General features: G+C 65.8%; 3 protein-coding genes and 1 long non-coding RNA gene across 5 annotated transcripts; 1 reads left to right on the top strand and 3 right to left on the bottom strand.

Moving 5' to 3' along the window:
* Window positions 1–29,368: 29,368 nt before the first annotated feature.
* Window positions 29,369–36,774, bottom strand: LOC132688865 (uncharacterized). Of its 2 annotated transcripts, XR_009614725.3 has the most exons (4): window positions 34,179–36,774; window positions 33,617–33,758; window positions 30,677–30,920; window positions 29,369–30,332 (listed from the first exon to the last, which is right to left on the bottom strand). It is a non-coding gene; the product is annotated as an uncharacterized LOC132688865 (long non-coding RNA). The 2 variants fall into 2 exon arrangements; XR_009614724.3 differs by having other exon boundaries at window positions 33,617–36,774.
* A 1,510-nt stretch (window positions 36,775–38,284) lies between these two features.
* Window positions 38,285–45,619, top strand: SSTR5 (somatostatin receptor 5). Its single transcript, XM_060648013.3, has 2 exons — window positions 38,285–38,375; window positions 42,915–45,619. The coding sequence occupies exon 2, from the start codon at window positions 42,965–42,967 to the stop codon at window positions 44,060–44,062; it is 1,098 nt and encodes a 365-aa protein (XP_060503996.1). The 5' UTR covers window positions 38,285–38,375; window positions 42,915–42,964; the 3' UTR covers window positions 44,063–45,619.
* A 6,161-nt stretch (window positions 45,620–51,780) lies between these two features.
* C1QTNF8 (C1q and TNF related 8) lies at window positions 51,781–55,572 on the bottom strand. The gene is made up of 3 exons (XM_060649751.3): window positions 55,307–55,572; window positions 53,800–54,016; window positions 51,781–53,311 (listed from the first exon to the last, which is right to left on the bottom strand). Exons 1-3 carry the CDS (start codon window positions 55,418–55,420, stop codon window positions 52,761–52,763), a joined length of 882 nt encoding a protein of 293 aa, XP_060505734.1. The 5' UTR covers window positions 55,421–55,572; the 3' UTR covers window positions 51,781–52,760.
* Window positions 55,573–58,974: 3,402 nt separating this feature from the next.
* Window positions 58,975–65,467, bottom strand: TEKT4 (tektin 4). The gene is made up of 6 exons (XM_060648014.3): window positions 64,818–65,467; window positions 62,390–62,460; window positions 61,838–61,981; window positions 61,107–61,329; window positions 60,064–60,218; window positions 58,975–59,286 (listed from the first exon to the last, which is right to left on the bottom strand). Exons 1-6 carry the CDS (start codon window positions 65,349–65,351, stop codon window positions 59,070–59,072), a joined length of 1,344 nt encoding a protein of 447 aa, XP_060503997.1. The 5' UTR covers window positions 65,352–65,467; the 3' UTR covers window positions 58,975–59,069.
* Window positions 65,468–66,964: the final 1,497 nt, after the last annotated feature.

Raw genomic sequence — 66,964 nt, 5'->3', positions numbered from 1 at the left:
AGGGACTTGGGCCGGGCACCGGGCTGGGGGCTTGGCGCTTATCCTGTCCGCGGGCAGGAACCCCGCGCAGCCCGGTGCCGGCCCCGCCGAGGGGCAGAGGCCGTGTCAGAGCCACAGGCCCACGTTGGGGAAAAGGCAGTGGCACGGTGTCTATCCTGCCAGGCCTCCACACGCCTCCTGGACGTCAGGGGCCCAGGTGGCCAGCTCTGTGCCAGCACTGGCCGGAAGCACAGGGACACCCTCCGACACATTTCCAGCCCCGCACTCAGCGCGCACAAAGCGGGCGCGTCTGTGTGTCGGGGTGCACGAACACGCGAGCTGGTGGTGTCGGGGGGCCAGGCAGGCTGAGGGTCTGTGTGCACATGCCTCCTTCCCACCGCAGGGCCTGACGGCATCATGTCTCGGGGAGGGGGCTCTGCAGGCGAGGCATGTGGGCGCAGAGGGCCGGGGAGCCCAGACGCTGGCCTCCTTCTTGCTGTCCCACCGCCGCCTGTAGGGGACCACAGAGCTGGGAAGGGGCGCTGCTCGTGGGTGCGGGGGGGGGGGCGGGGGAGAGGGCCTGGTGGCGTCACAGCGACCCGAGCGGGGAGGGCCGGCGGGCGACCCATCCACAAGCGGAAGACAGAGGTGGAGAGGTCAGAGCGGGAGGGCCTCCTTGGACTGCAGTTCTGCGTGTGCTAATGAGCTTGAACTCTGGCCCCACTGCAGCCCGCCTGGCGGGGTCGTCCTGAGGCGGTGGCATTATCGGTTCCCCAAGACTCCGGCGACCCCCAGCCGTCTCCGTGCCGTCTGGGGCCAGACGCGGACGCCCGCTTCCAGCCGGAGCTGAGAGGTTAACACCGCTGGCGGCCTCCGCAGCCAGTGCGGGCGCTAGAGCACGGAGGGCCGACCTAGCAGCCTGCCCCCAAGGTGGGGGAGGCCCGGTTAGCTGGGGGCTCGGGGAGGCTAGGCGACTGGCCCCGGCCACGGGCAGCGGGGGGCTGGGTGGGCCATATGTGACCCAGCCTCGCTCACGGGGTGGAACTGGGCCATATGTGACCTGGTGTCTCCCTGAACCCAGAGGGAAAACTGGGCTCTGCTGCTGGGACCCCAGGATCTGCCTCCGAGCCGGGGCATCGGGGGCTCCCCCAATTTCCACAGGTGTCTTTGCCCCCGGGGCCGTTGAGGCACCTGGGCTGGAAGGGCTGGTGCCTCACCTGGCCGTGACCTTTCCCGGGGGTTTCAGGTGAACTTAGTAAACTTCTCCTTCTGGGTGAATTCCCCAGCAAGGTGACGGAACTGGGGTTTTCCTGGCTGGAATGCAGGGCTCGTGCAGGGGTTCTGGCGACAGCATCCTGTGCCGCAGGGATGGCCTCCGGTGACCGATGGCTGCCCTGAGGGCTTCAAGCCCCCCAGATCTGCGTCAGGAGGCTTGAGGCGGCTTGTCCTGGTCCCAGAAGGTGCCCCACACTGGCCAGGCCCCCTCAGTCAGCGCCCCCACCGTCTTCCCTCCCAGTGGGAGCTGGTTGCCTCTGACTCCCGCCCCCCAGAGTCATCTCTGTGCACCCCCTGGGTCTGACGGACAATCCAACCCCCCGGTCAGGTTGTGGCAGCCTCAGCTCTGGCTCCTTCCCCCCTCGGAGCGGGCTCTGGGCGCCTGGCCACGGGGCTATGGGTCCCAGGGGCTCAGGGTCAGGGAAGGGTGTGTGGTTCCTCCCAAGGAACCCCTCCCAGGAGGCTGGATGAGGAGCTGAGTTCACTTCCTGATTTGCCTGGAAAATACCCTTGGAATCCACTTGGCAAGTGGCCGCAGTACCTTTGCGGGAGGACATTTCTTCCGCTTGCAGTGAGAGCACACACAGCACGGAGGCCCCTCCCGGCTGGACACACAGGCTGGACTTCCCTGGGGTGACTCATGGGTGCCCGACTTCCCCTCTGCCCGGGCCAGGGGCGAGGAGCACAGTGGGTGCCCAGGCGGCTTCCCCGGGGGCAGGAGGGACCGCCGTGGGGACACGCCAGGCCAGAGATGGTGCTCTTGCTTCCTGGGGGACACGATGCATCTGGGGGCGTCCCGGAGCCCCTCCCCAAGGGGCGTCTGGAGTGGGAGGGCCTCTCGGAATAGTCTCTTCTTGTCTCTCCCTCAGCCCCAGACGTGGGGCTGGAGCTCCTGACCCAGCATGGCGGCCCAGCTTCCTACAGGATGGCCTGGCGGCTGAGATGCAGGGGACAAATGCAGGGTGTGCCGTACGGGGCCTTCTGGAGCCACAGCCTGAGGGGCTCCGGTGGAACAGACAGGGGAGGAGCCATGCCCTCTCCCCGAGCCTGTTTCCTCGCCTTCGAACCCCTCACCGCAGCGTAGGAATCCAGGCCCAACACGGGGAGGTGGCCGGTGCTGGCCTCTTCAGCGGGTCCCTTCTGTCTCTGTGCCTCAGTCTTCACCCCTGAGAAGTGGGCGCCTACCCTCGCGGAGGGCAGAAGATGCTGCGTGATCACCGCGTGTGCAAGAGGCGCCGTGCATGAAGGATGCTCTCGTTACAAACGTTAATGAAGGAGGCAGGGGGTACTGGAGCCCGGGTCTGGGGGCAGCCTCGCCCCACCAAGCTGGCGAGACCCCAGACCGGGCGCCTGGGCCCTGAGCCTCTGTCTCTTGATCTGCAAAAGGCAGTAGCTGCATCAGTTGTCCACAGCCCGCCTGGGATCCAACGAGATGGGCACGTGCTGGGATGACATTTGTGTGTGGGTGATCAGGCCGGGAGGCACCAGCGTTGTCTTTCCCCGATTTCCCCCCCCAGAATGTGGGCCACGGGCCAGCTGGACGTCACCTGGAGGGGCCCTGGATGGAGACAGCCTCGGAGGAAGGCCGGGCCTCTGTGTGGAAGTCCGCTCTGCCCCACAGCAGTCCTGGGCTGCAGTTAGCTTCTCTGTCGCTGCCCCGAGGGCAGATGTTGGGCAGAGATCTGGCCTTCCGGAGCTGGAAGCACCAGGACGCGCAGGTGGGGTTTGGAATCAAGGCACAGCACGAGCTAAGTGCTGTCACCACTGACGTTAATCAGGAGTCGGAGAACCCCAGCCGGGTGACGAGTGGCCTATCGCTGTGCCTCAGTGTCCCCTCCTGTGGAGGGGGGGCAGGGCCCACAGGCTGGAAGGACAGCCGTCTCAGCTGGCCGTGCGCACGGTTGAGGGCACCGCGGTGATCCGAGTGCGGGGGCCCGGGGTGGGGGTCCCAACGTGGCCGTCGGCCGCCGTTGGGGGAGAAGTGACTCCCGCTGTGTCTTTGCTTCCCGGCAGGGCAGCCAGAGCAGATGATGGCATCCGACGGGTAAAACGAGCCCATCGGGTGAGGCCCAGCTGGACGCAGGTCACAGGCCCGGACGCCTGATACCCCTGAGAAGGCCACCTTCCCCCCCGCTGTCACTGAGCCGTGTTGCCGTGGAGACAGCCCCTGCCGGGCACAGAAGACGCCTTCGGAGCGGGAGGTGGGCAGGCGAGGGTGGCAAGGGCAGCTGGGGGCAGGGCGTCCACGTGTCTGGGGAGCAGGACAATGGCTGCTGGCCGCTGGCCCCTTCAGAGCAGGCCTGTGGCGGTCAGTTTCCCTCTCAACTTCTCCCAAACATTTGAGCTCGCTTTGTGAGAGAACCAGACACAAGGATCCTTTTTCAGAGGATCACCTCCTTTCTTTCTTTTTGAAAAGTCAGAGGCCACGGCCGCCTGGGTGGCTCAGTCAGCCAAGTGTCCGACTTTGGCTCAGGTCACGATCTCGCGGCCCGTGAGTTCGAGCCCCGCGTCGGGCTCTGTGCTGACAGCTCGGAGCCTGGAGCCCGCTTCCGATTCTGGGTCTCCCTCGCTCTCTGCCCCTCCCCCGCTCCTGCTCTGTCTCTTTCTCTCTCTCTCAAAAATAAACAAACATTGAAAGAAGTCGGAGCCCTTCACAGCCGCAGTGATGGCGGGCTGTGGGCGTGCTGGGGCTGGCAGGGCCCACGCCCTCGGGCCCTGCACTCACCAGCCGCCCCGGGCCACCCAGACGGGGTGTCCCAGACTGAGAAGGGGTGTCATGTGTCCAACCAGACAGGGGCACATCACGCTTCCCCCACGCGGACCTCAGGCCTGTCCCTCTGCGACAGAGGCCACTGGGGTCAGCCTGGGGGAGGGGAGAGGGCCATGGGGCTAGCGGGCTGCTTCTCTCCGCAGGGACGGGAATCTTCGAAACGCTACCGTGGGGTGGTCGCGTGTACCTGTGAGAATGCTGGGAGCCCTTCGGGTGAGCGCGTCGAATGGGTGAATTTCTGGCCCTTGAGAACCGTTTAACGTTGTCAAGCGTCTCATCGATACTTCCTGCACTTAGCACGCGCTGCGAGGCCACTACGTTGGAGGCGCTGGGTCAGGGGTCCGATTTGGGAGGATTGACAAGGGCTGGCCCCGTAACAGCGGGAACGTGCTTACCGCCGCGGAGCTGTGCGCCGAGCAGTGGTTAAAATAGGACATTCCGAGTCGTGTGTGTTTTACGCACCGAGGAAGGAAACGCACCTGCCCCGAGGAGGGCTCCCCCCACCCCGTGCGTGTGGCCCTCACCTGTCCGCACCCAGACCTCCGGGCCTCCCCAGGCCTGACCTCGCGGGCGGGTTACAGAGCCACTGAGCACAAGAGCACAGCCCCTTCCTGGGGGCCTGGGGTTGGAAACCAGTGCACCGAAGGGCCGTGCCGTAGGCTCTCCGTCGTGGAAGCAGGGGCCCTGCGTGGGGCCCACAGCCCCCCTCTGGACGAGGTGCCGGCCTCTCGAGCCTGAGGGGGGCCTTTCTCCCAGCGACGTGGGGGGAGAGAACAGGGCCTCCGTGAGAGACCCGACCAGGGCGAACGACTGGTCTGCCGAGGGGCCGGCGCAGGAAATCAGGGAGACCTTGCTGCCCCCCTGTTCTCCCAGGGGGCAAACCTGGAACCTTCTGGAAGGCTTGGCCTCCTTGCCCCGTGGGGTTTAGCTTGGACAATACAGACAGCGTCGGCCAGCCGAGCTGCTGTGGTCATGCTCCCATTTCCGCATGTTGGGGGACAGCTGGCGGGCTTGCAGGCACCCCACCTGGAGCGGTGGGGTCCCCCCCCTCCCGCCACGTGAGCCGCAGCCCCAGACTATCCACCCGACAGAAAACAGATGGCCCTTCTTCCTCCGGAGCCCGTGGACCGCGAGCCCGGGGAGTGCTCTGCACCGGTCCAGGGAGGCCGGGACCCCCGCTCCACAGTCTGAGACGCGTTAGCGTCTCCGCCCAGGAAGGAAGCCTGTGCGCCTCCCCCTCCCCCGCCTTCCCGCCGGAGGCACAGCTATTGCCCCCCAAATGCAGCTGCCTTCTCCGCAGACCCTCGGCGACCCCCTTCCTGACAGGCCAGGGGAGGCTGGCCGCCGGGAGGGTGGGTGCAGTTGTGTCCGCTTGGCACTGTGGCCACCGGGTCCCCCTGTCACACGCCTGGCCCCAAGCACGGTCGCCTCTAACCCCAGGCCCCCCGGGCTCCCCTCTGGGCTGGCACATGGGCCCCTCACCTGCTGGGTCCTGCCGTCCGAGCTTCTCCCCTGGGGCCTCTCCCTTCTGACCGCCCCCCGCCCCGGCCGCCTCCCAGTCACCCCAGGAGCATCTCCTGAGCCCGGCCCTGTGCCCCAGGGAGAGGGCCTCTCTCCCTCTAGCCACGCTTGCCCCGGGGTATCCAGCGGCCCCTCTGCCCCCTTTTAGCATCCTCGGTCTGGACGCAGGACCCCGGACGCCGCCAGCCCGCCTGTCAGGCATTGCCGACGGTTTCCTGACGCCAGCCTTCCCTTCACCTCCTGGGATGCTGTGCAGGGTCTCTGCAAAGTTCACGGCTACTCAGAACCTCAGAAAGTGACCCTGGAAATAGGGTCGTGGCAGATGTCACTGTGTGATCGGACAGAGTGGGGCAGACCCTAGGTACAGAGATCGGCTTTGTCGCAAGAAGAGGAAAGGAAGGCGCGGAGGCAGATGCCGGGGGATGAGGCCACAGGCCGAGGGTGTCGGCCACACTCGAAGCTGGATGGGCGGGAGGGACCCTCCCCCAGGGCCCCAGGAGGGAGTGCGGCCTCTGACTTCTGGTCTCCAGGCTTGGGGGGGGGGGGTTCGGCCGCCACGGGACAGGAGGCCGCTTGGCCCACCGGGGTCTGTCCACACGGCTGGACGGGATCTGGGCCGTCGGGTCTGAGCGTGTCCATACTCCGCTGGGCCCTGTGACGCAGGCGGGGTGAGAGTGGGGGAGCGTGAGGGCCTGGGCGTCACCCCCGTGCCCCTGGCAGCGTCTGCCGGGCCGCTCCAGACCTTGGCTCCCCCGACACTCTCGGGTCCTCTTGGCCTAGACGGGGCCTCCTGAGGGGCGCCCGGCTTGGCCCCGACAGCCCACTCCCTGGGCGGCGGCTGAGCGGCTCCTCCTGTTTTAAATTGCCGCCTGGTCAGGTTCCCACCGCCCCCCACCCGGCGGCCCCCCTGGCTTGGCAACGAGATTGTCCTGGTCTGTTTTTCCAGCGGGCGTGGGCCGGGTGGAAAATGACCTCAGAGGGTGGGGAGGCCCGGGAGGCCCGGGGGAGCTCAGAGGGCATCCTGGGGGGACGGCGGGCTCCCCCACGGCGGGCCGGGCCGGGGTCTGCCTTCCAGCACTGTGCCCAGGGTGACGTAGGGGTCACCCGCACTCTCAGCCGCCTGGAGGCCCGCTCGCAATGCAGCCGTGTCCGGCTCCTGTCTGGCCCTGTCCCCCGGGCCGTGTTGAGGGAAGTCTGTCCGGAGGAGGCGAGCGGTGGGCTGTGCTCCCACAGCCTGGACACCCGAGCACCAGCCTCAGCCGAGGAGGAGGGATGGACTGTGCCACCTGCTCGGCGGGGCTGCGGGGCCACTTAGCCATTTGGATGGTGGGGTCTGAGGCCGTGGCTCCGGGCGGTGGGTAGGGGCCACACGGCTCGGGGACAGACTGATGGCATTGATAAGAACGGCCCTCAGTCAAGGGCCTGCCGGGAAAGAGAACTCCCTTCCCCAGGCATCTGCACCACAGGGAACCGAGTGACCCCGTGGTGGGGTGCAGAGGAGGGGCGGGGCATGTAGAGACGGGAACGAGAGAGGGTGGAGAGGGCATCCCCGGCCTCCCCCATCTCCAGGCTCAGCCCTCCGGGGCCTGGGGCTCAGAGAGTCCGCGGGGGACACCCAAGAGAGGGGCCTGAGATGAAGCCAGGAGTTGAAGCCAGGTGCCCAGCCTCGGTTGCCAGGTGGACACGGAAGGGACAGACCGCCCCGGCGGAGGGAGGTAGCTCCCTGGGTTGGCGGGTGGCAATCTTTGACGTTCCTTGGCGTGTGGCCGCATCGCTCCAACCTGTGCCTCCTCCCCTGGGTCTGTGTCTCTCTTCTGTGTCCTATAAGACCCTGGTCTAAGGTGCATCCTGGGTAATCCGGGAGGACCTCACCTGGGAAGCCTTAATTACATCTGCAATTGGGCCTTTTTCCAAATACAGTCATAGTCACCGGCTCTGGCAGACTCCGTTCAGCCCCCTGCAGCTGGGCACACAGGCAGGTCCCAGAGATGATGGGAATTGAGATCCCCTGTGTCCTTCCTCTTGGCATAGCTGGACAGAGGTTGTTGCATGACCTCTGAGTCCTTGCAAGAAAGAGCCCAGGGCAAATTTTCAGGTCCTGTGGGATGTGCCCACCTGTAGAATCATCACCAAATTCAAAGGTCAGGGTTAGGGTAATTTAGGGTTTGCTGTTTCAACCCTTGACTGGTAGTTTTGCTCCCATGAGCCCCTAAGAGCCTAGAGAAGGGAGTTGAAGGCTGTCTGCCCTCCCAGATCACTGCCTCTCAGACCCTTTTAACTCTGTTCATCCATCCATCCATCCAACCCCTTCCATCCATCCATCCATCCATCCATCCCCTTCCATCCATCCATCCATCCCCTTCCATCCATCCATTCATTCCCTTCCTTCCATCCATCTATCCATCCATCCATCCATCCATCCAACCCCTTCCATCCATCCATCCATCCCCATCCATCCATCCATCCCCTTCTATCCATCTATCCATCCATCCAACCCCTTCCATCCATCCATCCATCCCCATCCATCCATCCATCCATCCCCTTCTATCCATCTATCCATCCATCCAACCCCTTCCATCTATCCATCCATCCATCCCCTTCCATCCATCCATCCATCCCCTTCCATCCATCCATTCATTCCCTTCCTTCCATCCATCTATCCATCCATCCATCCATCCATCCATCCCCTTCTATCCATCTATCCATCCATCCAACCCCTTCCATCCATCCATCCATCCATCCATCCATCCATCCATCCCCTTCTATCCATCTATCCATCCATCCATCCATATGTTCATTTACCCCTCTATTTGTCTGTTTTTCCATCTATCTGCCCATCCCTCTGTGTGCTTGACCTTGGGCAAATGATAAATGGGAGGGGAAGTGAGCTCCAGCAAGCCTCACAGTTCACCCTCCTCCCCAGGGCTTCAGCCTCTCTGCTGCCCACCAGGCAGGCAGCCCAGACCATAGCTGTGGGCTCCGGTTGGGAGTCTGGACCTGCTGACTCCTATCACTGCTGCTGAGAAGTGTTTCCAGTTTATAGCAGTGTAATTACTCAGCCTCTTTGGATGGGGGAAAGCTCCAGGAGGGAAGATGTATCTGAGGGTCCAAGCTGATTCAGACCAGAGAAAAGAGAACAGCTGGACAAAAGGTGGTTTGGGCAGGAGAGGACGGGCGAGGAGGTGGGTGTGAAAGGGTGGGGGTTCCAGGCTGGGGAGACCCCCACGTGCCCCCAGCAGCCATTGGTCCAGACTGTGCTTGGGCCTGAGGATGAGAGCCAAGCCTGGATGGGCCCCTGGGGGCTGAGGCGTGGGCTTGGCCGTGGAGTGGCCGCTGCGGGCCAGGGTGGCCGGACCGCCAGGGCCCTAGGAACCCAAGGAGCAGTCATGAGGTCCAGTGCGAGGCCAGCTCCACGGTGGCGGTGTGTGACCAGAGCATCTGGACAGAGGTCTGGAGGGGCCTGGCCCTGAGCAGATGCCGTCCAGGGTGCAGGTATGGACACCCTCCGACCTCAGCTTGACGTCATCTCTGTGGGCTCCTGAGGCCAGTGGGGATGGTCTAAGGCTTCCGGCTGTGGAGGCGGCCTCAGGGTGCTGTGAGGGGCTGTCTGGGGCTAGGGCGGGGGGGCTTGGCCACGGGGAGCTGCAGGGAGGCTGGGGACCTTGGATTTGACGGGGCCCTGCTTTGTGGAGTTTCACAGGGAGCAAGGGGTCGTTTGGCGAGCGCCTTCCTCACATTCCCAGCCTCCCTGGGGGGTGCATGGGGGTAAACTGAGGCTCAGTGCCACACAGGTGGGAAGTGGTAGGGCCCACGTCCTCAGCCAGCCCAAGCTGCTGCTGTGGACAGAGGCCAATGAGGAGGCAGGAGCATTGGGGCTGGGCCAGAGCCCGGTCCTGGAGACCCCCAAGGCAGCCACCGTCCCTGGGAGCAAGTGAACGTAACGGGCCTCTCCCAAGGTCCTGCTAAGCCCACGTGAGCTTGAGGCAGTGGCCTGACATCCCCTACTCCCTGGCGTGGGCTGCGGTGGACAACGGGGCCCTGTTCAGAGCTGGATGAGTGGGCGCTGGAGGGGGGAGGGGTAGAGCCCGGAGGGGTCAGAAGGGGCCAGTGTTGTGGGGAGGGGCTCCCGCATTAACCCCCGAAGGAGTCCAGTAGGGTGCACGCAGCGGGCCCTGGGGCGGGTCTCGGCTCACCTATAGTGTGCAGGTTAGCGCTGGGCTGGGCTGTGTCCCCAGGACAAGGGTGCCACGAGGCGTCTGGGCTGGGAGGGGAGCAAGGTTCCCTGGTTCACTTCTGTGTTCCCGGCTGAACGACCCGGAAGTCCTGGGTCTCTGCCCTGCACAGGGGTCCCTGAGGGGACACAGCCGGCCCACGTCAGCTCTTCCCCTCCTCCCCTGCTGCAGCCCACCTGGAGGTCCCCTCCAGGAGGCACACAGACACCCTGGCTTCACTCACGTTGGCTGCTGTCCCGTCTCCACCCCCTCGCGCCCCTGCAAATCAGCCCTGGGAGTCCCGCCTCGTGTGGGGTTCCGGGTGGGGGGGGGGGCGCCTCTGGGACTCTCGCCCAGGGGCTCATAGCGCTGAGCAGGCATCCCCACTCCCCCCCGGAGTGGCTGCGCTTCGGGGGGTCCTGGAGTGGGGAGGGGGCTAGGAAGGCACTCCGGCGGTCAGAGGGGGCTCGGCCCCGGGCTCCAAGGGGGCCCCCACCCTCAGGAACCCAGGGAGGATACTCTGGCAGAAAGGGACGTCAGTTCTGGGACAGGCGTCTGGGAGAGGTGGACCCCGGGTGGGGGGAGCTGTGATGGAGAGTTAGGGGGGAGGACCCCATGGCAGCCCTCATTCATTTCAGGCTGCACCCCTTCCGGCCACCACCCTGGAGCCCGGGGCCGCCCCGTCTCTGCCGGCCCTGTGAGTTCTGCACACTTGTAATGATCAGGGCCCCCTCTCCTGGCCCGCACCAGCTTGGGGCCCCGTGGCTTCCCAAGGAAGCCCCCCCCCCGCCCCCCCGGCCACCGTCTGCGGGAACAGCACCGCTTCCTGCCGGGAAAGCTGCGAATCCTGGAGGCGCGGAAATGAGGAGGGGGCCCAGGAAGCTGAACACCCCGTGGGCAGGGGTGCCGGCTGAGAGATAAGATCTGCCTGGAGACGGTCCCAGCAGCGGCCTCGCCCTCTGCGCCGCGGTTTGTGCGTTCACTGCCCTGGGGGCTCGGGGACACCAGCGTGCGGTCACCTGTGGTTTTCCTCGGCGGTCGCCGGCTGCAGCCCGTGGCTGAGAGGGATGCAAGTCAGGGGGTCCAGGAGGGTCCTGGTTCAGGCCAGGCCTGAACTTGCCCCCAGCCAGGGGGCCTCGGCGAGCACCTTTGCCTCTGTGCGCTGGCGGGTCCTTTGCACCCACGCTCGGCCATCGGCTGGCGGGGTTCTCCGAGCTGCTGGGATGGGTGGCCCTAGTGACGTGTCCAATAACATGGCCACTGTGCTGGGGTCCGAGGCGGGCAAGTCGGGACCTGGGTCAAGGGGCACGGGAGTACCCACCCTGTGCTCAGCCCTCGTCCTGGGGCCTGGGCTGCTGTCATGGGCACCAATCCTTGTGACCCTGCCCGGGCCCCCTTCATGAGAGACTTCTGGAGGCCCGGACCCGCCGTAGCCCAGGGGGTGTGGTCCGTGGGAGGAGGTACGTGTCCAGTCAGGGGAGAAGTCAAACCTGAGCCCAGCTCTGCCGTGCCCGAAGCTTGGCCCTCGTGACTTTTACTGGGAGCAGGGTTCAGTCAATGCTCTGTGTGTAGACTCATCCCGGTGACAGGAGAGCCCCCTGGAAGGAACATGCCCTGATTCCCTCACCAACAAAGGAAAAAGCGGCCAAGTTCCCGACGTGCCATGGCCATGGTGGTGGGAACTTTCGCACAGGAGGACGGGGAGGCCCGATTTGGTGGGGCCGGGAGACCCCCGCAGCCAGACTCTTGCCTTCTCAGGCGGTGGGACCCAGGAAGGGTGGTCTGACCTGCCGCGCGGCCTTCAGCTTCAAGGTCAGGACTCCGAAAACTCCGGGAGCCGGAACCTCTTGGCCGAGTTGCTCCCGGATCCGTGGGCCTCAGAAGCTGCGTGAATGGTAAATGTCGACAAGTGTTTTAAGCAGCTAAGTTCTGGGGTGATTTATTACACAGATGCCCCTGTCTGCTCGGGCCCCGTCACAAAGCCCCACACAGCAGGGGCAGCTGATATAGCAGAACACGGCCTCCGGAGGGGGCCTCCAGGTGGGGAAACCGAGGCAGGGGGCCGAGCGACGCGCCAGGGCCGGAAGGAGCCAGAATTCAAGCCAGGCTGCCGACGGGTCAAGGGTCTTTAGCTCCATTCCTTCCCAACAGACTCCCTGGGCCTGTCCCGCGGAACCGGGCAGAGAAGTCGGGTCTGTGGCGGCTGGACGCCCCCATGAAAGCGCCCCTGTGCTCTGGGGAGGCCTGCTCTACCCCCCACAGACCCGGGTCAGCAAGTGTGGGGACGCCCACCCCACGCCCTTGTCTGCCACGGCCGCAAGGGAGGTGCACGCTCCTTCCCGCACGAGCCTGGGACAGGACGGGCCTCGGCGTGGCCCCGAGAACGAGAGTGTCCTCTTTGTCCTGTGACCTGTGGAAGCAGGGCTCAGAGAGGTTAGGCGCCCTGGCCGAAGCCACACAGCTGGTAGCAAAGCTGGACTTGAATCCAAGTCTGACAAAACCGTGTCTGTTGATGGACAAGGAAGGCTCCGTGTTTGGGTTTTAGGGAAACAGAAGTCTCGTGACGGGAGGTGCGGCCCGCACACCGGGAGCCCGGCCGCGGGACCTCACGGGGCGCAGGCGTCCCGCTGCACGAAGGGTCACGTACGTGCACAGCGCCACGGCCGCCCCGCGGCCCGGAGGGTCTCGGGTCTCCCGGGGCCCTGAGGCTGGAAGCTTCCTTCTGAGACCGCAGCCAGGCTGGCCCCACCGAGGGCCCCAGCATGTAATTAGGGAAGCGGCCTTGCAGCTGGGGGACCGCAAGCCCCAGTGTCGTAAGCCAAAGACGACTTCAGCCAGCCGCTCTGCCAACCCGAGGGTGCTTTCCCCCAACACCCGGGCTCCGGGGCCTGGGGACCTGGGCTCCCAGCCGGCGGCCAGCCCTGTGCTTGCTGGACTCCGCCCTGAGGTCTAGAAGCCCTTCCCCCAGCCCCCACCTCCTCCCAGATGATTCACAGCCCCCACCTTGTCCCTGAGGACCCCCAGCCCCCACCTCCTGCCCTGGGGACCTCCCAGCCCCTGGCACCCCCCACCTGTTTTCTGTGTCCCCGGACTGGACTCTCTCAGGGACCTCATGTGAGTGGAATCAGACGGGATTTGTTCTTCCACGGCCGACTCACTTAGCGTCAAGTTCTCAAGGTTCACCCGTGTTGGGGCAGGTGTGGGAACAGTCCCTCAGGCTGTCACGGTCCCTTTCATCCATCGACGAGCGTTGAGGTTGCTCTGCCCAGGTTTTTACTAGTAAAATCCCCTTCTAGTCCTCAGGACCCACCTGTCCAAGGGGTGACGTTTTTATCCTCAAACTAATCAAAGGAGATCAAGACCGAGAGAGGCTGAGAAGCTCACCGAAACGGCCGGAGAGCGAAGGGAGAAAGGGCACGTCCACGGACGGCCCTCCTGGGCGCCAGGACCCTACCTCATCGTGCCCTGCTCTGTGCCACTGCCCCTCCCTCCCTGTCTGTCCCCCGCCCCGTGTCTGTAAGCCCCAGGGATGGAGGGGAGTGCCCGGCCTTGCTCTCCGCTGCTCTGCTCAGCTGAGGTGTCGGCCGGTAAATCAGACCGGGTCCCGCTCCCTTGCCCACACGGTCCGTCCTGATACATTTTCGAGGCTCCTTGTTCTCTGCACCATGTGCCTACTGTCCTCCCAACCACCGTTTCCAGTTTCTCTCCCTGTGATCACTCGATGTGACCGGGAACTAGAGGCTGCCCCCCCCCCCCCGGGGGGCCATGACCGGTGGTGACGCGGGAGCCGGTCCCCCAGCCCGGGTGTGCGAGCTGGAGCGGGCGCGAAGCCAGGTTCTCCCTGAGGCACGGCGGCTCCTGGGGACGTCACGCGTGCTCTGCGAGCAGCGGGAACGTGCCGCACGCTTGACGGGGAGCGCTCGTGTCCTGGGCCGGCCCTCCGCTCTCTGTCCTGAGCCCCAGGTTCCTGCAGGGCCCCAGGCTGCCGTCCTTTCCCGTTTTGACTAACGGCCAACCTGCAAGGACCACGCACCCCACATCTTCTCAGCTCAGACCGCGTCCTCCCTTTCCGGGGACTCCCTTGTGACGGAGGCAGGGTCAGGCCGTCCGCCTCCTGCTGCCGGGCCCCAGCCTCGTCCGGGGGCGGATGCGCCCCTGAGCGAGCCGTTCTGGCCTTGGTGTCAAGGTTCCGCGAGATCCCTCAGCACGTTCCGCCCCCCGGTCCCTCAGGGGCCCTCATGTGGCGCTTCCCTTCGGGCGCTCACGTCCCACACTGGTCCCCGTGGGACTCGTGCTTTCCTCTCGCTGACGCCCGGGACGCCAAGGGCCCCTGCATTCGAGGTCCGTTCCCGAGCTCCCTGCTCTGTTCCGTCAACCCGAATCAACCCGCGAGAATGAATTTAATCAGCCTGGTTATGCACGACTCCGAAACAGCCGGCTAATTCAGTGAAAAGAATCGCCCGCCAGATGTTGGCAGATCATGTAACCAAACGGCCGGTCCTCGACGCCCCGTTCCGGCCGGGGACCCTCAGCGCCACTTGTTTGCCGACTCGGTCAGCAACACCAGCTGAGCGCCCGCGAGCGTCGGGAGCGGGGCTGGGCTGGCGGGACGAGCAGGAGGCGGACGCACACGCCGCTGGGACAGGACGACGCGCCGTGGGCACGCGCGGTGGTCGGGGAGGCTCCTCAGACGAGGCCGCAGACTGAACGTTCACGCTCCCCACAGATTCTCAGGTTAAATCCCAACTCCCAAGGTCATGTGCTAGCAGGTGGGGACTCGGGGAGGTAACCAAGTCATGAGCCTCATGAAGGGCCGCTCTACAAGAGGTGCCTCCCACGAAGGGGACACAGCAAGGGGTCTGCTGTCTATGAGCGGTGAAGCAGGTTCGCATCAGACACTGACCTTGGACTTCCAGCCTCCGGAACGTACCAAATAATTGCCGTGTAAGCCCCCAAGAGTGTCATACCAGCCCAAACAGACCAAATCAGAGGAGGCGGCCGCTTCGACTGGATTTGCTGGATAAGACAGAGACCACGTGCAAAGATCTGGGGTGGAAGAATTCCAGGAAGGGCAAGTGCAAAGGTCCTGTGGCAGGGATAAGCCTCCTTTGCCATGGTCTCTGCGGCTGGAGGGAGGGAGGCAGGAAGGGTGTTTGGGGGAAGGGAGAAGCGTGGAGCCCACGCAGCAGAAGACCTGAGAGGGGGGCAAGGTTGCTGAGCCATCCTGGTCACCAGGTAACACCCCAGGTGTGGCTGCATTGACCCCAGAGCCCCTTCTTCACACTCAGGAACCCCAGGACAGAGAAAGGTGGGTTTCCTGCCCCAGGGTTCCACTGACCCGGGTCCGGGGCTCCTTGCTGCAGCCTCCCCGAGAAGCCTCCAGGCCCCCCTTTGCTGTCCGGGGAAGCCAGAACCCCTGAGCCCTGCCCCCCAGTTGGACCCCAGCCCACCCCCTGCACGTGCACCCCAACGAGAGGCTTTCTGAAGCTGCCGTCTGGCGCTGAGCGCGTCTACCTAAACTTCTCACTCCAAAGCCAAACCCGGGGCCCGCCCTTCGCCCAGCGAAGGATTTTTAAACTTTGAGAACTGGAGACAAGCCACGTGGTCACTGTGCGGCATGAGGCCCACGTGTTCAGGGCCTCACGGCGTCTGGCCAGACACGCACCGTCCACCTGGAGCTGAAGGGGGCCTGGCGCCCTCTGGGGCCTCGGAGCGGGCCACGGGGGCAGCTCTAGGCAGCTCCGGGCCACTGCCCACAGATCCACTGCAGGGAGGGGGCCAAGCCCAGTCCTCGGTGGGACAGTGAGGTCCCTGCCTGGGGGTCTAGCTCCTGCCTGTCCTGGGTACAGGGCAGTGGGCACCGGCCAGCCCGCTGGGGTCTGGGCAGGGGTGGGGCACCCGTGGGCCTGGGGGGGGGGCGTCAGGCTGTCCCCCATGTCCCCGCAGAGCCGCAGGGCGTGACGGGAGCGCGGGTAATTGGGCTCTGGCTGTGATTCGGGCTCCGGGTGGGGGGAGGCTGGCGGGGGAGCGGGCTTGCTCGGAATTAAGCCTGGCTCCGCTGCGCCGGCTGTGGGATTCCGTGTCTGATCCGCCTCCAGATTGGCCCGGGAAGAAATTGGGGGAGAATCGATTTGTGCCACATCCAGGCGACCACGGGGGGGGGGGGAGCCCCCACCCCATCCCCCCGCCCAGCCCTCTATTTGCCCTCCCCACGCGCCCCTGGCCAGCCTGCTGGCGCCGGGAAAGGTGGGGCTGGGGCCGGTGGTTGAGGCCTGAGGGGGGGGGGGCGGGGGTCCTGGTTGCCCCCAGAGGCAAGAGCCCAGCAGGGTCCCCTGGGGGCGACACTCATCACATGGGGCCTGCATCTGCCAGCCGACACCAGGGAAGACACGCACACCCTGGCCGGAGCACCTCAAGGACGGGGACCCCCGTGCCGGGGAGCCTCAGACACGGGCACGGGTGAAATGTCGTGTCCCAGATCCTGCACGGCCAAGAGGGGGACAGACAGATGCCGCAGCTCCAGGCTTTAGTTCCCCTTCTTGGACTCTCAGCACCTGCTATGAGCTGCTACAGGGAGGAGAGGGTGGCCTCAGGCAGGCTTCCTGGAGGAGGCGGCCCTGAGCTGGGGCCAGTGGGACGGGCAGGGGTTGGTGAGCAGGGCTGAGGAGGGAGGAGGGATGCCTGGCAGGAGGTGAGGCCCGCGGGCCCGCGAGACCGTTGGGCTGAACCGCAGAGAGGCAGAGCTCCGTGGGCCCGGCCCCGGGCGGGCCGCCCTCTCCTGGCTTCAGTGAACAGACGTGCTCTCCCCACGGTCCTGCGGGTCCACGCTGTCTCACGCCCGGCTGAGCTCTCTCAATCGCCTGGAACAATGTCTCCCTGACACCCTGGCTTCCCCGAGCGCGCCAGTCGGCCCAACAGGCTGGCACCGTGCGCCGAGCCCCTTCCGGACCGCCAGCCCCAGGGGGGCCTCCTCGCCCGGGCCCGGGCGGAGGGGCGGGCAGAGCTGGGCAGGAGGCCCGGCTGAGATGCTGGGGAGGGTTTTGGCCTCAGAGCCAAGAGGTTTGCCTGGCTCTCTAGGCCGGCGGCGAGGGGTGCTCTGCACGGAGCCAGCCCCCCCTTGAGCGGCGTGGGGGGCAGTGAGCACAGGAGCCCCCGGGAGTGTCCTCCTCGGAAAGAGGCCAAAGCGGGACACGGCCCAGGACGGGGCATCCCACACAGACCCTGCAGCGCAGCCCTGAGGCATTGGCAGGCCCGGGCCTCAGTTTTCTCATCTGTAAAATGGGACCATCTGGGTTCCTGTTGGGCCTCCCAAGACCATCGCGCAGAGCTGATAAGGGCAGATGGCTTTGAGTCCATGGCAGGGCTGGGCTGCAGGAGGGTGTGAGTTACCGTCCATGCCCCTGCAGCCCCAGGGGAGCCCAGGCCCGGGCCAAGTGTTATTTTGACTCAGATGCTGCCGCTGGGGCGGACTGTTCCTGCCTTTCGCTTCTGTCGCATCCTGTACATTAAACAGCATTCACGCAAACCTCTCGTTTTGAGGAATAACCACACCGACACCAGCCTCCAGGGGCGCTGGAGGGCAGGCGCCGCCTGCTGGCCTGGGCACGGGGCGGGGGTGGGGGGTTGGAAGGCAACCTGACCCTGGACCCCCGGTCTGGCCCGAGAGCCTTGGTGGAGCTCGCCCAGCATCGTGTTGCCAGAGGCCTGCCTGACCGTCAGGCCGGATGCAGCCGTCCTTACCTCACGCCACGGTGGGGAGGGAGGCTGGCGTCGGCCCCCCGTGTGCTCCCAGCCGGTGTGGGGGTGCAGGGCCCGGGGGGAGCCGAGCCCCAGCCTCGCGCCTCCCCCGGAGAGGCCGGCCCGGGGTCCGGCCCAGGGCAGCCGGGCACCGGCTCACTGCCTGGGGTGAGAGGCCTGGGGGTGGGAGGGGGGCTGCGAGCCGACTCGGAGGCCAAGGAAGGGGCAGCCCAAGGCCCTCCCGGTGGCCCACGCTGCCAGCCGCCGGCCGGTCTGCCACAGGCCAGCCGGGTGGGCAGAGGGGCACCTCAGAGAGGCCCCGGACGGCCAGGGAGGGCCCGAGGGTATGTGAGGTCTTTCCGGTGTGGCTCTGACCCTGGGCCGGCCCTATCCCTGGGGTAGCTCGCGTCATATGCTCTCAGCCACCCTGGGGCGGTTCTGGTGCAAATGGAGAGACCGAGGCGCAGAGGGGCCAAGTCGGGGTGTGAAACTCAGGCCTGCTCTCGCCCAGGGACTGCCCTCGGCCGTGCTTGGCTCCTGGGGGCCCACCCCCTGCCCCTCCTGCCTCTCACCACCTCCAGGAAGCTGCCAGGACTGCTCTGCTCAGAGCCGGCCCCCCGTTGCCAGCCCCAGCCACCGCCCAGGCCACAGCGACAGCATCCAAGTCCCGGGTGTGGCCGGGCACTGGCCCACGGCCGGCAGCGGGGCGAGGGCCGCCTCGCCACATGCTGTCCAGGCCAAGCGGGCGGGGCTGGGGTCGGGAGAATGGGCGCCTTCATGCTGTAGCCCCGGCTCTGTGTGTGCCGTGCCCTGGCCCGGCCCGGCCCACCCGTGCCCCCGCCCCGCCAGTACCCGCGGTGCCCTCCTCCGCTCGCGCGGCTGGCGGCAGGGCCTCCCCGTGCGGGACCGGGCAGCCACCTGCCGCCCACAGCCGCAGCCACACAATGGGGCCCTTGTGCGCGGGCGGCCGGCGGGCGGCGGGCAGCGCCTCCCGGCCCACCCCGGGCTCAGAGCCCCGTTGTGTGGGGTGGTTGCCCGGGCGGGCAGCACGGAGCCGGACAGGCAGGCCCCGCCTGAGCTGGGCCGCGGCGCAGCCGGGCCCCGTGCCCCCAGCCCCGTGCGGCTCCTGGCCCGGCACCCCCCTGAGGAGAGGGTGGGGCTTACCCGGGACGCGAGCTGCGTGTCTTGGGCCCCTTCCCAGGGTGTCTGGGCTTCACCTGGAGCTGGGCACCGGCCATGTGCCGCCAGCCGCCCCTGGCTTCCCTTGGGTCCCCAGACCTCAGCTCCCCACAGCTGGGAGGTGCTCTGTGGACACTAAAGCCACCCCAGGTGCTGTCCTGCTGCTCCCGGAACGTGTCCCGAACACGCTCTGTTGGGAAGGGGCCCCCAAAGAGCCTGCTGGGTGCGGCTCCGGGGATAGTTACCAAGCCGAGGAGGGCTGGCTGTGTCCCCCCCCCCCCCCCCGGGAGGCCTGGGTGCGTCTAGCCTAGCACCGGGGTGCTGAGGACCTCATCCCGAGATCCTGCTGAACATCCCGGGAACGACCAGCACCCCCTCCAGGCAAAGAACCTTTGAGTGCTGAGGTTCTTGGAGGCCTAGACCCCACAGATCCTCAGAGGGGACCAAGGCCACTCTTCCTCTGACCGCCTGGGCTTTGTGGGGTAGGCAGGGGGATTTATCACAGGGTCCTTTTCCCAAGCATGGGGTAAGGCAGGTGACTGCAGAGCCCACATGAGACAAAGGACAGACAGACCTCACATCTCTGGAGCTCAGCATATGCAGGAGGCCATCTGCCTTGGGAGAGTGAAAGCACAGAGAAGCTGAACTGAGCGGTGGAACAGTCAGGAAAGCAGAGTGCTGGATCCAGCCGTGCCTGAAGCCATCCTCCCAGCTTCATGATCCAGAAACGTGTGTGTGCTTTTCACTCACTCCCTTCATCAGGGAGACTGATGTTTCTGTTAGTTGCCCCGGAGGACTTCAGGATGTCGAGCCGATCCCAGGAGCAGGGAGGAGCACTGGGGATGAGCTCTGGGGCCTGTGACAGGCGAGCACCAGTCCCTTTCCTCCTCCAGGTGGACCAAGGCTTCGGGGGCCCAGGTACTGCTTCCGCTGCCTGTGGCCTTGTCCGTGTGTTCTCCCGAGAAGCATCTCGGACCTACTCTGGCCTAGCAGGCCTAGCAGGCTCTATTCCCCTCCCCACCCACTGGAGGGTCACCAAGCGGCCCCCTCCTCCCTGGGGATCTAGAGACTGGGCCCCCACTTCTCAGGCCAGCACGTCCTAAGCAGGCCGATGCTGCGGCTGTGGGGGGGCTCCGCGAAGGGCCTCCACGTAGCCGGGCCTGCTTCAGGCGGTGGGGGAGGGCTCTGAGCAGGGGTGTCCTTGTCCTCCAGCCTGCACGTGGCCACTAACCCCCTTGTCTGACCCCCAAGGCCGCTGCTCCCCGAAGGGGTTGTCCAGTGTCCCCGGGTCACACCTGACTGCAGCCTCACGGCCCCCCCCAGGACAGCTCCAGGGGCAGCTGGGAGGAAGGGCCACGACCCTCCCTGGGCTCAGGACCCCACAGCGCCCCCTCGTGCCCCACCCTTCTTCCTTCGGCACCCCGCCCCCACCGGCTGCACCTTTGGCTGTTGCAGAGGTAACTCCGTGACACTGATTCCTGGGGTTCTTTCCTGGCAAGAGGGGGTTAGGGGGCTCGGCCCTATTCTGGGGCAGTGGCAGCCACTCAGTGGCCGGGGGCCCCAGCTCGGCCCCTGGGGGGAGCCCTGTGAGGGCAGTGGCCTCCACTTGGGGACGCCTCACCTCCCAGCTCTCCTCAGTGGATGAGGGGCGATCCTTGAGTCCAGGGGTTTCCTGGGGGGCGTCCGCCGTGCCTCCCAGTTCAGAAACGGTGCCCGCAGCCCGGCCCCCGCCGGAGCGTCGGGACAGCAGCCCAGGCCCCCCCCCCCCCCACCAGCCAGCCCCCTCCCAGCTGTTCCAGGCAGCCCTGCTTCCCCCGGGACCTTTGCAAAGCAGAGGATTTCCTCCTGCCCGGGGTCCACAGCTGCACTCACACGTGTGCAGGGAGGAGGGTGGGGCGAGGTGAGGGCCGTGTGCCCGAGCCCCTCCCCGGCTGGCCTGGGGCTGACACGGGTTCCCGAGCCCCACGGCCAGGCAACGCACAGCCGCGGGGCCCCCCTCACGGGACGCAGAGCCCGGAGGCCTCGGCCCAGCACCGACGGCGGGGGTGGGGGGGGGGGGGTGGGTGCCCTGCCCTGAGGTCCCTAACCATCTGTGAACGTTTCATTTTGCACTGGGCTTCTCAGGCCTGTGTTCTTTCCCGAATGCGGGGGTCAGGGGTCAGGAAGCACCCCGCCAGCAGCACTGGGTCCTGGGCTGGTCACAGCCCCCGAGGGCTCCTCCCGATCGGCCCGGTGCCTGGCGCTATCAGGGGAGTGAGAGACGGGCTGCAGCCGCTGCTGTCTCAGTGGGGCCCCCGCCTGTCACCCCGATAACCCGGCCGCCGGAAGCGCTGGCAGAGCCCGGGAGGCAGGCCCACGCCTGTCCCCCCTCAGCTGCCCCCTGCACCCTCCTGGGCCCCGCACCCCACGAGCCCACCCATCCGCTCTGCCGGGACCCAGGGGGGAGGGGAGGCCAGGCCTGGGGCCGCTGGTTCTGTCCAGGGCTGGGGGCTGGGTGGGGGCCAGGGAGTGTGGTCAGCGCAGGGCTGTTTACATCAAGGAGTCCTGCCTGCACAGACCCCTGCAGCCCTGATCTTTATGATCTAGTTTTGGTGGAGATCGGCCAAAAGGTCACAAGACAGGGTGGGGCCGGCAGGTGGGGGGCCCGTGAGGGGGACGGTCCGCAGCCCTTGCTGCCCGATCAGGGTGGTCCACGCCCGGGAGGGGAAGACCTGGCCCCTCAGCTGGCCCCAAGCCCCCTCGGTCACTGGGTCTTCCTGAAGTCACCCTCCCACTCCGTCAGAGTCCCCACGAAGTCCCCACTTGGTTCAAGTGCCCTGGGCCGGGCTGTGGAGGAGGGGGCTAGGCGGGGGGGGGGGCGGCCTCCCTCCCCCCACTCCCGCTCCTGGAAGCTCGCCCAGTCTAGGCCCTGGCTTCCTTGCCCAGGGCACGGGATGATCGTCATGTCTCCGTCGGGTGGTCGTGTGAGAGCAGAGTGCAAATTTGTGCCGCGGTCCGAACGGTGTGTGCCGTCGGGAGCCCACGGAGCTTGGTAGACGTCGCCCCTCAGGGCCCTGTGTGCGAGGGGAGGCCATGAGCGCCCGGTGTGGACATGAGGAGCGTGAAACCAGCCGCGCCCAGTGGGTGCTGAATGACCTTCCCTGGAGCCCTCCTGGTGGGGCCGGTCCGGCCAGAGCCAAGACTCGCAGCGTGGGCCCTGATGTCTGCCCTCGGGGAGGCGGGACGCCCACGGGCACCCGCCCGGCCCGCGCGTCCGGCCAGGGCACCTGAGGTTTCGGGGACCAGCCTGCCAGGGGTGCCGCTCGATCCCGTGGAGCTGCCGCTGGCCCCAGACGCGTCCGAGACGAGGAATGGTAGGACAATCTGGCTGAAATGAAGCTCTTAATAGGAAAACCACTTTCGCGGGAACACATGATATGCGGCCAGCCGGCGCGGACACATGGGGGTCTGGGAAGGAATGAGATCCGGAGAGACAAACGGATCCATGCGGAGCCGCCCCAGACCTGCTGCTGAATTATTAAACTCCTGAGCAGGGAAAAGTGATAAAATAAACATCCACCGCCCCAGCCCCTCTCAGAAGTGAAGGGTTCCCGGAGATGGGAAATCCAGACCGTGCGGGGAGCCGCTCCGTCCGAGTAAAGCCATCAGATGTTTGCTTGAAACGAAGCCCAGATAAATCACCTGTTTCAAGCCGGCTTAGCCACCTTGCGGCTGGGCCCTGGGCTGGAGGGGCGGCTGACGGATTGGGTGCCGGGGCAGGGGCGCCGCGTCACGGTGCCTGAAGCTAGGAAGGGGCCGGACCTTGTCCGCCTGTGGTGTCTGGCCGAGGCCTCCTGTCGTGAGGGGGTCAGGAGGGGGCCGGGCTGGGGAAGCCGGAATGCCCACCCCCGCGTCTTCGTGCAAGGCAGCCCAGGGAGTCAGCTGGCCACCGGGGTCCAGGAGGCCAGGCTGCTGGGTGGCTGAGGTCTGAGGTTGACATGACTCCTCTCAGGAGTGGCCTGGAGCCTCATTCAGAGGCCCGAGCAGCCCCAGGCTGGGTGCTATTCGGGGCGATCTATAGATGTCACCCAGCTCATTCAGCAAACACGGCACCCACAGGCCACTGTGTCAGCCTCTCCTGATGGGGTGACCAGGGCTCAACCCCCTGCGGAGCCACACTGCCCAGCCCCCACTGTGTCCCCACAGAGCCTTCTCCCGGGGTCTGCAGCCCCACCCTGAGCCTTCGGCTCCTGTCCTCGACCCCTCATGGCAGCCACCAGCTCCCCTGGCTGAGCCCCGCATCCCTGAGCGCCACCACCCCTGGGCTTGGCTGGCATGAGGGTTTACTCCCTCCCGCTGATAACCGGGGCCCCGGGAGGGAGACGTGGGCTCAGTGGAAACACGTCTCTCGGGGCAGACATGTGCTGGTGGCCTCAGCGGGCTTGCCTGCAGGACAAGCAGGCGGGTCTCTGACCCTGGAGCCTGGGGCGTCTGTGGACCGGCCGCCCCTGAACTGGAGTCTCTGCCCTCAGGACAAGCGGTCCCTCAACAGTGCAGGTTTGAGCTCAGTGCACAGGCCTTCAGGGAAGCACCCACCCTGCCCGGTAACGCTGCCCACGAGCGAGCACCGTGGAGGCCACTGAGCTGGCTCAGCGCTCGTGGGGGGTCAGGGACGAGGCTGACGTGGGGGGGACGGCAGGGCCAGTGGACAGCTCAGAGGCGGGCCTGCCGGGCACCTCCTGGGCACCGAGCACCAGGAAGCCACTCGGCAGTTTCCTGCTGCGTCCAGGGACAGAGGGCGTGTGCCGGCGTCCTGGGCCAGTCAAACGCTCCCCGCAAGTGGGGGGCTTGAAAACAACACGAATTCATTCTCTCACAGTCCAGCACCCATCAGAGGCACCCCAAGACAGAGGGGCGCCCCTCGATAAATGTTCACAAGTGGCCTGACAGCGTAGGGACCCCCTCCTGTCGCGGCGAAAACGGAGTGGACGGTGCCTTGACCAAGGCTCTCTGTCTGGGTTTGCATCACTGGCCTCGAAGGGCTGGGTGGTGTGGCGGGTGGCAGATGTCCTTCCCGGCTCTGTCTGTAGCGAGCGCTCGGCCGGCCTTGCTGCCGCAGGCCCGAGGACCCCTAAGGTCCTGCCCCCAGCCCAGGACCCCCAAGGCCTAGCGGATGAGGGCACGGGGCCCCCGTACCCCTGGGACTGGCCCTTGGCAGACCGGACTGGGCCACGGAGGGCCCACCTGCTCCAGGCTAGGTGGGGGCTTCCGGGCCTGCAGCTGTTGGCCCCCGGCACAGACACGGCCTCCCCGGCAACAGCTGGGCCGGAGACGAGAGGGCCAGGGGAGCCCAGAGCCCGGGCCGCCCCGCCTGGGGGATCAGTTACAGTGAGTGCAGATGCTTGTGGACAGGGCCGAGGGGGTGACTGCAGATGCCTGGGGGCAGGGCTGATGGGGTGAGGAGGGAAGGAGGGAGGGGCTGCAGGGGGAGGCCTGCATGGCCGAGAGCGCAGGGCTGAGCCCTGCCCAGGCCCCCACCGCGCTGCTCCCGGATAGGGGTGGGGAGCACGAACACAGTTCCTGGGGCTGCGCCCGCTCAGGGGTTCAAGCCGCTCAGGGGTTCAAGCTGCGTGTAGGAAACCATCCTTGGGGTTGCTTACTTGTGACGATGTGGGGCCTTCCCTCTTCTGGGCCTGAATCACTGCTCAGCGACCATGGCTGACCCCTCCCCCGGTGCCGGAAAACCCCCTCCTCCAGGCAGCGAGCGAACATCAACACCCAGCAGCTGCCCTCACCCCCTCCCCAAGGCTGACATGTGTCGACCAGCCAGCGTCCTGGGGCTGAGCAGAGGTGGGGCGGGTGTGGGGGCGAGGCAGAGGCTGGGGGGCCTCAGTGAGGGACCCCGGAGGGAGGGGGTGCCTGAGCAAAGCCGGGGGCACTCACGGTTGTCATCCGTGCCCAGGGGGCCAGGAGGAGGCTGCCCCTGTGTGGCACAGCGTGGTCGCCAAGGGCCCCTCGGCCAGGGCCACAGCAGCATACCGCAGGTGCCCACAGGCGTGCAGGGTTACCGCAAGCATCCGCGTGGTGCCGCCTTGCAAACTTCCTGCTGCCTTGCGCCCTGAAGCCTGAGTTTTGGGGGTCCCCGTCACGACCACGGGCCAGAGCCTCCCCGGTGGCCCCCTGACTGCAAACGGTCAGCACCGCAGACTCCCCTCCTTCAGGCCCGGGGCAGCCAGACTCTTACGTGAAGGTCTCTTACTTGCCCTGCTAAGTGAGTCTGCAGACCCTCCAGTTCACTCGAGCTCGGGGGGGGGGAGGGGACACGCGAGTTCGGGGGGGGGGGCGGGGGGGGGGAGGGGGCACACCCAACCCCAAGGGCAGGGGTCTGCACCATCTGGCCAGCATCTCGGGACGCCGGAGCACTGCCCACCTGCCCACCTGGCCACAGTCCCTGACGGCCAGTTCAGTGAGGGACAGGCTGACACACAGGGCCAAGGACTCCCTGGCCGGGCCAAATGGGGCCGAGCGGCCGGTTTGTGGGATTTGGGGATTTTGAACCAGCTGCTGTGGCAGGTGTGGCTGGCCCGGCTGAGCAGAGTCCACCAGCCACCGGGAGGGTCGCCAGCCAGCTGCTGGAGGGTGCGGGGCAGCCAGGCTGGCCCCTTGCCCGGGCAGCAAAGCCCACAGAGGGTGGATGGGGCTGGGGGTGGCTGACCTCCACTCCCCCCCCCACCGAGCGCAGGGATAACGACCCAGCTCCCCCGGGGCCAGGGAGATCAGTGACGCCGGGTCTCGGCCTGAAAGCCCAGGTTCTCAATCCAGATGACGTGGGAAATCCTAACCAGGAAGCAGGGAGGACATCCCCCTCCCCAATCTTGAGGTCTCAGCCAAGACTCGATGGCCCTGGTTTGTGATGGGAGCGTTTGTGAACTGCTTGCGCCCCCAGGTGGCGAGTGCCTGCTTTGCTCTGAGTGATTCGTTGATGGGGGCCCTAGAGATGAAGGAGCCCAGGCCTGGGCCTGGCAGCACAGCACGGTGGTCCACTAAGAGCACAGAATCAGAAGGGGCCCTGTCCTCTCCCTCAGGGACACTACCGGTTATTATCAACAGCCCCAGGCAGGGCAGGTGCTTGATGGGGACAGGTTTGGGGACAAAGAGGAGGCTGCCTCTGGCGGGGGTCCCCAGATCTGGCCCCAGAAAAGGGTCTCAGTGCCAGAAAGCAAGGGCAACGGGGCTTAGGCCTTGGGTAGCTTGCCAGGTGTTAACAGCCCTTGTCCTATGGCCAGGTGGGCCCAGCCAGCCCCCAGGCGACAGGCCCCAGCTTTCCCCCTTACAGAAATGGTGAGCACCTCCGGGAGGGGCTGGGGCCTGGCTGTGGACAAGCAGTCACAGACCTGCAGGCAGGTCCCCAGGGAGGGGGCAGAGGAGAGACCAGCTTGAGAAAGTCCTCTGCCCCCTCCCCTCCCCAGGGTGTCTATGCCACCCACAGCTAGAGCTCCTAATGCCCATGGCACTGGTACCCAAGAGAAGGGCTTGCCAAGAGAAGGGACCAAGAGAAAGGCTGTGGGGCAGGGGGAGGTGAGGTGCTGGAGGGGCACTGTAGAGGGACCTTCCAATGGAGGGGTCCCCAGAAACCCCAGAACAGGCTTCCAGAGGTCTGGGGACAGACAGACTTGGGCCTACCGGCAGAATCAGGGCGCGGCTCTCCCGGAAACTTAGGGCAGTAATTATGACCCGATGTAGCTAAGGAGAACATAGGCTCAGAGAGGTTGAGGGAGCAGCTGAGGCCACACGGGAGCTTTGGGCTTACCGCCAGGCTGTAGAAGTGGCTGACGGGCCGTGGGCGGGACCGGAGGCTGTGGGCAGGGCCGTGATTCGGGCAGGGGTCGGTGGGTTGCGCCCGGGGCCGAGCCGTGGGCAGGGCTGGAGGCTGTGGGCAGTGTCGTGACGCCCAGGCTTGTGCTCGGGGCGGGGCCTCGGGCGGGGCCGGAGGCTGTGGGCGGGGCCGTGATTCGGGCCATGGTTGGAGGGGGGGTGGTTTGTGCCCAGGGCCGAGAGCCGTGGGCAGGGCTGGAGGCTGTGGGCAGGGTCGGGATGCCCAGGGTTGTGCTCGGGGCGGGGCCGTGGGCGGGGCCGGAGGCTGCGGGCAGGGCCGTGATTCGGGCGGGGTGGGGGGGTTGGCCCGGGGCCGAGCCGTGGGCAGGCTGTGGGCAGTGTCGTGATGCCAGGGGTTGTGCTCGAGGCGGGGCCGCGGGCGGGGCCGGAGGCTGCAGGCAGGGTCGTGATGCCCAGGGTTGTGCTCGGGGCGGGGCGGGGGGCGGGGTCATGGGCGGGGCCTAGGGACTCCACCCCGGAGCTCTCGTCCTTCCCACCCTCGCCCGCGGTTAGGGGGGCCCTATGGCTGGGGGCGGCCTGCCTCCCGCTGTGACCAGCAGATGGTGCCAGAGGCCGGCCGATGTCGAGGCCTCCTCTGACTCGGAGACCAGCTGGCTGGGGGCCGAGTGTGCAGGGCTTCCAGTGTCCCTCCGAGTCTGGGCCTAGCAGGGGAGAAATGGGACGCGGCCTAAGGAGAGGAGTGGGCACAGCTACTGGGCAGCCCCTGCCTGGACACCCGGCGGTGCGGACATCAGACCCTGGCTCTGACACCTCCAGACTGCCAGCAGGGGCGGCAGTTCCCCTGGGGGAGGGTAGACTGGGGTCTGCGCCCTCCCAGAAACCCCAGGGGAGGGGAAGCGGGTCCGGAGTTTCCTGTGGCTGTGCCTTCCGCTTGCCTTCCAAGCTGTCCCTTCACAGACCTGGTGGGGGTGGGCAGGATCGAGGTGTGGGGAGGAAGGGGAGAGGTGGGGCATCACCCACAGCAGGGGGTCCAGGACAGACGGAGGGAACTGTGTCAGGTGGGGGGTTTGACCCTTGTGTCTGTGCCTCTGCCCCCCTTCACAGTGCCATCACCCCTCCTTCCCCCTGCAGCAATGGTGAGAGCCTCGAATTTGTCCTTGAGGCCTTCATATGCTTTTCAGCCAATTATCACCACCTTAGCTTAATATTCTGACCGCACAGGGAGGGGAGGTCTGCATAGCTTTGAATGCTTCCTGTGGACACGGAGGCCCCCCCCCCCCCAACCTTGGCTCCTGCATCTTGGCCCACCCCCACCCCCCCAATGCCTGCTGTGAAGCAGTAAGGGGTCAAGGCCGAGCCCCAGGGAGAGCTGGCTGCTGACTCTGGAGGCCCCCTTTGTCCTGCCCTGTCCAGCCAGAGCCTGGAGGGTGGTTCACAGGCCTGCCTGGGAGCCCCACTCCGGCTGCTGGCTACTCCTTGTGGCAGAAACCCTGACCACCGCTGCCCCCCCATCCATCAGGATGCCCAGGGAATTCTGGGAGAACTGACTGCGGATCAGGATCAGAGGAGCCCTTCCAGTACCCACTGAGGCCAGGAGACGACACCCAGTCACTCCAGCACCAGCCCAGGGCTTGGCTCTTGCCGAGTGGATAACAGAGCTGGCCTGGCACTCAGAGTGAGGACATCTCAGGTATCCCCTCCTCCTGGTGGCACCCTTCAAGCCATTCCCCAGGGAGTCCAGCCTGGCTGGTGGGGGAGGGTGGGCACAGCCCCTCCCCATGGCTTTATCTCTACTGGGAGGCGGGCTAGTTTCCCCAACCCCAGGCGCTGCCCCACAGGGAGCAGCCCTAAGCCCCAAGGAGAAGCTTGCTGAGGAGCAGCCCAGCCCAGGGGGTCGCTGCAGCCAGCGACTGCACTCTGGTCCTCAGAGACTGGTGGGGGGCATTAAACTGTGTCCCCAGAAGATCCGTCTAAGTCCTCTCCCCTGTAACTGAGGGCACATAAGCTTTATGGAGATGCTTTCAAGGTGAATCAGGGTCACCTTGGATCAGAGGGGTCCTGAACCCGTGACTAGTGCTCCCATAGGAAGATGGAGCCCTGGACACAGACACACGGAGAGGGGGTCCCTACAGGGAGAGCAGGCATGAGCCTAGTCCTACCGTGTCTCCTGGTGAAGCTCGGGGGGGCCACCCAGCCGATGCTCCCCACCCCCCACTCCAGCCACCAGGGGCATACCAGGCAGGTGGGGCCTCTGGTCACTGCTTGGGCTCCTGGTGAATCTGGCCAAACATTGGTCACCCCTGGAGAGGCTGCAGCCTCGGTACGCGGCGCTCGTGGGTGACTCGGGCCTGGCGGGGCCCAGAGCCGGTTCCCGAGCCACCCCAAATCGCTGGCTGCAGGCGTCTGCTCCTGTCGGCCTGGTGTTCTCCCACCGCCGGTCCCTTCCGGGCTCTGGGCCTAGGTCACCCATCGCCGGGCCTGGAGATGGGGGCTGAGGGAACGCGGTCATGTGCCCTGGGGGGGTCCCGGGTCTCTGCCACGTGAGCCTGAGTCTCGCGGTAGCATGCCCGTGGGACATAATCCGACGCAGCGCTTTCTTGAGGTAGAAATTCCTCCTTCGCCCGGAAACCTGAGGCTCTTAAAGCCCCCAACCACTTAGATGGGACCCACCCACAACACGAGGCTCATCTCCTTTACTTAAAACCACCTGATGCTCCCACAGCACGAGGCTCGTCTCCTGTACTTAAAGCCACCTGCCGGTAGACATTAGCCGCAATCACAAACACCTTCCCAGCGACGTCTGTGCCAGCGTGTGACTGAGTAACCAAGAAATGGAGCCTTGCCGAGTGGACCCAGAAAACTAACCACCACAGCTCGTATCGTTATTGTTAATTCTCATTATGTTTATTTTATCCCCTTTACAGATGGAAGCTGGGGCTTGGAGGTGGCTGCTGTCCCGGTCAGGGCTAAGCCGGGGCCCCCCAGCTGCACCCATCCATGGGCCTTCCCGAGACCAGGTTGCTGGGCAGTGACGTGTTGCCCACAGAGATACACCCACTGGCCCAGACCATCAGACCAGCATGTCCAGAGGGGCCAGCACGTCCGGAGTGGGGGTGGGGGGGCCAGCATGTCTGGCAGGGAACAGCATGTCTGGAGAGTACAAGCACATCCTGGAGGGACCAGCACATCCGGGGAGGATAGCATGTCCGGCAGGAGGGGGGGGGCAGCACGTCCAGGGGGAACAGCATGTTTGGGGGGCCAGCTGGCCCGGAGGGGTGGCCGGCACCCTGGGGTCAGAGCAGCTTCCAGGGCAGTTCGAGGCCCCAGGGCACTGGGGGGCTCCCGGTGGCCGTACTTGGCCCATGCCCTGGATATCTGTCATTTCCTGCCGACGTGTGTGAGCCGGGCAATGCATGTAAAAAGCTTTTGTCTTGAGAAAAATCAGAAGTTTTTTGCTGGGCCTGTGTTCTCAAAGGGCAGCCATGGGCTGGAGCTCAGGGACCTCCACTTAGCGGGGCGCAGACGGCCCAGCCCCAGGCCTCTGCTGCCTGGACGTGGAGGAGAGCCAGGCCCCAAGCTTTGCCACCGAGGTGAGGCAGTGCTCCGGTCTGTGTTTCCATGCTGACTTCTTAATGACTTGTTCTCTAATGAGGAATTCTGTCTCCAGATGCCGTTTGACTCTCAGACGTAAATGGGATGAAATAAGTGAATGAGTCACTGAATTCTGACATCTTAGAAAAGATCGCATTCCGTTGGCATCGGATGAGCAAAATGGACTTTTTTATTGACGGAAAAGTTGACTGGTGTGAACAAATCAGAGAAGATGTGTTCCTTTTGATTCGCCTCTGAGTGGGAAATCAAGTGACTTGAATGGGCCTCGAATGTGTCAACATCAAAACCCAAGGATTGTGGAAACTGAAAATGTCCTGTGGCCACAGCGTGCGTGCCAGGGGCATGGGGACAGGATGAGGCAGTGCCCCTCAGCAGGCAACCCTTCCTTCTACCCGGGAGCTAGGGCCACGGGGCACAAGGCAGGCAGTCAGGACGGGAGACCAGAGCCCAGGGAAGGCACAGGGGATTAGCCCACATGAGGAGTGCCAGGCCAACGGGCAGAGAAGGAGGGAAGGAAGGAAGGAGGGAGGGAGGGAGGGAGGGTCAAGCCTGGTTTCCTGCCCTGGGGCCATCTTACCACCTTATCACAAACTGGTGGCTCAGGGAACAGAAGTCGAGCCGCTCACAGTCTGGAGACCCAAAGTCAGAGATCCAGGGGGGCAGGGCCAAGCTCTCACCCCGAAGGGCTCCAGGGGAGGCTCCCTCCTGCCTCTTCCAGCTTCTGGGGGCTCCAGTCTCCGCCTCCGTTTTCATGTGGCTTCTCCTCTGTGTCTGTGTCTCTCCTCTTCTTCTAAGGACACTTGTCATTGGATCCAGGGCACCTATAATAATGCAGGATGGCCTCGTCTCCAAATCTGTCACTAATTACATATACAGACACCCTATTTACAAATAAGGTCACATTGTGAGGTTCTGAGTGGACATGAATTTGGGGGGAAACTTTAACAACAGAACTCTGAGGAGCAGGGCTTCCTGGAGGAGGTGGCCGGGGTCTACCAGCCAGAGTGTTGACATATTTGCCCTCTGGGTGCCCGGCCTGCCATCTTTGGGCAAGACCCCTGTGGCCATTTGACACTAGCTGAGACCTTGGAGTAGACCTGCCCGGTTCCAGGCCGGGGTAAGGGTGACAGGGGCCCAGGAGAGCCTGGAGACATTGTAGTTCCGAGGGGTGGCCCCCTGGCAGGCATGGGCCAAGGGGGCAGGGAGGGCACTGTTCGAGTACTGCCCGCCCGCAGAAAGGCAGGCATCTGGGAGCAACCACGACGTCCTTCAGCAGGTGACGGGTAAATTAACTGTGGTCGATGCCCACAACGAAATAGTGTTCAGCTAAAAAGAAATGCTCCATCAAGCCACGGGAAGCCACGCCGGAAGCTCAAATGCGAATTACCAAGTGAAAGACGCCGGCGAGAAAAGCCTACACTGTAGGGGTCCAACTACAGGACATTCTGGAAAAGGCAGAACCGTGTTACAAAAACACAAAACGCAGTTATCTGGGGCTGGGGGAGAGGAGAGGCTGAATAGGCAGGACAGTGACACTACTCTGTGTGATGCTGCAATGGTGGAAACCGGTCATCGTCCATTCATCCAAACCCACAGTGTCCAAAACGTAAAAAATAATGGGTCAATATTATCATTGTACCGTCGATCGTAACAAATGTATCGCAACGATGCGAGACTTCATATAGAAGAAATTGTGTGTGTGGGGGGGACAGAGGTATAGGGGAACAGTGCTCCATTTTCTGTAACCCTAAAACTGCCCTAAAACATAAAGTCCATATTAACATACACTATTTAAAAAAAAAAAAATGACAAGGGGCTGGTTCCCGGCTCCGGCTGGCCCGGGAGGTGTGGCTGTAGGGGTCCCGCCCGCAGGGTTCCATCCGGGCGTCCGGTCCCCTCCAGGCCTTGCCCTCCCCGAGGCCCCTCCCAAGGGCCAAGGCCAGCTGATTGTCATCCCTGCCTGAGCTCCAGAACTTACAGCTCATCGCTGCCCCTCCAAGTGCCACCAGGTCACTCTGGCTGTCTCCTGGGCTGATTATGTCACCGCTGCCTCCGGATGGCTCCACGGGTGTCCTCAAGGACAGGGGAGGGACCGAGGCCACTGCAGGGGGAGGCGCCGCTCCCACTTCTCCCCCAAGGGGCTCTGAGTGGGGACGGAGACCAACCGCAGCCCCTTGCAGAGAAGGGGCGGGTCGTCCCCGCTCCAGACGCCGGCCGGCCATCCTGCCTGTCCCAGACACGGGGCTGACGTCTCGCCGGGGTCCGGTCAAAGCCGCCGTCCGGTCGTGGGGTCTTTACTTGGTTACTTAATGTTGCTGAACAAGGAGGAGTTAACGACCCTAATTGCGAGCACTCACTGGTGAGTGGCATCACCTGGCCGGCCCCCGTGTCCTCCGTGGGCGGCACACACCCGTGGCTCTGTGGTTACCGCGTGGCTGGCCTGCACCTGTTCCCGTTGGCTGTCGGGGGGAGGAACCCGGCGTGCACGAGGCTGCGGTCTGGGCTGGTTGTTTCGTCAGAGCTCTCTTATCGTGTGTGGCTGAACGCAGTCCCAGCCGGCCGCCCCCCAGCCCGTACCCTGGCGACCGGCTGCCTGACCTTGCCCTCCAGCCGTCTCCTCGGGGCATTTCCTGTTCCCGGAGCCTGGGGGCTCAGGGTGGTGGCGGGGGACACCAGCCCAAACCCACCAACTCACTCCGGGGGCCTTAAGACCCACCCTGACCCTAGGGCAGGCTGCCCTGTGTTGGGGGGAAGAGCCACCGCCCGCCCTGCCGCGGGCGATGTTCTGGAGCCGTGGCACCCCTTGGCCTCTTCCCCAGATGGGGTGTGCTGTCCGTCCCTCTCCTCGTTGCCTGGTCACCCGCGCTCCGGCTCCCTGCACCCCCTTGGCCCGTCTGCAGGGAAGGCTGTGGCCTTTGCCACCAGGCAGTGCTGGGCGCTAGCTCTGCCCGGTCCCCAGGTACCCTCAGGAAAAGGGGGAACGTCTCTGTTCATTGTCTGTGCCCAGGACAGCCATGTTTGGCCTCTTGTCCCCAAAGACCCGTCAGTGAGCGGGGCCATGATAATCCCCGCTTCGTGTCGTGGCTAATTTTGGAAGCTCACCGCCTTCCTCCTCCCTCTCGTGGCCGCCTTCCCTCCCCGCCGCCGAGTCAGCGCCCACGGCTGTACCTAATGCCACACAGCCCGGCGCCAGGCCTGGCCCTGCCCCAGGACCTTGTGTCATGCACACAGGTGGCCCCGGAACGGCCACATCATCTGCAAGATGGGCCTTAGCCGCCCGCCCCACCCTGCCCGGGCTGAGCCCACATCCCAGGGAAGCCTTGGCCCGGCCACCCTGCACAGCTTGGTGGGGGGAGGTGGGGCGGGGACCAGTCTGGCCTTCTGGGGAGTCTTTGGCAGGAGTGGGGCCGCTGGGTCACCCTGAGAGGCTCCTCCCCGGAGCTCATCATCTAGGGACCCATCATCTAAGGCGAGGAGGGTCCCAGCTGGGCCACGCCGGGTGCAGACAGATCCCCACCTGGTGTCTGGTCCCTCTCTCTTCATTCACAGGCCCTGGCATGTGCCCTGCGTCTGGGGAGTCTGGCCAAGGGGCTCCGACCATCTTGCCTCCGGGGTGCCTGGGGCGGGCCTGGGGCCTCACCCGTAAACGCAGCCGCCTCCTGAGGGAAGAGCTGTCTTGGTGGGGAGGGGGGGCCGGGGGGGTCCCGGAAATGCCCTGGGGGTGCAGGGGCTTCTCTGCAGCGCAGGGTGCCAAGTCACCCAGTGCCTCATCTTTCTCTTCCCCTGCGCTGACCGGGCTGGTGGCCCTTCACCCGGGGCCGGGTCTCTGCTCCCCGCTCTACACCCACGACAGCGTCATGCCCAATTAGCGCCCACGGGGCGAAGCCTGCCATTCTGAGGGCTGGGGTGGCCCGGGAAGCTGCATTGAGGGTGCATCGCCACAGAGTGCCCACTGAAGCCCAAGGCCACGGCCAGGAAGGGCCCAACCTCAGGCCCCTGCAGAAAGCCCAGGGCCTCCCGTGAGCCCACAGCCGCGTCCGCCGGGTGGGAGGCAGAGACAATCCCTCACCAACACTCACAACCTCTGTAACCAGGACAAACATCACCGAGGGGATGCGGTCTGGGACCACCAGGTGGCAGAGTGGCGAAGAACCAGTGTGCAGCAGCCAGGAGGGCTTCCTGGAGGAAGGGGCACTGGAACAGGTTAATTACCTGGAGAAAAGGAGACGGGCTGTGCTGGGCAGGGATACAGCTAGGATAAAGATTGGGGGGTGGACACAGCGTGGCCTCACCGAGTAGAGGGGGGCCAGCTTGGCCCGAGGACAGTGAATGCCTCACACCTACCTCCCCAGGGTCTGCCCCGGCTTGGGGACTTTCCTGGGGACACAGACGGGGGCCTCCGGGGTGTTTCCAGGTGAACCGGAGTCAGCCTCCGTGGCTTTTGAATAATCACTAGGAGCCTCAGCACGGGTGGGGGCCGGAGTGGCTGGGACGGTCAGGGAGGTGCACTCGTGTCCCGGGGGGGGGGGCAGGCCTCAGCCTCTGGAAAGGGGAGGGGCGCAGGCCACAGCAGAGCTCGCCGCTAGGATGGGGGTCCCTACTCAAGGGGTCTGGGGGCCGTCCCTGGGGAGACCACTGGGCCGTTGTCCTGTTGCCATGGCTCCCAGCCGCCACTAATCCTCAGCCTTCTCTTTGGTGCTGGCCTGACCTCTGCAGAGTGTACCCAGATGTCCCCGCACTTGCTGCTACTGGGGACTCATGCCAGGAGCATGGAGCAACGGGGAGGGGGAAGGCGGACAGGCCACCTCTCTGGACACCTCCTTTCCCATCGGAGCCCCCAGCAGCAGCCAGGTGAGGCCACCCAGGTGGGAGGGTGTCACAGGGGTCCCAGCCTGATGCTGGGCTATAACCAAGCACCCACCCACCCACAAGGCCGTGTCCCCCTTGTGTGCCAGACGCTGACTCCCACACGGGACACTGAGCCCTCGGGACACTGAGATCGAGGAAGCTGCTTGGGGAACCCCAGAACTTTGGGTACCTCTGGCCAGCAGGAGCTGGATACAGCCCATGGCTGAGGTGTGAATCACAAGGGTGACAAAACAGGCTGAAGGAAGGGGCGAGGCAGACGGGGGTGGTGGGGAAGGAGTCTGGGGGGCTTGGAGAGGTTCTCGGGGGATCCGCATAGAGAAGCCACAGCTGTGGACTGGGCAAGGCACGGCCAGGGATCTCCAGAGAGGGTGGAAAGGCCAGGGTTCACACGGGGCAGATTCGGGTTGGTGGGGGGGGGGGGCCCGGGACCCGGCCTCCGATGCCACTGTCCACCCAGAGCCCGGCCCCGGCCTGAGGCGTGGCAGGTCCCAGAACAAAGCCCAGGGATTGTGCAGACAATAGGCCCTGCGTGGGGCAAGAAGGCATGAGCCCTAACAGCCAGAGCTCACAGGACGTGGGCCATAATCTTACCCCAGGGCACTATCACCTCCTCCACGGGCTGTGACCCGGAGACACCCGAGCTCTGTGCCTGTGGAGGACAGAGCTGACCATTCAGGCCGTAGTGGCCCCTGACTATGTCCTCAAGACACAGACCCAGAGGTCCCCACCGTGCTCAGACCCCCAGCACCCCCCTTCTGGTCACTCTCACTGTCAGATCACGCCCCTTGCGGTGGCCCGGCCCTACTATTTTGGCCCCTTTCCCGCCACTGGTCCCATTGTCACCCGTCCAGTCACAAGAACATGCCAAGTTCACTCCTGCCGCAGAGCCTTTGCATCTGCTGTTCCCTCTGTCTAGTCTGTTCCTGGCCTCACTGGAGTCAGCTGTCTCCTTATAGAGCCTGTCCCAGCCTTTCTGTCCCCACGACTGTCTCTTCCTCGGCACCTGCTTCTTTCCACACAGTACTTACAATGATTTAAAAGCACGCCCGTTAAATACCTCTCCGTGCCACTCTGGAGCTCACGGAATAGGCCCCTCCTGTTTTGTCCAGAGCGAATCTGCATCGTCCAGCGCAGGCCGGGCCGGGGAGCGCCGAGAACTGTGTGTTTTCCACCCGATCGATTCCAGAGGGTTTGCGCGCCCCTGCTGAGCTCGCGACAGGCCACACACAGGTGCTCGTGTGTTCCGCCTTCCCGGCTGGCAAGCCAAGGAGGACACACAGCCTGGCCCTAGCTCAGCCCGCCCACGGTCCAGGGGGACATCCGAACCGCAGGCTCGGTGCAGCCATCGGGCCCTCCCGAGGGGCCAGGACCCCTTGACCTCCTGCGGCTACGGCTCCCTGCGGGACGTCAGAAAGACGCAGCCTCCTTGGGGGCCGGTGGGGACTGTGGGGGAGGGAACAGTTTCCTCTCCGGGGCTCCATGTTTCCTTGGCAGGGGGTGTCCAGCTTTACCACCACAGGGGTGAGGTCTATGCGGCCCCCTTGTGGAGCTGAAGGACTCCAAGGACCCGGCCTAGGGTGGGGGACGGGGGCTGGGCCAACTCTTGAACAAGGGATCTGGGTCTGGCTGGGGAGGGGCTGCTATGTGCCCCAGGGAGCAGCCCAGCGCCCCCCCCCCCCCCACATGGAGCCTGCATGGAGACAGGCACGTGCCCCAAGCTGGACCCCCTGGTCCGTAAGTGCCTTTTCTCGATTAAAAACATAACCCACACTTCTTGTACAAAATGAAACAGCTCAGAAAAGCATAAAGAAGAAAGTACCTTGGGGCGCCTGGGCGGCTCAGTCGGCTCAACATCCAACTGTTGATCTTGGCCCGGTCACAGTCTCACGGTCCTGAGATCCAGCCCCACGCTGGGCTCTGCACAGGGTGTGGAGCCTGCTTAGGACTCTCTCTCTCTCTCTCTCTCTCTCTCTCTCTCCCTCTACCGTCCTTCTCTCTCTCTCTCAAAGAAGGAGGAGAAAGAGAAGGAGGAGGGGGAAGGGGCAGAGGGAACAGAAGAGGGGGAGGAGGAGGAGAAGGGGGAGGAAGGGAGGGAGGAGGAGGGAGAGGAGGGGAGGAGGAGAAGGGTAGGGGGAGGAGGTGGAGAGGGGTAGAGGGAGGGGGAGGGGGAGAAGGAGGGGGAAGAGGGTAGGGGGAGGAGGAGGGGAGGAGGAGGGAGAGGAGGGGGAGGAGGAGGGGGGAGGGGGTGGAGAGAGGGGAGGAGAGGAGGAGAAGGGTGGGAGAGGAGGGGGTAGAGGGAGGGGGAGGGGGAGAAGGAGGGGGAAGAGGGTAGGGGAGGAGGAGGGGAGGAGGAGGGGGAGGAGGAGGGAGAGGAGGGGGAGGAGGAGGGAGAGGAAGGGGGAGGAGAGAGAGGAGGAGAGGAGGAGAAGGGTGGGAGAGGAGGGGGTAGAGGGAGGGGGAGGGGAAGAAGGAGGGGGAGGAGGGTGGGGGGAGGAGGAGGAGGGTAGAGGGAGGAAGAGGGGGAGGAGGAGGCAGAGGAAAGAAAATACAGGGTAACTTGCTGCCGTCCCCACCTATCAGCATGCGGTATGTCAAGGGCGAGGATCCGGGCGTCTTAGGGGTTCCTCCATCTGGAGGCACCTCAGTCCTTCCAGCCACTGGCTAGCCACCCCCCACATAAGTCCAGGGTAAGGACTCTGGAGGCTGCTCCTTGGTGTGGGGAATGGACACCCACCCAGCGCCCCGTGCCCAGCAGAGCACGGCGTCCAACACTACCGGTTACAATCGGCTCAAACGGGGGCCCCGACCGCCCCCCCCCCCCCCCCGCCCCGCAGCCGCCGTGCCTGGAACCTTGCCAGAATGCAGCTTCCCAGGCCCGCAGCCCTGCCGAGTCCCAGAGCGCAGGTGTGAGACCCTGCACCTGTGTTTGGATCAGGTGGCTGTGATCCCGGCCAAGGGGACAGCCTCCAGAGTGAACGGGGATCCCCAAACCGCTCGGCCAGCTGGGCCCCGCGCCCGGGGTTAGTGGCCTCCGCCGCCAGACCCAGGCGTCCAGCTTCTCCGAGTGAGGACGGCTTCCGATCCGTCGACTTTGAGGAGCGCGCTGCGGCGGGGGGGCGGGGGGGGGGGGACCCCCGGGCTGGGCTTTCCTGCCAGAGCGGACGTTAGAGACTGAGGCGGGGGCGTCGTTAGAGACTGAGGCGGGGGCGTCGCCGTTCTGGGGCCCGACCGGGCGGGTGCCGCAGACTGCCTGGAGGGGAGGCGGGGGGGGGGGGGGGGGGGGGACCGCGGGGACCAGGCCCGCCCCGCCCCGCCCCCCGCGCTCGCCCCGCCCCCCGCCGGGAGCCGAGCCCAGAGCGCCGAGCCCGGAGAGAGCGCAGCGCGGGCACTCGGCTCCCCGCCGACCGGTGAGTGCCGCGCGCCCCTGCCCCCCGCGCCTCGCCGGGGCCCCGCGCGGATCCCTGTTGTCCTTTGGGGGGGGGGGGTCTCACTACCCTGCGCGAAGCCCCGCGCGGCCCTGGTCGGGGGTCCTGCCGCGCGCCCCCGCCTGCGCCGCCCTCTGCGCCCCTGCCTCACCTGTGTTCCTTCCCCCGGGGCTCACCGGCCGCCGCCCTGGGGGCCTCCCCTGCCCGTCGTCCGACCCCCCACCCACCCGGTCTCCGCCGCTCCACCCCCTCCCGCTCCCCGGCTCCCCGACCCTCGCCACCCTCCGGCCTCTGGACCCGGTGTGCCGGGGCCGGGGCGCAAGGGAGACTCGGCCCGACCCCCGGCGGTGGACGCCGCAGCCCAGCTCGCCCCGAGGCTGGCGAAGGGTGGGCGGCGCGGCCGGGGAGGGATCGCTGGAGACTGGCGGGAAGGTGAGGGTGGGAAGCCGAAGCGGAGGGAGCGGGAGCGGCTGGGCGAGCGGGGCAGCAGGTCCCAGGGGGCGCGGGCCGGGTCCGAGGTGGGGGGTGGGGGGGGTCTGCCGTGGGCACCAGGGGAGGCGGTGGCCAGGCAGAGTGAGCTGTGGGAAGGCGGCAGGAAGAGCCGGCCCAACGTCTAGGGGTCCCGGGAAGAAGGGAGCCCCGGCATCCGCGGTCTTGGCCAACAGCGCTCCGGGCCCTCCTGATGCTTCCCCAGCAGGGAGGCCCGCCCTGCAGGTTCACCTGTGTGCTGTCTCCCCACCCAGAGTCCACGCCAGCCGCTCACCTGCCCCACGGCCCGGCCCACCGACCCTGGCCCGCAGGCTGACCTGGGGTCCTGAGTAAGGGCAAGGGCCAGGAGTCCCAGTGGCCACGGTTGGAGGCAGTTCTGGCTGCCCGCCTCCCCCCCCCCCCCCCATCTGCCGAAGAGAGCAGGTTTCCTGGGCCCAGCTGCCCCTTGGGGGAGGACTGAGAGCCTCAAGCCGAAGGCTGTTGACAGCATCGATGACAATGACCCTCCATTGGTTCCCGGTAAAATGACCCAGATTTCCCAGAAAGTGTGCTGGGGGCGGAACGTGGCCTTGGAAACAAACGTGGCGCTGGGACCCTGAGGAAGGGTCTCCGCTGGCCAGCCTCCCGTTCACCGCCCCAGGCCAGCCCACACCCACCTTCGTCTCCCCTCGGGGGGGCAGGGACACCAGTCTGCCCAGAGCTGCCTTGAGGATGGAAGGAGCCTGTGTGGGGGAGGCAGGCCGGGATGCGGTGCTGGGGCCGGTCCTCTCGGTGTTGGCCCCTGCCCTGCAGGTCGGGGGGAGGTGAGGACCCCAGGAACATGGAGCCACTCCCGGCTGGTGCTGCCCTGGGTGGAGGACACCTGCCCTCTCCTGCCGACCTCACGTGGGGCCAGCCCGGGGGGAGCTGTGGAGCTCTGGGCACTGAGGGCCTGTCCCCTCCCCGCGTCCCCGGGAAGCCTCCAGCCCCTTCTCCTTGAAGCCCAGGGCAGGAACCTTTTCCGACACTGGGAGAAGATGCTGGGCTGTTTGGGGCAGGCGAGAGGGAGCAATTATTTAGCACCCACTGTGTGCCAGGCACTGCACACGGCATCTTGCGTATCTGAATTTATTTCATGTGTTCAGGGACTTTCCATTTGCCAGGGGCTCAGGGAGGTGACGTGACCCGCCACCCCCCAAGATCCCTGGCGGGATGGGAGGGAGGGTAGGGGGTCTGTTCCCTGGGCCACATCAGTGGGCAGGCAGTCCTTCCCTGGTGGGGGGCTCTGGGTCAGAGAGCCCCAGCGCGGGCCTGTGGCTGATTCCACACCCCCCCCCCCCCACTAAATCCCCCGCCGCAGGAGGAAGGGCCCCAGGGACAATTTGCCACGAGTGTAATTTCTGTGACTAAGACGATTGCCACTTCTAAATAATGGCTCCTGTAGAACCGTGTTCCCAGAGGCAGGCGCCACCATAATGGCCTAGTTTCGTTCTTCGCGGCTCCGCGGCCTGAGGAATTGGGGTGTCCGTGGGGTGGCAGGGCTCCGGAGCCATCTCAGGGGAGCCCTGAGAAGCTTCTGGAAGGCACGGGCTATCTGAGTCAGGCCTGAGCTCACATTTGGCTATGCCACGCCGGGGGCCCCAGGCCCCAGCCAGGGCGCATCTGAGCTGACAGTCGCCCCTCCCTCCATGGGTGAGCCGAACATCTCAGGGGACGGTGGCTTCTTCCCCTCCCAGCACTCGGGGTCCCATGCAGGAAAAGGAGCCAGAAGCCCCTTCTTGAGTATTTTTTCCCCAAATGTGAGCGGGGGCCTTGGGCACAGAGACCAGCGGGCCGATCTCAGCCCAAGTGTCCCCGGAAAGCCCTCCTCCCAGCTGGGTCCCCCGGGGAGGTGTGGGCCCCCCAACTTGGGAATGCCGCTTCCAGCCGAGGGATCCCCGGCTTTGTCTGGAGATGCGGTTGTCTCCAGAGGCCGTGCCTTGCCTTGTCTTAGTCCCAGTCACTTGGCTCACATCAGGTCCCCATATAGCTGCCAGGGGCCCTCCGAACCAGGAGCAGCAGATCCAGCCCAACCCCGAGTGTCTCTCTCCCTCCCACGAACCTCCACCTGGAGGGGACCCAGGGGGACAGTGCTCTCCACTGGCTGCACTCGTCCCGATGCACGTTCTCCATCTGGGGCCCGCTGTCTCCCAGCTGCCATTCTGGGGGATTTTCTCCTCATCCGGGTCTTATCCGTCCTCCCCGGGGGCGCAGGGCTCCTGTCCGTGGCCGTCCGTGCTGCCGGTGCCCTCTCGTCCGCCCACCCCACTCGCAGGGCCCTCGACCCCTCTCCCCTTCTCCGAGTCTCTCTTCAGCTGTGTCCAGACCCAACTTGATTCTGACTTTTATGGATTTTTTTTTAAGTCCAAATGATTTTTCACACCCGAGAGTTGTGAATTTTCAAAAATAACACACTTGCTCATTTTACTTCTTAGACAGGAGCCAAATTTGTTTCATAATATTTTTACCCGTGCCTTGTTGAGGAACCTAAACGTATTTATTTAAACAGATCTTGGACATGCTTGTCGATTCCTATTATTTTTAATTTCATGTGAAATGGACCGGCTGGCCCACCTCCCTGTTGCCGGTTTTCTAGGGCCACATTTCGTAACGAACTTGGAGAGTCGGCCCATCGGGACCTTCAGGTTTCTTTCTGACACCTGCCTTTCTTCTTTGTTCCAGACACACCCCCCCGGACACCCCCTCCCCCCGCACTTGTCTGCCAGAGTCCGGGGCTGGCCACCACTGGGGGTGTCCTCTGCTCTGAGGAAACTCGGGGCACTGCGGGCCAGTCGGGCAGGGCAGGGGGACCTCTGGGCCTGAGTGGCCCTGGTTGGGTCCCCTGGGGCACTTAGGCCCCCTCCCCCTGTGCGCTGTGCCCCCTTTCTCTTCCTGTCATCAGTGGAGACAGTTATTTTCTCCGGAGCAGCATTGCTTTTATGAACTTTCTCAAACATACGGAAAAGCACCAAAACTACATAAGGACACATGTGTGTCCATGACCTTGAACCGGGGATGTTAACATTTTCCCTTCTCTGCCTGTGCCTCTTCCTCCACGAGACCCAAAGCCTTGCCCCTGCACACCCCCTCTCCCAGGGGCCGGCCCCCGCTCACACGCATGCGTGTCCTTCTGGCCTGGTCTCCGTGTGTTCCCTGGTCTAGGGCACATAAGGACCTCACCTACCTGCTCCGCTCCCCGCCCTGGGCCGTGGCCGTGGAGGTGGCGGGCCGGCCCCAGAGCGCATGCCCAGAGCGTGTCCCTCACAGCTGTGATGATTGCACCCCGGAGCGGTCTCCTATGTCGTCCCCTCGGCCCAGAGACACCCTGCCCAGCGGCAGCTCTGAGGACCAGGGCACCAAGTCCTCTGGCCAGCCTGCGGGCTCTGAGGGCGCTCCTGAGGGGATGGTGGTCCTCAGAGCCTGCGGTGGATGCTGGAGGGGGCTCTGCAGACTGAGGTCTGGCTCCTCGGCCACACGCAAGGCCTGGCCCCCTCCTGATGGCTCCAGGAGGTCACCTGGAGTCTGGCCGTGGGGTCACCCAGGAGAGCAGGGCTCGGCAGGTGTCATGCCCGGCCTCAGCCGGGTGTGAGGGGCTTGGCCTGCCCAGCCGCCGTCCCGACCTCCCTATCACTGCCCTGTCCTTCTGCACCGGCCCTGTGCCGTCCCCTCCTTGCTGGCGCCATGGGGACCGTGACACCACCCCCAGGGCCCAGGAGGCCCTAGCTGACTGGAGGAGGGCAGAGGCCCAGCGGGGAGCTGCCCCCGGGCAGTGGGGGGGGGGGGCATAGGGTAGTCAGGGCTCTGGAAGCCATCGAGCTGCCAGCCCCCTGCTCCTTCCTCTCTGGGCTTGTTTTCCAAACAATTTGCTTAATGTGACTCTCGGCCGCAGCCGAGCTGGATGTGAGTAATCGTGTTTACCCGCCAAGGGGCGATCCTGCGCCTCCCGGGTGGGCGGGGCCCGGGGAGGAAACACCTCGGCCGGTAATCGCCCCGCGTCCTCCCTTGTCTTTGCAGAGAGGACGCGCCCTGCCCGCGCTCGCCCCGCCTGGCCCGCAGCGGCCGCGATGGAGCCTCTGTTCCCGGTCCCCACGCTGGCCGGCTGGAACGCCTCCACGGCGGCCCCCGGCGCGGGCGGCCACAACGGGACGCTGGCGGGGCCGGCGGCCTCGCCGGGGGCCCGCGCCGTGGTGGTGCCCGTGCTGTACCTGCTGGTGTGCGTGGTGGGGCTGGGGGGTAACGCTCTGGTCATCTATGTGGTGCTGCGCCACGCCAAGATGAAGACGGTCACCAACATCTACATCCTCAACCTGGCCGTGGCTGACGTGCTGCTCATGCTGGGGCTGCCCTTCCTGGCCACGCAGAACGCCGTCTCCTACTGGCCCTTCGGCCCCGTCCTGTGCCGCCTGGTCATGACCTTGGACGGCATCAACCAGTTCACCAGCGTCTTCTGCCTGACCGTCATGAGCGTCGACCGCTACCTGGCCGTCGTCCACCCCATCCGCTCCGCCCGCTGGCGCCGCCCCCGGGTGGCCAAGCTGGCGAGCGCGGGCGTCTGGACCTTCTCGCTGCTCATGTCGCTGCCCCTGGTGGTCTTTGCGGACATCCAGGAGGGCTGGGACACCTGCAACGTCAGCTGGCCGGAGCCCGTGGGCCTGTGGGGTGCCGTGTTCATCATCTACACTTCCGTGCTGGGCTTCTTCGGGCCGCTGTTGGTCATCTGCCTGTGCTACCTGCTCATCGTGGTCAAGGTGAAGGCGTCGGGCGTGCGCGTGGGCGCCACGCGGCGGCGCTCGGAGCGCAAGGCGACCCGCATGGTGGTGGTGGTGGTCGTGGTGTTTGCGGGCTGCTGGCTGCCTTTCTTCATCGTCAACATCGTCAACCTGGCCTTCGTCCTGCCCGCGGAGCCCGCCTCCGCGGGCGCCTACTTCTTCGTCGTCGTCCTGTCCTACGCCAACAGCTGCGCCAACCCCGTGCTCTACGGCTTCCTCTCTGACAACTTCCGCCAGAGCTTCCGGAAGGTTCTGTGCCTCCGCAAGGGCTACGGCGCCGAGGAGGCGGAGGCCGCGGAGCCCCAGGCCGACAAGAGCGGCCGGCTTCGGGAGGCCACGACGCCCGCGCGCGGCTCCGAGGCCAACGGGCTCATGCAGACCAGCCGGCTGTGAGCGCCGAGGGCCGGCGTGGCCCCAGGTGGCCCCTGCCCCCCGCCAGGCCTGCATTTCCTGCTGGGCAGAGCCCCACCCCAAGATTCGTGGTGGGGGGGCCTGCTGAGTGCCCCACACTCCCTGTGGCCCGGACGCTCTGTGTGGTGCGGGGACCAGCTGTGTGGGGCGAGGCCGTGGGTGGTCCTGCAGGGACGAACTGTCACCGCCCCCCCACCCCCAGCCCGTTCCCGCCATAGAGGCTGGGCTCCCGGGACGCTAGGGAGCGGGTGGGAGAGGCCGGGTGTCACTGGCAGTGCTCAGGGCGCCTCGACCTTATCCTGCCCCCAGCTCGTGCCAGCCTGCCGGGCCGGGGAGTGACCACCGGCGTGAGCTGGTGACTGCTCTCCCTGCCTCTGCCCTGCGGTCCCATGTGCCTCGTCACACCAGCCCTGCATCACCTGGTCAAGTGTCAGTCTGTGAAAACAAAGACGCCCGAGGGTGCTGGGCTCAGGCCCCTGCCCCCTGGCACTGCCCGGGGCCCGTGACCGTGCTGACTCTGGAGGTGGCAGATGCAGAGGGAACGTGGCTGTGCGGGGCCTGCGGGGCGGGGAGGGTGGGCCGGGGCCCCACAGGGGACGGCTGGGACTACGGAGCTCTGTCGTCCTGGAGACCCCCAGCTGCCGGCTGCCCTCCCCCGCCATGGCATCTCCCTTCCTGGTTGGCCACAGTCATGCTTTGGGGGGCAGTGAGGGGTGGGCTGGGGGCCGAGGCTTCTGTGGCGGGACCGGGATGGGGGAGCAGCAAGCAAAGTGGCTGGATTGGGGGTGGAGGGTCGGGCCCCCGGGCCCCCGGGTCCGGGGGACACAAGTGTCCAGAGGGGTCCTGTGCAAAGGGTCCCTAGGGCATCGGTAGAGGCCATCCTAGGGAGGGAGCAGGAACCCACAGTCATCTCTTCTGCTTTTGGCAGGAGCTCTGGCCTGGAGAGGATGGGGGACGAGAGCAGCAGAGGAGAAATTTCCAAATAGCAGTGGGGGGAGCAGCTCCCAGCACAAATAGCAGCCACTTGGAAGGCAGCACTTGTGTGGGTGCGTGCAAATGCCAGCAAATGCCAGACCCCTGGGGAGCTCTGCCATCCCCAGACTAGAGTGGTCCTTCCACCCCCAGAAACGCCACCCCCTCCCGCCGCCGCCCCGAGCCGGCGGTGCGGTCCTGGAGAAGATGCCAGCCCGAGACCTGCCGGGGCACCATGTGCCTTGGGCCTCTCTCCGAGGCTGGAAGGAGGACCAGAACGTGGGGGCGCACTCGGCCTGTGTGCCCCCCCCATCTGGACAGCCCTCCCTGGTGTCACCCCGGCTCACGCTCCCTGGGTCTGCGCAGAGCAGGACCTCCGACCCGCAGGAGGGCAGGGGGAGCCGCAGAGCCATGCCGGGCAAGGGGGAGGCCTGGTCAGTGCCGCCCGCGGCCCCGCACCGACCCTGGACAGAGGCCAAGGCCTGGAAACGCAAGAGCGTGGCGAGGCCGCTTGTGTTTGACAACCAATCTCCTGAATAAATTGGAGAATAAATGTTTGACTGTTTCCCAAAGCAAATATTGTCCCCGGAGCCGATCGAAGTTGGTGCCGATCTGGGTTCGCGGGTCAGCCGAGGCTGGGAGGAGGCAGACAGGCACCCCGGGAGGTGGGAGCCGGGACACGCAGGTGAAAACGGGGAAAATGCAAAACAGCGGGGCCCAAGGGAGAGCCAGCCTGGGGCGGCCCTGTGCCTGTGGGGAGTGGGCGGGCTCGTTTGGGGCCCCTGTCCCCGGGCGTGTGGGCGCTCGGTTCCTGGGGGCCGGGGCGGCTCCTCCACGGGTCAGGGCCGCAGAGCCTCGATGGTGACCAACCCCCGCCCCCCGCGGCCAGCAGCCAGGGAGGGAGGGTGCCCCGGGAGAAACTGAGGCTCGTTCGACCCGCCACCCACACCCCAGTCGGACCTCCCCCGGGCTTTGGCTGCAAAGTGAATCTGCTCAGAATGACTTTGGGGAGCGAGCAGATGGCTCGGAAATCTCTGCCCGAATCGATTCCTCCCGATTGATTTGACATCGTGAGCTCCCGCCCAGGGCCACGCCAGCCCAGAGCGCCCTCGTGTGTGTGTGTGTGTGTGTGTGTGTGTGTGTGTGCGCGCGTGCACGTGCGCGCATGTGCGTGTGTGGGGCCCCGGGCCTGATGGGACGTCCCCGCAGATTCCAGGCAGCCCCTGGCCCCTAGGTCTGGGTGGTTTCTGGGAACTAGGCTTGGCCAGTGTGGACAGTGTCTGAAGCTGTGGGTGCGGGTGGGGCCCGGAGCAGGAGCCGCGAGGACCCAGACACCCCCGCAAGCCTACCCGGGAACGGGAGCAGCAGGTAGATGAGGAGGGCCTGGGGACACCGGGGTGGGGGCACGGGGCCACCACGCTGCTGGCGGGCCCCGCGTCCCCAGGCCCTGAGTAGGGGTGGGGGTGGGGGGGGCGGACACAGAGCAAACAGGCTATAGTGGCTGACCTGCTTTATGAGCTCTCTCCACGCATCGGTGCCTTTTATTGGCTGCTGGGCTCCAGTGGCTCCCAGAGTGACCTTGCTCAGGAAATCCGGCCTGCGGGGCCAGGATGAGGCTGCCTCCGGGATGGGGTGCAGAGACAGGAGGGGTCTGTTTGCCTGGCCGGGCGGGGCATGGGGTGGGACAGGTATCCCCACAGGGAGGAAAACCGAGGCCGGATGGCCCCGGGGCTGTGCTCACAGGCCCGGCCGGCGGCGGCCGCTCCCCGGCCAATCCCTGCCAGCAGGAGCGATGTTGGGGTGCCCTGGGTGGGGTGGGTGCCCTGGGTGGGGTCATAAAGGGCCCCCCTCTCGGATGTGCTGGCGCAGGAGGGCGGACGGACCACGGGGAGACACCAGGAAGGACTTCTGACGGGAACGTGGGGGCACAGAGAGCTGTGACGTGCTCCGGAGACAGTAGAGTCTTCACTGGTCACTGGTCAGGGCCCCTGCACAGCTTGGATCTCCAGGGAAGGGTGGGGACAGGGACCCGGAAAGACAGTTGGGTCTGCGGCCCCTCCGCCCTGGCCACCGGGGGTCTCTGTCCCAGACACCGCCATGTCCCCTCCTTGCAGCCAAGCACTCTGACCTGACCTACCCGGGCCAGCCGGCACCACTGGGGCTCCTAAGGGGGGGTTGTTGAATGAATAAAAGGACGTTGAACAAAGGGGGCTCTGGCCAGGTTGGAGGCCTTACCCAAAGGTCCTGTGGCTGCCTGGGACCCCGGCCCCCCCCACCCTGGGGCTCCCTCCCACTCCCTCCAGGCCCGCCCTGTCCCCTCCTTCAGGATGCTTCTCTGCAGACAGTGCTGACCGCTCTGCATTTGGTCCAGGGGCACCATCGGGCACCTGGGCAGGTCCCAACACAGGGTGGGGGGTGAGGGGCAGGGGCTCTGCCCGCACAGACATGTGGTTCTTGCCAGCCCAGCCCTTCCCCGACGTTTGCACCTGCACTGGAGTCTCTCTCCCAGACCGTAGCCCCGTGATGTGGGGGAGGATCAGGCATGTCCCCGGAGGGAGACGGGCAGGTCCTCCCGGCCACATGGGCTGGTTCTCCTGCTAGAGGACACCGATCGCCGAGCAGCGGGGACCAGCCATGTTCTCTCCTGCTCAACACCCTGCCTTGACTCCCACTCTTCCCCCACATTTCCCGGGCCTGGCCTGTCGGTGGGAAAGGCGGCCTGCCCCACCGAGTTGTTTGAGAAGGCTTCATACAGGGACATTCTGGTGTGGTGGGTGGTGACAGGTGCGAGGACGGGCTTATGAGAACAAAGAGGGGCCCTCTTTCAGCACAGGGCAGCTGGGGCCTGGTGGCCAGCCCGCCAGGAGAGCTGGGACTGAGTGCCCGCCCCTCTCTCCTCCCTGCTTCCCGTACCCTGCTGGGTTCCCCGTTGCCAGACATGCTGGGAGGTGGTGATATGGTCCACAGGGGTCAGGGTGAAGCTGGGGAATGGACGTCAGGGGGACGGGAGATGCCCAATGCCCCCCCCCCACATCCACGTTCCAGTGGCCATCAGGCCTGGGGTGCAGGTGACATGGGGAGCCGCCCCCAATCCCTGCCCACACGGTGCCCAGCCTGTCCTGCGGGGTCTTCTCCCTCCCTCCTGACTCAGCCCCCAGCGGGCATGCCCAGGGGTCACTGGAGCCACGCAGGGGTCTGCCCCGTGGCCGGTGATGCAGTGGGGGAGGGGACAGAGGTCACAGGAGAGAGGCAGCCGTCGCCTGGGGCCTCCTGCTTCTGACACCTGACTGTGGCCTCACCGCCCGTCTGAACGGTGGGTCTGTCCATGTGCCCCCGGGCCACTCTGCCGGGGCCTGTCCACCTGGGTCCCTCCAGGGGCACGTGTGAAGGTGTGACCGGGCGCCCTTCGAAGGAGAATGTCTGGATGCCAGCACTCACGCCGTCCCCCCCGAGCGGCATCCCCTGGCCCAGGGCGACCCTCACTCCTTCCCACGCGGAGGAATCGTCCAGCCCTCTGGTTTCACGTGTCTTCCTGTGTTGTGTTTGGGCTTCAGGGCTGATGTGGAGCCACGTTTGCGATTTTTATAAAGCCAGCCTATCACTCAGCTGTTTGGCAAATGCTTCCACTTTGGGGTTTTTTTTGTTAATTTTTTTTTTAACCTTTATTTATTTTTGAGACAGAGAGAGACAGAGCATGAACGGGGGAGGGTCAGAGAGAGGGAGACACAGAATCTGAAACAGGCTCCAGGCTCTGAGCTGTCAGCACAGAGCCCGACGCGGGGCTCGAACCCACGGACCGTGAGATCATGACCCAGGCCAAAGTCGGCCGCCTAACCGACTGAGCCACCCAGGCGCACCATCACTTTGGTTTTGAAATTGAGCGTTGTGTCCCTTCCAGAGATTAGCTGAATATTTTCACTTAGTTTTACTGTGGTAAAGCGTACGTAGTCGAAGTTTCCCGCCTTAGGCGTTTCTAGGAGCGCAGTTCAGTGGCAGGAGGCGCATCCCCGCTGCGTGGGACCACGACCGCCGCCCATCCGCACAGCTCTCCCACGGCCCCAAACGGAAGCTCTGTGCCCACCACTCCCCTGCCCCTGGGGACCACCGTCTCCTTCTGTCCCCAGGGGCACCCGCACCGTCTTCCCGTGACAGGCGTTATGTCACTGACCACGGCGTCCTCGAGGTCCATCCGCGTCCCAGCGCGTGTCGGAATGTCTCGAATAATATTGCATCGTGTGGACGGAGTACGGTTTGCTCATCCTTTCGTCATCCGCGGATGGCTTGAGTGGCCCTCCCTTTTAGAGGGGAATAACGCCACTGTAGGGGGGGGGGGGGTGTCCCATATGTTTTTAATGGCTGTGTTGCTGGTGGCTCTTTTCCTCACCTGAGGCGTGCTTCACTGGGGGTGTGCCCGACGTGGCGGTGTCTCCGTCTCGGCCTCCTCCCTCGCTGGCACATCGGTCACCTGGGTCCTCCCGGTTCCCTTGGCCTCTGCCTGGTGGCCACGGCACTTGCCGTATCTCCCAGGTCAGGCCCGGTTTCCACACAGAGCAGAGCTGGGTCTCAGAATGTTCTAGATTCCCGTCTACCCGCTCTGCTAGGTTGTGTCCAGGGTTGGCCCACCACACTGAGACAGTGGATTTTTGCACAAACGTTCATGATAACGCTATCCACGACAGCCACAGGTGGAGAAAGCCCCAGGGCCCCCAGTGCTCACATGGACGCACCGTGGTCCGTCCACACGACAGGACGGGGTTCAGCCACCCGAGGGAATGAAGCCATGACAGGTGCCAGAGCGTGGACCCACCCGGGGGATGTGACCTCACAGAACAACACGCAAAGGGCCATACGGTCAGTGATTCCGTTTCTCTGAAACCCCCAGAAGAGGCAAATCCGGGGACAGAACGCAGATCGGCGGTGGCCGGGGGCTGGGAGAGGGGACGGGGTCTCCTTTTGGGGTGAGGAGAAAGTTCCGGAACTAGATGGAGATGGCGGTGGAGCTGCCCTGTGAATGTGCTAAATGCTACCGAATTGTTTGCTTCAAAATGGTAAGTTTCATGTTCTATGAATTTCACCTGAATGTTTTAAATGGGCATTTGTGGGAATCCGCGGAACGGACAGACTAACGTGGACAAAGCGGCAGGAGTCCCGTCTCAGGGGCACGTGGCAGGGCTGTGCCTTCTCCAGCCTTCTCGTGGCACATGCACACGCCTGGTCACCCCGAGTCCACAGGCTTGCTGTTCCCGTCGGGGTCTCCCCCGGACTCCACCGGCACCCAGGTCTGTGTCCCAGCTTTGTCGCTTGGAAATGGTGACTGGACCCTGGGTCCCGCTTGTTCATGTCTCCAAATAAGTGAACCTGGGGGGGGGGGCGGATATTGGCACTGCCATTTTGTCCCGGACCCCCCCCCCCCCCGAGGGCCCTGAAGCGCCCTACACACCCCACTCCTGGTCCCCAGGGTATGTAGTGGCCTTGACTCCCAAGGTTATCAGATGCCCTCCTGGGCCAGCAGCTGGGAGCAGGGCCTATCCCCCAGGCTCCACCGAGCTGTCCCAGTGCCTCCCTGGTCCAGGCTCCGTGAACAGCCGGATTCACGCCCTGAGGTTAGAAGGAGGAGCCGCCGGGTCAGCAGGCTTCCCCAGACCCGGGCATCCCGGGCAACAGGCTCTCTCGGCCGCGGCTGCCCTGGGGGCCTGGCCGAGGCCCTCCTCGCCCACTGCCCGAAGTGGGAGCTGAGGTCACGCAGCCAGCTGAGGAGACATAGGCTTCCTTCTGGCCCGGCCGGCCTGCTGCACGCCGGGGTCCGGGGGTCCCGTCCCGGTCAGGGCAGGAGGGGAGTCCCCAGGTTGCATCCTGGGTCAGGGGGCCCGGGGCATCTGGCTTCCCGCAGCCTCTCTGTCCCTCCCGTCTCTGGCAGGGCCGGGTGTGAGGGGCCTGGGCTGGCACATTGGAGGCCCAGGAACCCACACTCATGAGGCTCAGCTTCCTTCTGGGGCTCCCCACTGGCCAGGACCGGCTGTAGGGCCCGCACGGGGGGTGTGGGGGTCTCATACCTGGGGCGCCGGGACGCCCACTGGGCAGGACCCACGAGGCTTCAGGACCCAGCCACAGGGTGGGATGCCGGCAGAGAGGGCCTCCCCCTGCAGACAGGCCCTGCATGGGCAGCACCCTCTCCCACAGACGGGCCCTCTGTGGGCAGCAAAGGGGTCCCCAGCACCTTTCCCAGTGAGGCCTCTCCCTGTGGGGCCATACTTGTGGGGGTGGCCCAGCAGGTGGAGAGCCGGCTCCCTGCACCATACATGCCCCTGTTGGGCCTCAGTTTCTCTACTTGTTAAAGGTGTGGTCGTCTGTCCTGGGACAAGAGCCCGTTCCTGTGTGTCTGGAACGGTGATCCCTGCCGACCCCTCCTCCTCCCCAACCTTCCTGGAGGTGTGCCAGGGAAGGTGGGTCTAGGGGCTCCATATCGGTGCTCTTTGGGGCCCAGGGTGAACGTGGACTGAGGGAACCCCACCTGCTCCTGGTGCTCCCACAGGAGAGAGGGGTCTGGACCTTCCAGCAGCCTCCTCTGCCACGTCCTGCGTCCTGGCCAGGGGCCTACGGACCTTCCTTCTGCAAGGCTCTGACGTGTCCTGCGAGTACAGCCCGCCTGAGCTCCAGCCACCTCAGCACAGCCGGGACCTGAGTCAGCCTGTCCGGCTCTGGGGGGACCAGACGCTGCTCTACCCAGGGCCTCCGTGGTCTCATCGCCCCAAGATCCTCGCCTGGGCGGGGCGGCTGCGGGAAGACATTTGGAGGCGCTGCGGGCCGTGAGGCTAGAGGAGGGGCCAGCCGAAGGCCCAGGCCAGGGGGACACGCACTGGGAAAGCAACAGACTCTGAATGGCCTGTGGGGGGCGGGCAGCCTGGAGGCTCCAACCCTGGGGTGCACGGAGCCCTCCTCTGGCGTAAGCACGGCCACCCTCCACCTCCACCCCTGCCTGTAGGGCCTCGTACTTCGATGTGATGATGGGGGTCTGGGCCCCCCCCCCCCCCGGGGCTCTGGCACACAGCCAGGTATGACCTCCCTCCTCCATCCAAACGGATGAGGGGGTGCCGGGAGTCCCCGAACATCCGCCCACCAGAGCTGGGCCCGTGTCACCCCCAGGAGGACTCTCACCCCCGGTCCAAACCCACACCCCGCCCTGCTCGATGCCATCCGGTCTCTGGCCTTGGCCCCCCTCTCACACCCTGGGATACGGCCTGCCTCTTGCGGGAGTCAGCTCTGAGGGGGCGGGATCTATATTTGACCCCCCTCTCCGCCTCCCCGGTGCCCAGCCAGCGGACGCTTTGTACATGTCCCCACAGCAGTGGTGCCTCTCTTGGCCCTTTATAGGCAGAAAAGATAGCTCCATCTCAAGGGCAGACCCCGCCCGCCCCGCTCTCCCCACCCCACCAGGCCCACCCCACGCCACCCGGACCGCAGGTCTCATCCCGAACTCGTTGATGTGAACGCTCGGTCGTGTCCCTCCCCTCCAGGCTAGGCCCCGAGTCTGTCTGGCTGCAGGCACATCTCTGGTGCTCTGCTCAGTGCCTGCATGCAGCTGATGCTCAAACACTGCAGACAGTCGGGCCTCAAAGACTGCCGGCGTGGCCTCTCAGCTCCGAAGGTGGGGTGTCTGGGGGAAGGGTGCTGCCGAGGGCTGGGCCTTGGGGGGACCCTCCCTGGGCCGCTAGAGCTCTGCGGCCGGCTTGACCAGGTGGCCGCTGAAGGTGATGTAGAGGTCGCCGGGCTCGCCGTAGATGGCATTGTCGCGGTCTCGGTGGAACAGGCGCACCCAGACGGCGTCACCGGCGGCCAGGGGCAGCAGCAGGCTCTGGGTCTGCATGACGCTGCGCTCGCTGGGCTGCGCGTACAGCACGGCCGTGGCCTCCCGGTTGCACATGATGTGCAGGTAAGTCTCCTTGTAGTTCCAGGTGTGCACGTTGAGGCTCAGGAAATAGACGCCGGGCACGGCACACAGGAAGCGGCCCGAGGCCAGGTCGAAGGCCCCGTCCAGGTTCACCAGCTCCGTGTCGAAGGGCACGGCCCGGAGGCCGTCGGTGCTGTGCAGGCCCTCGCGCCGGCCCACCGAGAAGGCCGCGTAGGCGCGCCGACATGCGGCGCCGGGCAGCCCCGCCTGCCCCTTCTGGCCCTTGCGGCCCCGGAGGCCCCGGGAGCCCGGCGGGCCCTCCTTCCCGCTCCTGCCGGAGGGACCTCTGACCCCCGTCTCGCCCTTCTCACCTGCAGGGGCACAGCGGAAGCCACGGGTCAAGGCTCGGGGTCCAGAGTCGCTCGGGGGAAGAGAGAAGGCACACCCCAAGGCGTGGCCGCTCTGGGGCCTGTGCAGATGGCCACGTGGGAAGGGTCTGACCCGGGCTTCGACGGGCGAGGGGCTGGGCAGCTGGAAACCCAGTCCAACCAACCTGCTGCCCAGGGCCCCAGGGTGAGTACTGCTGGAGCTGACCTCTTTCCAGAGGGGTCGCAGCTCGGGGACCGCCCCCACCCCGGGGGCTGGGCCTGGGGCGCCGCTGCGGGGTGGGTGAGCCGCCTGAGGGGCCTCGGGCCACCCTGCTCCCCGTCTTTACGCAGCTGCTGGGAGTCCAGGGCAGGCCCCCCCAGGTGCCTTCCCGGAGCCGACTGGGGCTCTCCAGCCCCCAGTGTGCGGAGTCCTGCGGGCTCAGGGGTGTGGGCACAGGGGCGGGGGCGTGGGGGGCTCTGCTCACACTCACCTTTGAGAATCGACACGTCGATGGTAGGCCGCATGCGAGGCGGCTGCACCCACCGCTCCCCATCGCTCCTGCGGGCATAGGGGCCGGGGGCAGCGGGGGGCCAGGCGGGCGGGCAGCACTGCACACACGGCCGTCGGGGCGGCCCCAGGCTGGGCCAGGCCCCCCCAGGCAACACCAGGAGGAGCAGGAGGCCAGGGGCCGCTATCCGTGCCAGAGCCTGGAGGGGGGACGGGGGGGTGGTGTGGTGTCTGAGAAGAGGTGCCTCTACTGAGCCCCAAACTCCACAGCTGCCCAGGCTGTGCCCCCTTGTCTGGGAGAGATGGGACGTGAGGCCGGGACTGGCCCTGTGGGGGTGCCGATCGGGGCCTCCAGGGGCCTCGGTGGGCACCAGACAGGGTGCCTGGCACACACCCGGGCCTGGATGTGGCCGCAGAATCCTCAACATCACCGCAGGCGTCTGGTCGAAGCACCCCACCCCGTCCCAACGGGCATTCTGGCTCCTTCTCTGAGACACCCTCGCCCATCCCTGGGGCCCTGGCCCTGGCCCGTAGTAGGTGCCCTAACTGCCTGCAGTCAGAGTCCTGGCCCCCAAAGCCCCCATGGCTGGGGACCCCACACCTGGCAGATTCAGGGGAGCCGTCAAGGGGGAGGGATGCTCTGGTTCAGCTCTCCGGGGTTGCCACCCACCAGCGGGAAGGGCAGCCGGGCTGCTTGGGGAAGGGCAGGGAAGGGCCTCCGCTGGGAGGTGGGGACCGCGGCCCAGGTTGGGTGGGGCCCCACCCGAGGCAGTTTCCCCAGGGCAGGCTGCCCAGCTGGGCAGAGGGCAGTACCCACATCCTGAGCTGCCAGGGGAGAAGGGCAACTTGGGAAGCTCCCCAGGGTGGAAAAACCGTCTTGAATCCCCAGCAGGCCTGGGTCTCCCGCCTCTGCCTCCCTTCCCACAGGAGACCCTGCCGGACACCTGGCCCACCCATGCTTCCCCTGGCGAGTAGACCCTTCCCGGCCGGTCTCCCCACGGCTGCACCCCAGGGCAGATGTTTTGTAAGGGCGGGCGTGTGCCGTCAGGGCCCTCACTCTTCCCTGTGGTGCAACGCTGCTGAGAAAAGACCTGGGATCTTCCTTCGGGAAGCCCTTGGGGACTGCAGCCCAGAACAACTTTCTTCCTCTTGCACAGTGTGTCTGCAACCCACTCGCAGGAAGAACTTTCCAGGAGGTAGGGCCCCTTCCGTTTACCACCCCCCCACCCCAGAGCCCAGCAGACCCTGACCCACCCCCCTCCTAGCTGTGTTGGACCCTGCAAGTCCCCCCTGTAGAGGGACCTGATGGGAACCTAATGGGTGCCCTGGGGGATCCTGCTCCATAGACAGACTGGTGCCCCTTTGGCCCCCACTCATCCCTCAATGCCTGGGGTCTCGAGCATCGTGCCCCCCCCCAGGCCCGCCCAGCAGACAGCCCACCCAGAGTGCCTGTGAAGACCCCCCCCACCCACCCCCAAGCTCCCGGTTACCATTTCACGGTCGGACACTGCTGCCTGCCTGTCTGTCTCCGGCGTCACTGCCCCAGAGGCCCGTGAAAGAACCCTTTCATGCTGCCCCAGGCACCACGGCTTCCCTCGGACCATCCAAGACCAACAAGCGTTGGGCCAGCTTCAGAGCTCCTGGGCCGGTTGCCCGCCACCCGGCCTGCCCCCTGCTCACTGTCGGCCGCAGGGGCAGTGCAGCCCTTCCAGGGTCCTCCTGCCTGCCCCTGTGACGTGGCTCGGGGGCCTGGGGCGTCTGGGTTGGCTGGGACTGATGGGTCGTGGGCTGGCCATCGCCTCCATCTGGGGTGCAGTGACTTGGCAGGGAGTCAGGCGGGCCAGAGCTGGGGCTCGGCAGAGTCTGGTGAGCGCCTGGAGGCCAAAGTGGGGGGGGGGGGGGACACAGACCAGGGCCACCAAGCCTGTGCCGGGCCCACCTGGTGACGGGGACTGCCTTCCGTCTCTGGCAGGGGAGAACAGCGTCTGTCCCCACCTCCCGAGGTGCCGTCCCAGGGTCATGGTGCCCAGCAGAGCAGGAGACAGGCTGTGATCCCTGGTGGGGCCGTCGGCCTCAGCCCAGCCTCTCAGAACATAAAGGACGTACACGGTGGTGCCCCCCGGTGGGAATGACTCACAGGGCCCCCCAGGCAATGCAGGAAGGGGCTGCACGCACCGTGAGCTGGAGGCCTGGCCTCGTCCCCGCTCTGGGTCTGGACAGCTGGACACAGGGCCCAGGGACAGGGCCGGGCGCCCTGGCCTCTGGGTGTGGGGACGTGTGATTCCCTCAGAAGCGTCCTGCCGCCCAAGCCGGCTGCCTGTCGGGGAGGCACCAGACTGGCCTGGAGGACTGATGGCTGGGGAAGGGGCAAGGACGGGGGAGAGAGCAGACAGAGGTAGGCCCACGGCAGGGGTGTGGGGGGGGAGTTCTGCGGGGCGAGGGGATGTTGGGTGTGAGGCTGTGGGTGGGGCTGCACCAGCTGGAGCCGGTTCCGGAGCTGACAGCTCACACCGCAGTGGGGGGGCAGCCACTCCCTTTGGGGACAGCTGTCCTCATCCCCGCCTGCAGGTGGCACAGATGGATGGGGGGGTGGTGGGAGGCGAAGGCCTTGTGGGCCCCCACACCTTGTCAGCACGTGCTGGGAGCTGGCGGGCTTGGTTCTGAGACCAGGCGGCTCCCCCGGAGCCACTCGAGCGGCTTGTCACTCGGGCTCCCGCTTCCCAGCCCCACATCCTTGGGGGGAGCCCGCGGGCCCCGGGAAGGTCAGGACACCCCCTCTGGCAGCACCGCTGTTGCCTCTGGGACACCGAGAGAGGAGCAGACGCCTAAGCTTTGCTGCTTCCTGCGTCCGGGCCTCAGTTTCCCCACCCGTAAAATGGACACCAATGGGCTCAGAAGGGGCCGGAGTCCCCTGTGGGGGATGGAACCAGGTAGAGCACAGCCACTGGGGGGCTTGGCAGGCTCCGGCCATACTGCAGGGCCCCAGCGTCCCTCCCCTGTGCCTCCCCTGACACCAGCAAGCTGGGCTGCCTGACCCCCCCCCGAGGAGATGGCTGGTCACACTGTACCTTCCCTTGGGGGAGGGGACAGTGAGTTAAAATTTCCCTGCACTGGCGGGGGCGGGGGGGCACCTCCTCAACGGGGGGTGAAGGGCCCGGAAGGAGTCCTGGGGTTCCTCTGGTCTGGGTGGGGTGGGGCTGAGCTCAGGTCCCCGGGACGCCAGCTGCGAAGTGTTTGCTTGGGTGCCTGTGGGCCTTGCCTGGGCTCTGAGAGGAGGTGGTCAGCAAGGGCTGAGGGTGACTCAGCAGGTGGCAGGAGGACCTGGACAGAAATAGCCTCCCCTGGACACGCGGCGGGACATCTCCGTGACGACGGGAGCGTGGCTGAGCGTCACGGCCCCGCGGGGTCAACAGCCCACAGGCGGCCACGGCGTCGCCCGCAGGGGGGCCGGGCTCCCTCACTGCCTCCCGCCCGCCGCAGCCCAGGAAGGCCACACTGTCCTGTGACTCGAGCCTGGGCAGCGGGACCGGATGGCCCCCGTGGTCCCCAACTCAGCAGTTGGCCCTCGCGTGGGGGGGTATGCGGAGTAGACCGAGAGCCCGTTACCACAGACTTCACTAGAAGGGGCCACGCAAGTGGCCCTGGGAGGAATGGACGTGGGCTCTGGGGCCAGACACACTGGGGTCCCTCACTCACCATGAGAGTGACCGTGTGGACTGGCTGCAAGTCTCCACAGACAGGAAACCTAAGGTGTTTGGAAGGAAGCCAAGGGTAAGCCAGCCGTGCCAGGGCAGCTCTGGGGCAGCAGGGGGCCTGCAGGGGGAGTGGGGAGGGGGCGGCCCTGTAGCCTCTGGAACATGCTCCTACCCCTACCCCCAACAGGTTCCCCCTCCCCAGAGGCAGACTCAAGTGCGGGGGCCCCGTGTGGGCAGAGGGGCCCGAGGGCGGGATGGACAGCAACCCTCCCGCTGCTGTGGCGGCCTGAACCAATCCTGCCCCTCCTCCCAGGACCCCAGTGTCCCGGCTCCGCCCTGGAGCCCCGCAGGGTCAAGGTCTCTGGGGGCTGCTGGAGAGGCCCAGGCTGCATGGTGGCCTCACCTCAGCCATGAGCCTGGCCAGCCGGTGGGGGGCCTGGACTCCGGAAAGCTGGAAAGCCGTCGCTCAGCGCCGGGGGGCCTGGTCGTGTGTCTCTACAAAGGGACACGATCTCCCGCCTAGAGACAACCACAGACGAGCCCCCAGCAGGCAGCCCCCAGGGGACCGTGCCCTCCCAGCCTGGAGCCAGCAGCCCACTTTAGAGATAATGAGCCATGCACTGCACCCCCCTGGCACTTAGCTTCCCGACAGCGGCCCCTGGGGTGGGGGCTGGGATGAGAAGGCCCTGAGCTCCCAGGGGCACTGCCTCAGCCACGGGCGGTAACGGGCTGAGTGGCGGGTGTGTGCACTGCGGGGGTCATTATCTCCCAGGGCCCCGATGGACGCTTTCTGGAGAGTTCTGCTGATGAGCTACCCAGGGGGCGGGGGAGCTGCCTGCGGTGGGTGGGGTGGGTACAGCGGGAGGGCCTCCTTGCAAGGAGCCGTGACAAGGTGCTCGGGGTGAATGAGGGGCGCTGCAGTTGTGCCCAGAGCCTCCGACACAGGGCGAGGGATGGTGCGCGGCCAGGGGGACGGTGGGAGCCCTGTATCCCTGGACCTGCCACACCCCAGCCTGACTCACTCACTGGTTGAGCAGAGGCCGGACCGGGAAGGTGGCCACCCGAGGTGACCACAGGGGCTGGGAGTGGAGGGTCCCCCGGATCTGCCTCCCCCGGTGCCCACCCCGTGCCAGGTGGAGGTGGCAGGGAGAGGTCCATGGGTGTTCTGTGTGGTCATTGTCCCAGGCCCTGCCTGGCACCCTGCGTGGATGCTTGCAACCCGGGACCCAGCCCCGCGGGACAGAGCTGCCCGGCCTCACGGTGACAAGTGCCAGGAAACACAGAGGAAAAAGTGCGGGGCCTTGGTCATTGCTGGGAATGAGTGTTGTGGCATCCGTGGTGGCATCTCGGGTGGGCAGAGGGCCCCCATCTGAGCCTCAGGGGGCTCAGACGTGGGGTCCACAGGTAGGGCGCACCTGCCAGGTAGCAGTATCCCGACTCCACCGCGAGCCACACATGACAAGTAAAAAGCTAATGTGCTCTTTATTTGAGGGGCGGGGGGGACGGCCCCTTCCCCAAGTCCAGCCAGGCCACAGAGGCACGTGCTGTGGTACCCTGCTCACTGGTAGCCGGCCAGCTGGAGGGTGGTGGGGTAGTGGGCACGGTGGGCCATGCACTTGTGACGGTCGATGAAGAGGCTGTTGGTTTTGACCGCGATGTCCTTCTCCAGACTCATGCGCGTGTCCTCCAGATTCCTCAGGGACTGCTCCGCTTCTAGAAGCTTCTCCTTCAGTGCCGCAAGGGACGTGTTCAGCTCCTCCACCTCGCTCGCCAGCCTGTGGGATTGGGGGACGGAGGCGTGAGCTGGGGCCTGTGGGCCGGGACCGTCGAGACCCAGGAGCCCTGGTGAGGGGTCCAGGCCAAGATGCTGGGCCATAAAAGGACCCAAAAGTCCGAAAGGGACACCTGCCGGCAGCGTGGCAGTGGTCTGGGCCGGCGGTCCATCGGCTGCCCCTGCCCCCACCCCCCGACCGGAGGGGTAAGGCTGCGTGGGCAGGACAGTGCGCGGCTGTGTTGAGCGACACCGTGCGGCGGTTACAAGCAATGACAGGGGTGCGCGGAGGCTCGCGGTTCCCTTTATTCCTGGCGCCCGGCGTCCTGGAGCTGCACGAGGCCCCAGTTCGCGGGACGTGCTGAGGCCTGGGGAGGAGGAACACCAGGGAGGACGGCCGTGCTAGTGCTCGAGAGGGCGACTGGTACTCGATAAGTTTGAAACACCAGAGACACGATCCCCGCGAGACTTCCGGCCAGGGGCCACGCGTTCCCGGAGGTATGGACGGCGCCCCGAGGCAGGGTGGGCCCGGGAGGAGCCTGTGGCCTCGCGATTCCTGGCCAGGGAGATTGCGCGGCACAGAGTGAAGGAAGTGCCACGCTGTCCCTCGGACTCGCAGCCCTGACAGAGCCCCGCAAGGCACGTGGTGTCTAGTCGTGCTGGGTGGGGGTAGGACGTGGGGACGCCCGCGTGTTGAGCCCCGCTGTGTTTCCACTGCAAGCCTGCAGGCTGCGGGGGACGGGCGTGGATGGTGGGTGGTGACCTGTCCCACGGCAGGCACCTGAACTGGGCGGTGTCTCGGCACAGCTCCACGTTGGGCCGGTGTGAGCGCTGGTATAAGCGGGTCTGAGCCACCTTCAGAGGCGCCTCCTTGTCCTTGATGGCCTGCTTCAGCGCTGCGACGTTGTGCTCCTGGTCTGTGATCTCCCGCAGCGTCTGCACAAAGGAAGGTCCCTGGGAGGGCCAGCGGAACCCCCGCCCCGCCCGGCCTCCTTCCCAGCCCTGGGGCTGGGGCCACTGGGCAGCCTTGTCCACTGACTCGGCAGCGGGGGGGGGGGGGGGGGGGGCGGAACGGAGGTCGGAAGATGCGTGTGGCCACCTCGGCCCCCACCAAGGGTACCCAGAGGTTGTCCAACAGCTGTGGCCTGAGCGCCCCCAGTCCTGCGGGTCACTAGGCCCCCAACCCTGGTCAAGAACCGGAAAGACTTGGCAGCAGCAAAGGCCATCCTGAGAGCCTGGGGTCAGAGCCCTACCAGGCCTGGCCACCTCCTGCCAAGGTAACTTCTCTCCTGTTCCTGCCTGACAGCCACCCCCAATGTCACCTGGTTTCTCACTGGCTTAGAGGGTGCCCAGGGAGGAGTGGGTGCCTTGCCTCTGGGGTCCCTCAGGATGGATGGAATGGAGGAGGGGCAGGGACCAGGCCAGGTTGTGACCAGGGCTTAGTAGCCAGGAGCGGGGCTGGGCCAGAAGGAGCTTCCTCCCTCCGTTACAGATGCCCAGCTCTCGGGGCGTGGTCGGGGCGTGGCCCGGTATGGGTGGGCGTGGCCTGTACGTGTGGGCGTGGTCGGTTCTGGGGCGTGGCCTGAGCTGGGGCGGATGGCCTGTGTGGGCGTGGTCTGAAAGTATAGGCCTGTTCTGGGGCCAGGCTTGTACGCGGGCGGGCGTGACCCGTTCTGGGGCGTGGCTTGCGCGTGGGTGGGCGTGACCTGGTGGTGCAGGCGTGGTCTGTTCTGGGGCGTGGCCCGGTGGTGTGGGCGTGGCCTGCTCTGGGGCGCGGCTTGTACGCGGGCGGGCGTGGCCTAGGCGCGGCTGGCGAGGCTTCACCTTGTGCAGGTGGTCCGTCAGCTTGTGGCGCGCGTCCTCCACCTCCTCACAGCGGCGCTCGAAGGCCAGGTTCACAGCGTCGCACTGCAGCCGCAGGTCCTCGGCCGTGTCCCGCAGGATGCTATCGATGAGCACCCGCAGGTTGACGGAAGCCAGGCGCTCGCGCTCTGCGCGGTACAGGTTTTCCTGGGTGAACCGGGCCCACGTCTCCGGCGTGGAGGCACTGCGGGAGGGGAGCGGTCCATGGTCAGTGGGGCACCTGCCAACGGCCGCGGCCCACCCAGCCCTCCCGCGTCTCCTGCGCCCCAGCACAAATCACCACCCCTAGCCCCCTCGCCGCCCCGTGGCCCCCGCATACTTTGGACCCTGCGTCCTCGCAATCTGCGTCCCCCGGCCTCCCGCTGCCTTACGCCCTGCACTCCTCCGGACGTGGCCCGCGGCGCGCGCCCCCTGCCAGCCGCCGTCCAGCCCAGCTCCTGCCTCCCTCGGTGTCCGCAGCCCTCTGGTGAACTGTGTGGTGCTGTGCCCTCGGGCAGGGACCCTGCACACCTGCCCGTCCTGGGAGCAGATAGAACTGGGCCTCCGTGTGAGGGCCTCAGGGGCCGGTGGGTCTCTGAAGGATCCCCAGCAGAGGGACCAGGAGCTGGAGCCCCATCTTAGCAGTTGCGGGTGCGTGGAGAAGGGGTTTATGACGAGGGCCCCGGGGAGGCGCTGGGGCTGAGGCGGCCCACCTCTCCTCGAACTTGGCCGAGTGTGGGTAGAACTGCACCTCGGTGCTCTGGTTGTGGTAGTGGGCGCAGGTCTGGTCGATGTTGTAGGCCTCCACCTTGTCAGACCAGTCCACCTCACACGTCTCCTTGTGCTCCCGGTTCAGCCTGGGGTGGGCAAGGTCTGCGTTTGTTGGGGTGGGGGTGGGGCGCTGGGTGCCACCCCGAGGGGCAAGCACACCTCCAGTTCTCAGCTGAGAACCAGGACACCTCATCTGCCCAGGATGGGGGTCCTCAGGCTACCCAGGCTCTTACCTGACCAACAGTGTCCGGGCCCTGGAAAGCTGGCCTGGGCTCTGGATGCCCAGCCCCCAGGGCAGGCAGGAATCTGCCCCCTCCCCCCCACACACTAGTTGCCCCTTCCTGGCCCTGTACTCCTGGCTATGACCTGGGACAGGCCCCCACCTGTCTGAGACTCAGGGCCTAGTCACCCCCCCCTTTCTTCCCAGAGACATCCCAAGGGGTGAGGAGACAGGGGTCATCCCGAGGGCAGACCTGGAGACCACCAAGACCCACCGGATCTGGTTCACGGCCTGCATTATGGTCCTTTTTAGGAGCTCCTGAATGTTCCGGATAAGCTCGGCCTCCTGGGGGAGAAAACCCCCACCCCTGGTGAGGATCTGAGGATGGCCAGGCTGGTATGGGCCCACAGTGAGCCCCTTAAATGCCCAGATCAACACCTGATCCTTGCTTGGGTAACTTTGGGCCAGACCCCAGTCTCTTTCCTGGAAAATGAAGGCTGAGCCCAGCCCTTTCTCATTGGGTTTATTCTGGGCTTTTGAAAATTCTATTTGGTGTAGCACAGTGGTGTTTTTTTCTTGGGGGGGTGGTGAGTGCTTCTATGGGCTGGTGGGACTGTCACCTAGGGGCAGCTCCCACCTGCCTGGCACCAGCACCCTCTGGGCTCTAGGGGCCATCCCTGCAGCCTTCCCAGGGCACTGGTGGCCAGCAGCCCTCCTGGGACCCCGGCCCCTGGGAAGCAGGTCCCTTCCCTGGCTGCCCGTCAGGGCCTGGGGCTCAGAGATGCCCTCTCTTCCACTGAGAATACAGGGGGAAGCCCTGTGTTTCTTTCTGCTACTGCAATGGCTTTCTTTTCAGTGCACAAACAGCACCCCCCCCCACCACCACCAATTTGGATTTTTGCCTCCCTCTGGCACTAAACCCACATATGTCAGGGTCTGTCCCTGGTTCTGTCTCCCTGTCTCTGGATCATTGTTGGTTCTTCACATTGGGGGGTGGGGGGGCAAGGCCTGGGACATGGGGGTGGGGGGGGCGGGAGGGGGGATGTTTCTTGGCTCGGGGCAGGGGGGTTGTTGAGCAGCTGAGTGTGGGGCTGAGGTGGTGGGGGACCAAGAGGGGTTGGGGCCTGGGAGAGGGCCGTGGGGGGAGGGGAGGGACCCAAGGTTCTGGCCTGAGCTGGGAGAGCAGAGGGAAGCCCTGAGCCCTTGGACTGGCTGTTTGCCTGCCCACAGCCTACAGCCTATTCACAAGCCAGGCCCCCAGGCTCTGAGAGGTGCATGAGCTCTGCCCTGCCTGGATCAAGGGACTGGCCTGGGTGATTCCCTGCTGCCATGGGGCTGCCCCAAGGACAGATCCTGCTCAGTTTGGAGCAGGAAAGGCTCCTTGTGGGATGAAGGTGGCTGCATCGTTCACCCATCTACCCTGCATCCTGGGCTGTGCCTCGATGTCCACCACGGGCACCAGGGTAGGGGGAGATGCGGTGGGCTGGGTCTTTAGGCGTTCAGGATCAAGCTTAATTTGCATGATCTAGGGTGGCCAAGAAGCCACCCGGCGGGTGCCAGGACCCAAGGGTGACCAAGGGGCCGCCCAGCGGGTGCAGGCGTCATCAGGACCTGACTTCCTGGCCCTGCATGCATCCCAGACCTCAGGCCGCTGCCCACGGGGTTCATCTCAGGCACCTCCCCATCCTTCGGTGTGTGTGGGGTCATCAGGGCTTGTGCATGGACCTGGCCAGACCCTCTCCTGCCTCAGTGGCCTCTGAGTGTCCCATCCTCAGGCAAATGCCCCAACAGACGTCCAGATGTGAATTCTGTCACAGCCTGGGCCCCACCTCACCCCAGGATGAGCTGTAATAGGTTGGGGGGGCAGTGCAGGGGCCCCGGACATGGGTTGTGGTGAGCAGATGAGCACTGAGGTCCAGCTCCAGCCCCCATACATGCTCAAACCCCTACGCTGGGACCTGCCCCCAGGCAGCATGTCCAAGCTGGGGCTCACCTTGCAAGGAGCCCAGCCTCACTCAGTGTCCACTGTGAGGACCAGGCTGTGGGAAAGTCAGACCGGGCACCCTCCTGGGGTCAGGGATGGTACCTCTGTCCTAGAAGGCTGGAGCCCTGACCTAGCCCTTGTTGGTTCTGGGGGGTGGACCTGAGCGTGTGCTCCACACGTGTCTGCGTGTGCAAAGCGTTAGGTGCTCTAGGTTTTCCTGTGTGCGCAGAGGGACATATGCGCCCTGAGCTTGTGCACTCCCACCTGGTACCCAGGCGCCAAGGCCTCTGTCAGCCCGCGTCACGGGCATACGTGTGAACCCCCCCCCCCCACCCTCTGCCTTGTGCGGGTCACGCTCTCAGAAGGGTGAAGGCGGCAGGGCCTGTGGTTCCGGGGTGGTGGTGGAAGGGGCGGGGTCTACGGTTCTGAGGCGTGGCCTGCGGTTCCGGGACGGTGGAAGGGGCAGGGTCTGGGGTTCGGGGTTGAGGGGGAAGTTCCGGGGCGGGGTCTGCTGCTCCGGGAGGTGGAAGCGGCAGATTCTGCTGTTGCCCGGCCTGGAAGGGGCGGGCTCTGCGGTTCCGGGGCGTGGCCTGAGTTGGGAGGGGGGGTGGCTGGGTGGGAGGGACGGGGCCTGCAGTTCAGGGCGGGGGAACCTGCGGGAGCGGAAGGGGCGGGGCCAGGGGGTGTGTCGGGGGCGGGGGTGGAAGAGGCAGCGCACCTTCAGCAGCTCGATCTCCACGTGGTCGCGGACGAGGTCCGGGTGCTGGCGGCGCTCGCGGCACTGCAGGTTGTCGGTGGCGATGGAGAAGGGCACGGCGGTGGCGTCCAGAGCGCGCTCCAGCCGCTGCTTCTGGGCCAGCAGCAGGTCGGTCTCGGCGTCCAGCTCGCCCACCTCGTGCTGCAGCTCGGACTTCCAGCAGTGCATGTCCTGCAGGCGCGCGCCCACCTTCCTGGTGGCGTCCTCCTGCGTGCGCCGTGCCAGCGCCTCGGTCTCGGCGGCCAGCTGCTGGCTCTCGTGGCGCTGCCGCTCCGACTGGTCGCGGTCGGCGAAGGCTTGGTGGTAGCGGGCATAGCAGTTCTGGAACCACTCGTCCACCAGGTACTTGGCCGAGCGGAAGCCGGCGGTGGCGAGGCCCGAGGACGTGTAGGCGCCCGTGTTCCGGGCCACGTCGTACAGCTTTCGGGGCAGCTCGCACGCCGGCACCGTCTGTGGGGTGGGCTGCTTGGTCAGGAGCACGTCCGTCTGCGCCATGGTGCCAGCCAGCCCCTGTGCCAGGGAGGGAAGAGGGCCGCTGGCACGGTCAGCAGGGCCGCTTGAGGCCGCTCTGTCCCAGCAGCAGGACGCTTCTGGTCTCCCAGCGACGAGTACACACTCGCCCTCCTGTTGCTGGGCAACAGGCCCCCTCTCCTGGAGCCCCTCTTAAAGGGCCAGGCAGGCCCCAATCCTACTCAGTCTGGCCCATGTCTGGCATCTGCCCAGACTTGCACCTGGGACTGTGGCCCGAGGCCAGACCCCCATCGTGCCCTCCTTGTCTTACTTGTCCCAGTGGGGCTCTCCCCTGGATCCGCAGAGGGTGGACTTGTCTTTGATGAGGAGTTGAGTTCAGTCTCCAGTGGATATCTTGGAGCCCAAATTTCCACACGGGTGGAAGTGAATCCCAACAGTGTCCCCAGGGCCACCCAGGGCCAAGCTCATGACTGAGGTCGCGGGAGCAGGAGGTACACCTGGTCCTCAGAGCACATCAATCCCTCCGCCCCCCCGCCCATCATGCGCCGGGGCGATGTCCAACGTGGCCAGCAGAGGGCGCCGTTGGCCGCTAAATGTTTCCGGGAGTCGGAGAGGGGGCGGGCAGCGGCTGGGGCTGGGGCTCCGGTGGGTAGGGAGAGGGTCTCGGCCCTTGGAGGTCTGACGCCCTGGCCCAGATAGCCCTCTCCTCGTCCCTGCCAGTCCCGCGGGTCGTCTCCAACAGCCCACCTAGCGGGACGTGAACACCGCCCCCCAGCACACCCCATGGCCCTTGTCCCTCCCGCTTACACCACTGTCCCGTCCTAACTTGGGCCACACCAGCCCCGGACCTCCTCAGATACACCAGCCTTGGTTCAGCTGTGTGCTTCTCCAGCGGCCCTGACCTGGGGCACCAGCCTCCCTTTGTGCCCTGATGGCAGGGGCCACGGGGTTCAGCATCTACACCACCTGGCACACAGTAGGTGCCTCATAAATGTGGACCTTGGGGACAGCTGCCCCAGACCTCCCCCAACAGAGACTGAACCTGAGCCTGTCCTTGAGGGCAGGAGGTGAGGAGGGCCTCTGGGTGCCGTTTCCCCAGAGGGCACCCAGGATGGGTGGGCTTTGTCTCTGCCTTTTGTTTAGATCCTGCCTTTCACACACCATAGCTTTCTCCTGAGCCAGAGTATGGCACAGCTGTCTGGGGTGCGTCCGCTAAGAACCTACCGACCCAGGGATCTCACTGAACACAGGGCCAGAGCCAAGCTCAGGCGACCCTGGGGTGCAGGGCCATCCTGATGGGGTGTGTTCCCCAATGCAGGTGCTCTGGGGTGACCTGACCCTGCAGCAAGGCTGGTCCAGCAGGACTCGATTGAGTGGCCCTCAGTGGGGACGGGCCCCCTACCCCAGACAGTATATTGCTGGGGAGGGAGCAACCGGTTCAGAGATCCCCAGGCCAGAGGCAGAGGGGAACACGCCCCAGGAAGCCTGCTGGCTTGGAGTCCGGCTCTGCCCCTGACCCCTCCATGGCCGAGCAGGTGGCCCCGTGCCTGCTTCTCCCTCGGCAGAGTGGGGTTAAGCCGTCCACCGCACGGGGCTGCCGTGGGCACCGCCTGAGCGGAGGCCAGGAAATGGCTGGC

The sequence above is a fragment of the Panthera onca genome, chromosome E3 (assembly GCF_046562875.1).
Source record: "Panthera onca isolate mPanOnc1 chromosome E3, mPanOnc1 haplotype 2, whole genome shotgun sequence".
In the NCBI taxonomy this organism is placed as follows: Eukaryota; Metazoa; Chordata; class Mammalia; order Carnivora; family Felidae; genus Panthera; species Panthera onca.
Note: the sequence above shows the minus strand (reverse complement) of the source record. Positions and strands in the feature narration are given on the sequence as shown.

Excerpts from the sequence above, each read along its gene's own strand:
- SSTR5 (XM_060648013.3), top strand. The coding sequence starts at position 42,965 with ATGGAGCCTCTGTTCCCGGTCCCCACGCTGGCCGGCTGGAACGCCTCC.
- C1QTNF8 (XM_060649751.3), bottom strand. The coding sequence starts at position 55,420 with ATGGTCCGAGGGAAGCCGTGGTGCCTGGGGCAGCATGAAAGGGTTCTT. Across the intron at positions 54,017-55,306 it reads CAGTGTCCGACCGTGAAATG|GCTCTGGCACGGATAGCGGC; the intron begins GTAACCGGGAGC and ends TCCCCCCTCCAG. Across the intron at positions 53,312-53,799 it reads CGACGTGTCGATTCTCAAAG|GTGAGAAGGGCGAGACGGGG; the intron begins GTGAGTGTGAGC and ends GTGCCCCTGCAG.
- TEKT4 (XM_060648014.3), bottom strand. The coding sequence starts at position 65,351 with ATGGCGCAGACGGACGTGCTCCTGACCAAGCAGCCCACCCCACAGACG. Across the intron at positions 61,330-61,837 it reads TCGGCCAAGTTCGAGGAGAG|TGCCTCCACGCCGGAGACGT; the intron begins GTGGGCCGCCTC and ends CCCCTCCCGCAG. Across the intron at positions 60,219-61,106 it reads TGACGGACCACCTGCACAAG|ACGCTGCGGGAGATCACAGA; the intron begins GTGAAGCCTCGC and ends TCCTTTGTGCAG.